Source organism: Somniosus microcephalus, chromosome 5, assembly GCF_052327205.1.
Source record: "Somniosus microcephalus isolate GS21.2 chromosome 5, FLI_Smic_1.0, whole genome shotgun sequence".
NCBI lineage: Eukaryota > Metazoa > Chordata > Chondrichthyes > Squaliformes > Somniosidae > Somniosus > Somniosus microcephalus.
This window is the reverse complement of record NC_140991.1, coordinates 89,638,471-89,710,559: the sequence shown is the minus strand read 5'-3', so window position 1 is coordinate 89,710,559 and position 72,089 is coordinate 89,638,471. Positions and strand designations below refer to the sequence as shown.

General features: G+C 45.1%; 1 protein-coding gene across 1 annotated transcript; it reads left to right on the top strand.

The window, feature by feature from the left end:
• Positions 1-15,682: 15,682 nt before the first annotated feature.
• Positions 15,683-42,381, top strand: LOC147117192 (protein lifeguard 2). Its single transcript, XM_085987973.1, has 10 exons — positions 15,683-16,129; positions 16,971-17,332; positions 20,398-20,476; positions 35,411-35,464; positions 35,548-35,638; positions 37,089-37,126; positions 37,233-37,320; positions 37,415-37,504; positions 39,037-39,084; positions 41,788-42,381. The coding sequence occupies exons 2-10, from the start codon at positions 16,996-16,998 to the stop codon at positions 41,935-41,937; spliced, it is 975 nt and encodes a 324-aa protein (XP_085844099.1). The 5' UTR covers positions 15,683-16,129; positions 16,971-16,995; the 3' UTR covers positions 41,938-42,381.
• Positions 42,382-72,089: the final 29,708 nt, after the last annotated feature.

Genomic DNA, 72,089 nt, shown 5'->3' with positions numbered 1-72,089 from the left:
TGCAGTACTGTTATATTCCTGTCAGTGGAGCTAGTCAGCTATTACCGAGTCAATATTTTCATATTGCAATGATTACAGATTTAGTGCTATTACAACAATTTTGCATCTGAGACAGTGGCTAGGGAGGGGGATAAAATTGGTGGCTAGGGAACAGAATTTGTGGCAGGAGCCGAAGACAATGGCTTTGGTCTTCCCAATGTTCAATTGGAGAAAATTTCGGCTAATCCAAGACTGGATGTCGAACAAGCAGTCCACCAACACAGTGGTCGAGAGAGGTGGTGGTGAGATAGAGCTGGGTATCATCAGCGTACATGTGGAACCTGACGTCGTATCTTCGGAGGATGTCACTGAGGGGCAGCAAGCAGATGAGAAATAGGAGGAGGCCAAGGATAGATCCTTGGGGGACACCAGAGGTAACGGTTTCAGGGGTTGGAAGAGAAGCCATTGCAGGAGATTCTCTGACGAAAACTAGATAGATAAGAATGGAACCAGGCAAGGGCAGTCCCACCCAGCTGGACAACACAGGAGAGGCATTGGAGGAGGATGGCTGCAGACAGTTGAGAAGGATGAATGTAAGAAATCGTGAATTGGAAGAAATTGTGAATTGTAAAAAAAATAATGGTTTTATAAAAGAAATGGGTGTGCCTAGCTCAGCAGCCAGGATAAGCTGATGACACAAAAGAAAGCCGATAAATCCCCTGAACCTGATGGCCTACATCCTAGGGTTATGAAAGAGATGGCTATAGAGATAGTGAATGCATTGGTTGTCATTTTCCAAAATTCCATAGATTCTAGAACGGTTCCCGCAGATTGGAAGGTAACAAATGTAACCCCACTATTTAAGAAAGGAGGGAGCGAGAAAGCGGGGAACTACAGACCAGTTAGCCTGACATCAGTAGTAGAGAAAATGTTAGAATCTATTATTAAGGACGTGGTAACAGGGCACTTAGAAAATAATAATAGGGTTGGGCAGAGTCAACATGGATTTATAAAAGGGAAATCATGTTTCACGAACCTGTTAGAGTTTTTTGAGGTTGTAACTAGCAGAATAGATAAGGTGGAACCAGGGGATGTGGTGTATTTGGATTTTCAGAAGGCATTCGATAAGGTGCCACACAAAAGGTTATTAAACAAAATTAGGGCTCATGGGATTGGGGGTAATATACTAGCATGGATCGAGGATTGGTTAACGAACAGAAAACAGAGAGTAGGAATAAACGGATCATTTTCGGATTGGCAGGCTGTAACTAGTGGGGTACTGCAAGGATCAGTGCTTGGGCCTCAGCTATTCACAATCTATATCAATGATTTGGATGAGGGGACCAAATATAATATATCCAAGTTTGCTGATGATACAACGTTGGGTGGGAATGTAAGTTGTGAGGAGGATGCAAGGAGGCTTCAAGAGGATATAGACAAGCTAAGTGAGTGGGGCAAGGACATGGCAAATGGAATATAATGTGGAGAAATGTGAAGTTATCCACTTTGGTTGGAAAAATAGAAAAGCAGAGTATTTTTTAAATGGTGAGAGATTGGGAAATGTTGGTGTTCAGAGTGACCTGGGTGTCCTTGTACACGAATCACTGAAAGTTAACATGCAGGTACAGCAAGCTATTCGGAAAGCAAATGGCATGTTGGCCTTCATTACAAGAGGATTTGAGTATAAGTGTAAAGACATCTTACTGCAATTATATAGGGCCCTGGTGAGACCACACCTGGAGTATTGTGTGCAGTTTTGGTCTCCTTACCTAAGGAAGGATATACTTACCATAGAGGGAGTGCAACAAAGGTTCACCAGGCTGATTCCTGGGATGGGGGATTGTCCTATGAGGGGAGATTGAGTAGGCTAGGCCTATATTCTCTAGAATTTAGAAGAATGAGAGGTGATCTCATTGAAGCATACAAAATTCTTACAGGGCTTGACAGGGTAGATGCAGGGAGGATGTTTCCCCTGGCTGGGGAGTCTAGAACCAGGGGTCACAGTCTCAGAATAAGGGGTCGGCCATTTAGGACTGAGATGAGGAGAAATGTTTTCATTCAGAGGGTGGTGAATCTTTGGAATTCTCTACCCCAGATGGCCGTGCAGGCTCAGTCATTGAGTATATTCAAGACAGAGATCGTTAGATTTTTGGATATTAAGGGAATCAAGGGATTTGGGGATAGTGCAGGAAAGCGGAGTTGAGGTAGAAGATCAGCCATGATCTTATTGTATGGCGGAGCAGGCTCGAGGGGCAAAATGGCCTACTCCTGTTCCTATTTCTTATGTTCTTATGTAAGGTAAATTTTTTTATTGAAAAACATACTGCATCATGCAGGTGTACATTTCAATTGGCGCAAAGGAGGTGGAACTGCCAGATGATGCCTTCCTGCCCATCTTCCCTCCACTTCTGACATCAGCACAGGGGTCAAAGAGCAAATGGATGAATGACCCACCCTCTCCCCTGTTGGAAGTGCTCAAAATGGGATGGAGACTTGGATTTCCACTACCCATTGTGTGAAAAATTGCTTCCTGATTTCACTCCTAAATGACCTAGCTTTAATTTTATGCTCTCTTGTTCTGGATTCCCCCACCAGAGGAAATAGTTTCTTCCTATCTACTTGATCGAATACCTTAAGTATTAGATCACTCTCAACCTTCTAAACTCAAGGGGATTTCCAGCATCCACAGTATTTTGCTATCAGAATACAAACCATGTTTACGCAACCTGATCTCAAAATGTAACCCTTTAAGCTCTGGTATTATTCTGGTGAATCTGGTTTTAAGGAGGGTCTTAAAGAAGGAGTGAGAGGTGGAGAGGTAGAGAGGTTTAGGGAAGGAAATCCAGGACATGCGGCCTAAGTGGCTAAAGGTAAAACTGCCAGTTGACAAAGGGCAGAGTCAGAGGTATGGAAGGATCTGGTGGTGGGGGTGGGAGTGGGGGGGGCAGGTGGCACCAGTACTGCTGCAGGAGGGGTGAGGCCATGATGGATTTAAACACAAAACACTCTCTGGTTCCTATATGGATGCCTGTAGTAGAAATTAACAGCAATGTTCATAACTACATTGCTGCTGCTTTCCTTTATATCCACCTCCCATAACAGTTGGTATTAAATGTAAAAAAAGCACCAAGTAAATTAACATGTTCTTAATACTAATGTGTGCTTGTACAAAGTGTGTATGCTGCCATTTTTTAAATAATCAGTAACATTATCCATCCACACAAGGAAACATTCCACTGTTAACAAGGTGAGGAGAATTTGTATAAATATGGGCCGTTACAGGGCAAGGTACATTTCATAAGATCTTGTTGACATAGGGTAAGGTACATAGCCTGTTATCTAAAAACAAAGTTAAATTTTAACTACAGTAAAAAGTCTATTAAGAACAATACAAAAATGCTTGTTATAGTAAGGGCTGTGCAAAATGAGGCCCTTTTATGTTTTATCTGATACTGAGAATATGAACGTAAGAGATTTTAGGAACAGGAAGAGGCTGTTAGGTCCAATAAACCCATCTCTTTTTGATTAATCGGAACCCACCACTTACTTACTTTATATTAGATGTCATGATCCACCAAATGTTAGAATGATAAGCTACTGTTCTTCCAGGCAGTGTTAAAAGATACAGGGATAGATTTTATGAATTAGTCGTTATGGATGGAAAATCAATCATGCTGCACTGACCGCTTCATCCAAATTCCTGCTGTGTGCTCCCTTTTGAGTGCCAATTCATACAATCTACCCCATAATTTCAAAAGCAGGACAATTTTAATAAAGCAAGCAAGAAATTAGTCAATATGAAAAGCACGCCATATCATATTAAGTACAGCATGCTATTAAGTGCTAGACACCAATCATGTGTCAGTTTTAAAAACATGGAGTATGTCAGATTCAGTTTAGTAGTTCAGTTTAGTAGCACCATGAATAAAACCCAAGTCACATACTGCAGTGGACTTCAAAGCAGTGTTATCTGATGTACTCAATGTTTGGAAATAACGAGTAACCAGTTAAAAACAGACTTGATAGCCCTATTATGAAGATGTCAATCCGTGAAACGGCCTTTCTGCAGAAACATAGAAACATAGAAGATAGGAGCAGGAGTAGGCCATTCGGCCCCTCTAGCCCGCTATGCCATTTAATGAGATCATGGCTGATCATCCAAATTCAGTACCCTGTCCCTGCTTTCTCCCCATATCCCTTGATCCCTTTAGCCTCAAGAAATATATCCAACTCCTTCTTGAATATATTTAATGAATTGGCCTCAACTGCCCTGTGTGGCAGAGAATTCCACAGGTTCACCACTCTCTGGGTGAAGAAATTCCTCCTCATCTCAATCCTAAATGGCTTACCCCTTATCCTTAGACTGTGACCCCTGGTTCTGGACTCACCCACCATCGGGAACATCCTTCACAGCACACACGCCCACCCAGCTTTGTGTCGTCTGCAAACTTGGAGATATTGGGGTCGATTTTAACTCAGGTGCGGGGAATTGTCGGGTTCCCAGAATTTGGTGTTTCCCACACGAATCTAAATGGGTCTGTGAGATTGATGCAATTTTAATTCAATTGGCCAATTGATTTCCAACGTGTGGGAACCCTTGGCAATTGAGTATTTCCAGTCAGAAAGTCGCAGAATATGACGTCATCATTGCTGCTGCTTTTAGAGTCTGCAACAAGCCTTGCTTCTTCTGCAGGCTGCCAACCTTTTGGCATTTGCTGATACACTGAGCTGGAAGCAGAATGGCAAGAGAAAGACCGAGGTCTGCGCCCCGTTTTGACGACGTTGCCCTGCAGGCTTTAGTGGAGGAAGCAAGAGCTCACAGGGAGGTGCTCTTCCCTTCATCAGGGAGGAAGATGCCTCCCCAGCAGACAAAGGCTGCGTGGTTGCAAGTGGCAGAGGAGGTCAACTCCTTATCGGCTACACGCAGAACCTGGATACAGTGCAGGAAGAGATTACATGACCTTCAGCACACTGGAAAAGTGAGTATGAAATTCCCATCACTCTCAATCTGATCTCCATTGCCTCTCCTCACCAGCACTCAGCTTTAGCAATCTCTTCCTCCACATCCCACTTGACACTGACATCCATGCACCCTTACCCATTCCCTCTCTCTCTATGCTCACATTCACCTAACTATTCGACTATGCAGCCCTCACACTCCCTATCACTCTGATGCTATGAAAACACCTGACAACACACAGGGAGGGCCCCTGGTCTTGCCACCTCACTCCATCTTTGTCTCCTTCTAAGCATCTATGCTATGGATTCTCTACACTCTACACTCACTCCTTCATTCTCACTCAAACCCCACTTGTCTCCCTCATTGCAGGAAAAGAGAGCTCACAATAAAAGAGAACGAGCGAGGACAGGAGGAGGGCCACCATCAATAGCCCACCTCACCCCCTGGGAGGAGGTGGTCCTGGAGATCGTAGGACTGGAGGATGAGGCGCAAGTGGGGGATGGATAGATGGGTGCATCACAGCAAGCTGGTGACAGAATAGTTTTCCATCTCTCTCATTGACATTGCATGAGTCGCTGATAATGATTCTGAAGCTATAACAGAAACTTTAAGTCTGTGGTTTATAGTTTTTAAGGTTGCTGTGGTGTAGCGGGGACAGTTTGTAAACCAGGGCCCTTAAATATATCATTTAACTGTAGTGAAATTGGTGGGATTCATTTAATTTTAATTAATTAGTTAAAGGGTAAGGCATGGCAGGACAGCCCAGCCCCGTAGTGTGCTCCTCCTGCTCTATGTGGGAAATCAGGGATGCTTCCTGCGTCCCTGACGACCATGTGTGCGGGAAGTGTGTCCAGCTGCAGCTACTGACAGACCGCATTGCGGCACTGGAGCTGCGGATGGATTCATTTTGGAGCATTTGCGATGCTGAGGACGTCGTGAATATCACATATAGTGAGTTGGTCACACCGCAGGTAAAGGGTGTACAGGCAGGAAGGGAATGGGTGACCAGCAGGCAGAGTAAGAGGCGCAGGCAGGTAGTGCAGGAATCCCCTGCGGCCATCCCCCTCTCCAACAGTTATACCACTTTGAGTACTGTTGGGGGGGGATGACTCATCAGGGGAAGGCAGCAGCAGCCAACTTCCTGGCACCATGGGTGGCTCTGCTGCACAGGCTGGGAGGAAAAAGAGTGGAAGAGCTATAGTGATAGGGGACTCAATTGTAAGGAGAATAGATAGGCGTTTTTGCGGCCGCAATCGAGACTCCAGGATGGTGTGTTGCCTCCCTGGTGCAAGGGTCAAGGACGTCTCGGAGCGGCTGCAGAACATTTTGGAGGGGGAGGGTGAACAGCCAGTTGTCGTGGTGCACATAGGCACCAACAATATAGGTAAAAAACGGGATGAGGTCCTAAAAGCAGAATATAGGGAGTTAGGAGGTAAATTAAAAAATAGGACTTCAAAGGTAGTAATCTCAGGATTGCTACCAGTGCCACGTGCTAGTCAGAGTAGAAATAGGATATTTCAAATGAATACGTGGCTAGAGGAATGGTGCAAGGAGGAGGGATTCAAATTCCTTGGACATTGGAACCGGTTCTGGGAGAGGTGGGACCAGTACAAACGGGACGGTTTGCACCTGGGCAGGGCCGGGACCGATGTCCTAGGTGGAGTGTTTGCTAGTGTTGTTCGGGGGGGTTTAAACTAAAATGGCAGGAGGTTGGGAACCTGAACAGGGAGACAGAGGAAAGGGAAACAGGGATAAAAGCAAAAGATAGGAAGGAGAAAAACAAAAGTGGCAGTCAGAGAAATCAACGGTTTAAATCAAACGTGGCCACAGTAAATAATAATTCTAATAGGTCTAAGAGCGTTAAAAAAACAAGCCTGAAGGCTTTGTGTCTTAATGCGAGGAGCATTTGTAATAAGGTGGATGAATTGGCTGCGCAAATAGAGGTAAACGGATATGATTTGGTTGGGATTACGGAAACGTGGTTCAAGGATGGCCAAGACTGGGAATTCAACATCCAGGGGTATTCAATATTCAGGAAAGATAGGCAAAAAGGAAAGGGAGGTGGGGTAGCATTACTGGTTAAAGCAGGGATTAATACAATTGTAATGAAGGATATTAGCTCTGATGAAGTGGAATCTGTATGGGTAGAAGTGAGAAATACTAAGGGGAAAAAAACATTAGTGGGAGTGGTATATAGACCTCCAAACAGTAAGGCGGAGGTTGGGGATGGCATTAAAAGGGAAATTAAAGAAGCGTGCAATAAGGGCACAGCAGTCATCATGGGTGACTTTAATCTACATATAGATTGGGCCAACCAAATGAGTAACAATACTGTGGAGGAGGAATTCCTGGAGTGTTTACGGGATGGTTTCCTGGACCAATATGTCGAGGAACCAACCAGAGATCAGGCCATCTTAGACTGGGTATTATGTAACGAGAAAGGATTAATTAGCAATCTTGTTGTACGAGGGCCCTTGGGTCGGAGCGATCATAATATGATCGAATTCTTCATTAAGATGGAGAATGAAGTAGTTGACTCAGAGACAAGGGTCCTCAATTTAAATAAAGGAAACTACGATGGTCTGAGGAGCGAGTTGGGTAGGATTGATTGGGGAATGGCACTCAAAGGGTTGACAGTGGATAGGCAATGGCAAACATTCAAAGATCGAATGGATGAGCAACAGAATTTGTTCATCCCAGTTTGGCATAAAAATAAAACAAAAAAGGTGACTCAACCGTGGCTAACAAGGGAAATTAGGGACAGCATAAGATCCAAGGAGAGGACATATAAATTGGCTAGAAAAAGCAATAATCCTGAGGGTTGGGAGCAGTTTAGGAGTCAACAAAGGAGGACAAAGGGATTAATTAAGAAAGGGAAAATAGAATATGAGAGTAAGCTAGCAGGGAACATAAAAACTGACTGTAAAAGCTTTTATAGATATGTGAAGAGAAAAAGATTGGTGAAGTCAAGCGTAGGTCCCTTACAGTCAGAATGAGGGGAATTTATAATGGGAAACAAGGAAATGGCAGACCAACTAAATACATACTTTGGTTCTGTCTTCACAAAGGAGGACACAAATAACCTCCCAGAGCTGTCGGGGAACATAGGGTCTGATGAAAGGGTGGAACTGAAAGAAATCAATATTTGTAGGGAAATGGTGTTAGGAAAATTGATGGGACTGAAGGCTGATAAATCCCCAGGGCCTGATGGTCTACATCCCAGGGTACTTAAGGAAGTGGCCCTAGAAATAGTAGATGCATTGCTGGTCATCTTCCAGAACTCGATAGACTCTGGAACGGTACCCATGGATTGGAGGGTAGCTAATGTTATCCCACTATTCAAAAAAGGTGGTAGAGAAAAAGCCTGACATCGGTAGTGGGGAAAATGCTGGAGTCTATTATAAAAGATGTAATAGCAGAGCAGTTGGAAAGCAGTGACAGGATCGGACAAAGTCAACATGGATTTACAAAAGGTAAATCATGCTTGACTAATCTACTGGAATTTTTTGAGGATGTAACTGGTAAAATAGATAAGGGAGAACCAGTGGATGTGGTGTATTTTGGACTTTCAGAAGGCTTTCGATAAGGTCCCACATAAGAGATTAGCGTGCAAAATTAAGGCACATGGGATTGGGGGCAAGGTATTGACTTGGATAGAGAACTGGTTGGCGGACAGAAAGCCAAGAGTTGGAATAAACGGGTCGTTTTCCGAGTGGCAGGCAGTGACTAGTGGGGTACCGCAAGGATCGGTCCTAGGACCCCAGCTGTTCACAATATATATTAATGATCTGGACGAGGGAATTGGATGTAATATCTCCAAATTTGCAGACGACACAAAGTTGGGTGGGAGGGTAAGCTGTGAGGAGGATGTCATGAAACTCCAGTACGATTTGGGCAGGTTGGGTGATTGGGCAGAAACATGGCAAATGCACTATAATGTGGATAAATGTGAGGTTATCCACTTTGGTGACAAAAACAGGAAGGCAGATTATTATTTGAATGGCAATAGATTGGGAGAAGGGGAAGTGCAAAGAGACCTGGGTGTTCTTGTGCACCAGTCGCTGAAGGTAAGCATGCAGGTGCAGCAGGCGGTTAAGAAGGCAAATGGTATGTTGGCCTTCGTAGCAAGAGGGTTCGAGTACAGGAACAAGGATGTCTTGTCACAGTTGTACAGGGCCTTGGTGAGACCGCACCTTGAGTATTGTGTGCAGTTTTGGTCACCTTACCTGAGGAAGGACGTTCTTGCCATGGAGGGAGTGCAGCGAAGATTCACCAGGCTGATACCTGGGATGGCAGGAGTGACGTATGAGGAGAGATTGTGTCGATTGGGCTTATACTCACTGGAGTTTAGAAGATTGAGAGGGGATCTCATCAAAACGTATAAAATTCTGTCAGGTCTGGACAGACTAGATGCAGGAAGGATGTTTATGATGGCCGGGGAGTCCAGAATCAGGGGTCATAGTCTAAGGATAAGGGGTAAGCCATTTAGGACTGAAATGAGGAGGAACTTCTTCACCCAGAGAGTGGTGAACCTGTGGAATTCTCTGCCACAGAGGGCGGTGGAGGCCAGTTCATTAAATATATTCAAGAAAGAGTTGGATATATTTCTTGAGTCTAAAGGGATCAAGGGATATGGGGAGAAGGCACGGACTGGGTACTGAATTTGAATGATCAGCCATGATCTCATCGAATGGTGGAGCAGGCTCGAAGGGCCGAATGGCCTACTCCTGCTCCTATCTTCTATGTTTCCATGGACCTCTGATCATCTGCAATATGCAATGTGCATGTAACCTTGACCTCACATCTCTAACTCTTTCCTTTACTCCCCCACAGGACCATCGAGAGCCCCCGTCCCCACTGTCCAGGAGGAAGAGCCTGAGCTTCCAGACTCCTCAGAGGAATCTGCAACCTTTGAAGGCGCAGCATCAGCAGAATTCAGCGCACCCAGCACCAGCGCAGACACTCACACCTCGGTGGGACCTTCGGGACATAGAGTAGTGTTGTCACCTGGTGTATCACAGCTCACAAGTGAACATCAGCAGATTGTGGAGACAGGGACAGCAGTGGAGAGCACTAGTTGGAAGGCACAGGACTCTGCCAGCTTGGCTCAGCTGCATGTCGACCCTCTGCCTCTGGGTCCATCCATAAGATCAGTGGGGCTGGAACTCCAGGAACAGATGCAGGAGTCTCTGGCAGGTTTTGTCTCCAGGGTCGATGTGAGTGTGGAGCGAATAGAGGAGTCCATAGCGAACATGAACAGAGCCTTTGTGGAGTCATTGGAACATGAACGCATCACCATGGAAAGGATGGCAACCTCCATGGAGGAGATAAGTCACCAGGGTATGGAAAACATGGTGAGTGCTCATAATAGAATGACATCTCTTGAGGAGCGATGGTCATCTATTGAACAGAGCAACCAGACCTTCATGGAAGTCCTTCTGAGTAGGACTGCCAGTGCAGATACGGGTCCCCATGGCCCCCTGATGTGCAGCAAGGTGCTCTCAAGCCAATTCCAAGCGCTGGCCCCTTCTGGCCTGTGCAACTTCAGATGGGTGAGCAGCAGCCTGGCGCTCCTGTTGCTGCTGCTGTTGTTCCTGGTTCTGCTGGTGCCGCGGCTGGTGTTCGAGCTCATCTAATGCCCAGAAGGGAAGGAAATAAATGGCTCCCATGCTTCTGGTATATGCCTCCGTTGAGGAAGCGCTGAGTGAAAGTGGCGAGCGGGGTTTCCCAGGAGGTCACACTGGAAATGTGTGTGAGGCTCCAACCTTCCACAGGTGTGGTTAAGCCTGGTAAAAGTTGCCCCAGGCCTGAAACAACAAAGTCATGCCACCTGCAATTGATGACTGATCAAATCTCCTCTTTAATGGTTGACCTGCAGCAGATAGTCAGCAAGCCAATAGTGCTCACGCCAGGTTTCACTGGCGTGATCCCCACCAGGCGTGTTTTACGTGGGAAAAGGGTTAAACAGGCAAGGGCCTGTTAAAATGGGATTATAAAGGCCAATTAGTGCTGTTTAAGGGCCCTAAAGACCAGGCCCGCCTGTTGCAGGTGGGACTGATTTGGGACCATCAGACACACCTGGGTAAAAATGGCTAGGTGTCGGGAACCAGGCGGCGGGGGGGGTCCCGAACCCCAGGTTTTGCGATTTTAACCCCCGCACGCCTCAAAGCCCACCTGATGGCTGAGTTAAAATTGAGCCCATTACATCTAGTTCCCTCGTCTAGATCATTTATATATATTGTGAATAACTGGGGTCCTAGCACCGATCCCTGCGATACCCCACTAGTCACTGCCTGCCACTCGGAAAAAGACCCGTTTATTCCAACTCTTTGCTTCCTGTCTGCCAACCAGTTCTCTATCCAAGACTGTACCTTACCGCCAATCCCATGTGCTGTAACTTTGAATGCTAATCTCTTATGCGGGACCTTATCAAAAGCCTTCTGAAAGTCCAAATACACCACATCTACTGGTTCTCCCTTATCTATTCTACCAGTTACATCCTCAAAAAATTCCAGTAGATTAGTCAAGCATGATTTACCTTTTGTAAATCCATGTTGACTTTGTCCGATCCTCTCACTGTTTTCCAAGTGCTCTGCTATTACATCTTTTATAATGGACTCTAGCATTTTCCCAACTACCGATGTCAGGCTCACCGGTCTATAATTCCCCGTTTTCTCTCTATCACCCTTTTTAAATAGTGGGGTTTCATTAGCTATCCTCCAATCCATGGGAACTGTTCCAGAGTCTATAGAATTTTGGAAGATGACCAGCAATGCATCTACTATTTCTAGGGCCACTTCCTTAAGTACCCTAGGATGTAGATTATCAGGCCCTGGAGATTTATCAGCCCTCAATCCCATCAATTTCCCTAACAACATTTCTGTACAAATACTGATTTCATTCAATTCCTCCCTCTCATTAGACCCTATGTTCCCCGACACCTCTGGGAGGTTATTTGTGTCCTCCTTTGTGAAGACAGAACCAAAGTATGTATTTAATTGGTCTGCCATTTCTTTGTTCCCCATTATAAATTCCCCTCATTCTGACTGCAAGAGACCTACGCTTGACTTCACCAATCTTTTTCTCTTCACATATCTATAGAAGCTTTTACAGTCAGTTTTTATGTTCCCTGCAAGCTTACTCTCATAATCTATTTCCCCCCTCTTAATTAATCCCTTTGTCCTCCTTTGCTGAATCCTAAACTGCTCCCAATCCTCAGGTTTGCTGCTTTTTCTGGCCAAATTATATGTCCTCTCCTTGCATCTTATGCTATCCCTAAATTCCCTTGTTAGCCACGATTGAGTCACCTTTTTTGTTTTATTTTTATGCCAAACAGGGATGAACAAATGCTATAGTTCATCCATGCGATCTTTGAATGTTTGCCATTGCCTATCCACAGTCAACCCTTTAAGTAACGTTCCCCAACCCATACTAGCCAACTCATGCCTTATACCATCGTATTTTCTCTTATTTAAATTCAGGACCCTTGTCTCTGAGTCAACTACTTCACTCTCCATTTTAATGAAGAATTCTATCATATTATCCCCAAGAGACCTCGCACAACAAGATTGCTAATTAATCCTTTCTCATTACATAATACCCAGTCTAAGATGGCCTGATCTCTAGTTGGTTCCTCAACATATTGGTCCAGGAAACCATCCCGTATACACTCTAGGAATTCCTCCTCCACAGTATTGTTATTAATTTGGTTAGCCCAATCTATATGTAGATTAAAGTCACCCATGATAACTGTTGTGCCCTTATTGCACGCATCTCTAATTTCCCATTTAATTCCATGCCCAACCTCAGCATTACGGTTTGGGGGTCCGTATACAACTCCCACTAATGTTTTCTGCCCCTTGGTATTTCTCAGCTCTGCCCATGCAGATTCCACATCATCAGAGCTAATATCCTTCCTTATTATTGTGTTAATCTCCTCTTTAACCAGCAATGCTACCCCACCTCCTTTTCCTTTTTTCCTGTCCTTCCTGAATATTGAATACCCCTGGATGTTGAATTCCCAGTCTTGGTTACCCTGGCGCCATGTCTCCATAATCCCAATGATATCATAACCTTTTACATCTATTTGCGCAGCTAATTCATCCACCTTATTACAAATGCTCCTCGCATTAAGACACAAAGCCTTCAGGCTTGATTTTTTAACACTCTTAGTTCTTTTAGAATTATTATGTACTGTGGACCTGTTTGATTTACACCCTTGATTTCTCTGCCTTCCACTTTTGCTTTTCTCCTTCCTGTCTTTTGTTTCTATCCTTGCTTCCCTTTCCTCTGTCTCCCTGCACAGGTTCCCAACCCCCTGCCATTTTAGTTTAAACCCTCCCCAACAGCACTGGCAAACACTCCCCCTAGGACATCAGTTTTGGTCCCGCCCAGGTGCAAAGGCGTCCAGTTTGTACTGGTCCCACCTACCCCAGAACCGGTTCCAATGTCCCAGGAATTTGAATCCCTCCCCCTTGCACCATTTCTCTAGCCACGTATTCATCTGAAATATCCTTCTATTTCTACTCTGACTAGCATGTGGCACTGGTAGCAATCCTGAGATTACTACCTTTGAGGTCCTATTTTTTAATTTACCTCCTAACTCCCTATATTCAGCTTTTCGGACCTCATCCCATTTTTTACCTATATCGTTGGTACCTATATGAACCACGACAACTGGCTGTTCACCCTCCCCCTCCAGAATGGCCTGCAGCCGCCCCAAGACATCCTTGAACCTTGCACCAAGGAGGCAACATACCATCCTGGAGTCTCGTTTGCGGCTGCAGAAACACCTATCTATTCCCCTTACAATAGAATCCCCTATCACTATAGCTCTCCCGCTCTTTTTCTTCCCGCCCTGTGCAGCAGGACCACCCATGGTGCCAGGAAGTTGGCTGCTGCTGCCTTCCCCCGATAAGCCATCTCCCTCAACAATATCCAAAGTGGTATATCTGTTTGAAAGGGGAATGGCCACAGGGGACCCCTGCACTACCTGCCTGCACCTACTACTCTGCCTGGTGGTCACCCATTCCCTTCCTGCCTGTGCAGCTTTTACCTGCGGTGTGACCAACTCCCTAAATGTGCTATCCACGATGTCCTCAGCATCGCGAATGCTCCAGTATGTATCCATTCACAGCTCCAATGCCACAATGTGGTCTGGCAGTAGCTGCAGCTGGATACACTTCCACACACATGGTCGTCAGAGACACAAGAAGTGTCCCTGATTTCCCACATAGTGCAGGAGGAGCATGCCAAGGGACCGAGCTGTGCTGCCATGACTTACCCTTTAATTAATTCAAATTAGATTAAATCAAATCAATCCCACCAATTACACTACAATTAAATGATATACTCAAGGGCCTTTGTTTACTACCACTCCCCGCTACACAACAGAGACCCTAGAAACTATAAACCACAAAAATTAAGTTTGGAAAAAAGCGAGAAGGAGGGAAATGTGCACCAACCAATCACTTACCTGCTTTCTGGTGATGTCACACTTCGATTACTTTTTACTTCTCGCTGCTGCCGCCGGCGTGTCTGGGCCCTTTTGCTCCCCGCTCTTTAACTCCTCGGTCTCCGCGCTCAGTCTCCACCAGGGCTGCTCTCGCTGCTGCCGCCGTGTGTCTGGGCCGCTCTCGCTCCCCGCTCTTTAACTCCTCGGTCTCCGCGCTCAGTCTCCACCCAGGGCTGCTCTCGCTGCTGCCGCCGGTGTGGAAGATGGAAGAATTATTCCGAAATGAGGATATTACTAAATCTGCAGAGAAGAAAGCACAAAATATAAAATATCTGTCCAACTTCTACAGAAATACACATACCTAGTCATGTCCATTATTAACAGATACAAGGTTGATTTTTCCAACAGAGAAGCTTTCTTACAGTCTCTAAAGACAAACTACATCAGGTGTGTAAATTTAAGCAGGAACAGATTAGAGAACCCAGTGTAGAATGGGATTAAATTGATGTAAATACGTTTTAATAGAGGTTAATGTTAAGAAGCAGCAGCCAACCATTTTCGTTGGTTGGAGATATGAACAATCTGAATGCCTCTTCTTTCCCCAGGAAATTAGCTGCAAATTGGTAAATAATGGATTAGATAAGGAAGATGATCAAAATATTCATTTTAACGACATTCACAGGCCAGAAGATCAGCCATGATCTTATTGAATGGCGGAACAGGCTCAAAGGGCCGAATGGTCTACCCCTGCTCCTATTTCTTATGTTCTTATGTTCTTAGGCGATAAAGGCAGCTACAGGGACCACTTTTCTTATTGTGTTATCAGTTTTTAAAAAAATGGTTTAGTTTATGTCTGAGATAATAAAAGATGATCGCAAGGTAAGAGAACCCTGGTGGGTTCTATACAAGAGGTCAGATTGAGGTGCCTGGAAGCCCTAGAGTGTTAACACACTGCCTGGTACATTATTAAATCCTAAAACCAGAAGACTCCAGTAAGGCTGTCAAGAAGATTTGTTTCTTATTGGTTTTACCCAGCAGGCAATTTTAGTGAACCAGGCAAATTTATTCTGAGATTGCCTCCATCTGCACAAGATCTTTGCGTTTGGGAGCCAATGGCACCAACACTGCACTTACTCAATATAAAAGCAGCTATTGCTACATTAGCTGATCTATATTAGCAACTGATTAGCGCTCCTGGGCTAAGAAGGGTAAAGTCCGTCTGGATTCTTCATCCTGATCACTATTTGGTAACTCCTGCTGGGAAGTGCATTTGTGTGTGTAGATCAGGTGAAGACAGGACTTGAGCTTGGCTCTGATGCCCTCCACAGTCTAATAGCTCACCCATCTTTATTCTCTGGACTCGCACATGAAGATAGGTCATTTGGGAGAGGTACTACTGGACGAGCAGTGTTTGTGGAATTGTACATTAACAAAATTGAGAATTTTGAGAAGAGAGACAACAGAGGGGTGGGGGATCACCTAATCTTTTTCTCCCCTTTGTCAATAAAATAACTTCATGTCAAAAGTTACAGAGATACTTCACTGGAAATTTTTCCAACTGAAAGTTTCCAAGGAAGCCAAATGTAAATACAGCAGGAAGTGTGACTTTGAAACGCCAGATAAACGTCACAAAGAGCTATTGTAAACAAAAGGCGCTGGTTGTACTTTACACCAGTTGTTATCTGCAGGCAGTGTGCCCTATCTTTGCTTGAACAACCTTCTCTAACAGATCCACAGTAAGTACGGCCATTCTTACTTTATTAAAGAATCGCTTTCGGAAAATATCTGAATTGGAGTAAGCTGAAGCATGTAGTGATGTATGTTAGATTAGCAAGGCCATAAAAAAGCAAGCCAAGCACTAGGGTTTATTTCTAGAGGTATAGAATTGAAAAGTAGGGAAGTTATGCTAAACCTGTATTGAACCTTGGTTAGACCACACAGAGTACTGCGTACAGTCCTGGTCGCCATATTATAGGGTATGGAGCAGTGGAGAGGGTGCAGTGAAGATTTACAAGGATGATACCAGAAATGCGAGGGTATATATATCAGGAAATGGTGAACAGGCTGGGTCTCTTTTCTCTTGAAAAAAGAAGGCTGAGGGGTGATCTAATAGGTCTTTAAAATTATGAAAAATGTTGATAGAGTGGATACAGAAAGAATGTTTCCACTTGTGGGGAAGAGCATAACTAGAGGCCATCAATATAAGATAGTCACCAAGAAATCCAATAGGGAATTCAGAAGAAACTTCTTTGCCCAAAGAGTGGTGAGAATGTGGAACTCGCTACCACAGGGAGTGGTCGAAGCGAATAATGTAGATGCATTTAAGGGGAGGCTAGACAACCATATGAGGGAGAAGCGAATAGAGGGTTATGCGGATAGGTTTAGATGAGGAAAGACAGGAGGAGCATAAATGCCGGCATGGACTGGTTGGGCCGACTGGCCTGTTTCTGTGCCATATATCCTGTGTAATCCTATGTTGTAGCAGCTCATGTTCTAGTTCTCCTTCAAGAATTTAAAAAATATTTTCAGGAATATTATGACACGCAAATATATTAATTCAGATGATTCTTAATCTAGAGAAACAATACAGCAACTGTTGGAAATGGATAAGAGGTCGCGTGTGAATATAATGGAACAAGGTGTACCGGGATATGGAGAGTACCCTTATCCCCCAGGATACTCACTCCATCCAGGACCGCATTTGGGGCACTCTCAAGGCAGTCATCAGCAGAGCTACCCACCAGGCTACCCTTCTCAGGAATACCCAGCTCCAATATATCCACCCCAAGATGACTCAATTCAGGTGCACCCTCCAAATGAATCATATCAAGTCTTCACAGGGGCTCCTCCAGTATCACTAGACGACGCACCTCCGGAGTACCAAAATGAATTTGCCAATGAAACGGAAAAGAACTTCTCAGACAAAGTCATAAGGAGAGGTAAGACTGTCTCTTGGATCCTGGTGGATAAGGAATACAGTACTCAGTACAGCTAACAATGCCTGAGGCCACTATCAAGTGATGTGATTCAATCATCTAAACTGCTGTAAAACTTACAACTTTTGTTGTAAAAAATACAAATCTTCCAAAAATCACAAATGTTTTTAGATCCAGAAAATGACTACATTTGTACATAGAAACTGAAATACATCTTGAAATTGCTGATAATTTCAGGTGGAGTGTTAGGATGATCGTTTTGATTGTTACCTATTTGCAGGATTGATTTAACTTCATTTTCTACATAAATTAAAATATCAGTAACATTACAAAGTGCAAAGGTGTGAACGTAGTCACTCAGAAGCACAGTCTTTCAGTAGCAAATGTTCAGAATGTATTCTAGCCTTAACATTTTCTGGTGATTGACAGCAAATTGTTCCTCGGAAAACTTGCGTTCAAATCATAATTATTAATCCTTCGATGTGAACATTATTATGATGTAGATAGAATCAAAACTGAAAATAACCACCACATAAAATTAACATTATATATAATAATAAATAACAGATACTGTGGAGTGATTTTAACAAGATTTCAAAGCCTCTTTAGTTCTGCTCTTGACATTCTCAAAGCCTGCAAGTCACTCATAATCTTCTACCCCTGTAATTCCCCAGATACACTTAACCTCTGCACCCTCACGTCTGAAGACCTTGGACTCAAGCACACTTGGTACAGTGACTGGCCTGGCCATCTATTGCCAGATCTGGTTTGACCATTTCAAGAAATATCAGGTCTTGCTTTCCATGGCTTAGTCTTTTTATTACTTCAGAATCATACTTGAGGGTCTGACTAATTGCCTCCTTCAACCATTTAGTCCCACCCCCTTTATCTTCGATGCAAGAGCTTGAAGACTTTTTTGTCTCAAAGATCAAGACTGTCTGGGTGTCCACCTTCGCATCATTTCCTCCTCATTCTCTTTTGTCTCCTCTTAGTCTCCTCCCCATAATACTCCAATTCCCCTGTCTCCCCGTCTCCATCCAAACCTCACTAGGTTCATCTCCTGAATGAAATCCACCTCCTGCTTCCATGATTCCTCCTCGCCCAACTCCTGAACATTTAACTACCTCTCCTTGCCCCACTGCTCACCAACATCATAAATGGTTCCCTATGCTCAGAAAGAAAGAAAGGCTTGCATTTATATAGCGCCTTTCACGACCACCGGACATCTAAAAGCGCTTTACAGCCAATGAAGTACTTTTGGAGTGTAGTCACTTTTGTAATGTAGGAGATGCGGCAGCCAATTTGCGCACAGCAAGCTCCCACAAACAGCAATGTGATAATGACCAGATAATCTGTTTTTGTTATGTTGATTGAGGGATATATATTGGCCAGGACACCGGGGATAACTCCCCTGCTCTTCTTTGAAATAGTGCCACGGGATCTTGAGAGAGCAGACAGGGCCTCGGTTTAACGTCTCATCCGAAAGACGGCACCTCCGATAATGCAGAACTGCACTGGAGTGTCAGCCTAGATTTATGTGCTCAAGTCTCTGGAGTGGGACTTGAACCCACAACCTTCTGACTCAGAGGCAAGATTGCTACCCACTGAGATACAGCTGACACAGCTCAGGCATTGTTTCCTTCTCCTTCAAAAGTATATCTCACTTTTGAAAAGAAAAATCCTTGACCGCTCCATCCTTTCCAACCATCATACCATATCCAACTTCCCTTTCCTCTTCAAGGTCCTGTAACACATTACAACCCAGCTCCCAGGTCCTAGCTCACTTCTCCCAAAACTCTCTCATCGTCATCAGCCTCCTCATCATTTAACAAACAAACAACAACAATTTATTTAACATAAAAAAGATCCCAAGGCGCATCAGAGAAGTGTAATAAAAAAAAATTGGACGCTGAGCTAAAGAAGGAGGTAACAAGAGGCGTGACCAAAAGCTTGGTCAAAGAGATGAGTTTTAAGGAGGAGAGGGAGGTGGAAAGCCAGATGGTTTAGGGAAAGGATTCCAGACTTTGAGGCCTAGATGGCTGGAGGTCTGACTGCCAGTGTTGGGGTTAAGGAGGGGTGCACAAGGTCCCAGTCAGAGGAATGGAGAGCTTGGGACAATTGTAGGGCTAGAGAAGCTTACAGAGATGGGGAGGGCCAAAGCATAGGGGATTTAAACATAAGGATAAGAATTTAAAGTTTGAGGCTTTGGGAAACAACAGTGCTGGATCAGCAGGACTTGGTGCAGGATAGGATATAGGTAGCAGATTTTGGATGAGCTGAAGCTTATGGAGGATGGAAGATGGGAGGCTGGCAATAAGAGTATTGGAATAGTCGAGTCTGGAGGTGACAAAGGCATGGATGAGGGTTTCAGTGGCAGATGAACTGAGGTAGGGGAAGCGGGGACAGTTATACAAGTGGAAGTAGTTTGTGATGGAGGTTATGGGGTCAGAGGTTCAGCTGCGGGTCGAATAGAGTGCCAAGCTTGCAAGTAGTCTGGTTCAGCCTGAGACAGTGGCTGGGGAGAGGGATGGAAATGTTGGCAAGGGTACAGAATTTGTGACAGGAGCCGAAGACAATGATTTGGTCTTCCCAAAGTTTAACTGTAGAAAATTGTAGCTCATCCAAGACTGGATGTTACACAAGCAGTCTGACAGTACAGAGGCGGTAGAGGGGTCAAGAGAGGTGAGGGAAAGATAGAGCTGAGTTTCGTCAGCTTATGTGTGGAAGCTGACCCCACATCTGTGAATGATGTCGCCAAGGGGTTCCAGAAGTAACGGTGGAGGGTCGGGAAGAGAAGCCATTGCTGGAGAAGTTCTTGCTACGATCAGATAAGAATGGAACCAAGCAAGTGCAGTCCCACTGAACTGGACAACAGAGGAGAGGTGTTGCAGGAGGATGGTGTGGTCGACCGTGTCAGTGGTTGCAGATAGATTGAGGAGGGTCTGTGACACAGGGAGATGTGAGGTCTAAAGGAGAATTAAACAACTTACAAAAATAGAGATATCTTGAAAGAGCTTTTACTCTTTCTGACGAACACTAATATATGCTATCCTTTACTCTTTTCACAGCTTTCATTAGAAAAGTTTATCTCATTTTAATGGTTCAATTGTTAATCACCGTAGGAATAATCTGCATGTTTCTTTATTGGTAAGTATCTTTTTTATTTACAGAGATTTCAGTGTGTAAGAGGGGGCTATAATACCACTTATACAATGTAAAACAAGAATAATTTTGTTACAGAAGAGTTGATATAGTGCTGCCTCATTAGTGATAAACCCTGTTAAGAATTCTTTTTATCATCTCTCTGTGCAGTTGTGAAAGCATCTGATAACAGCTGGTGACTCCACTTCAAAATTCTTTGTAAGAGACATTGGGCTGGGTTTTCCTCCACAATGCCACCCAAAATCAGGTGGTATAGTGGTGGATAATCAAAGGAAATCAAGTGGGGAGGCCTTCCATCACATCTCAACCCATACTAGTGCCACTCTCAAACTTCCTCTCTTCACTGCCACAGGAAATTAGGCTGCCTGACCCCTGCTGCATGTAAATGATGGCAGGGATGTGGGGCTTGGGAGCCTGTCTGATTTCCCTGCCTTCTCCTGCTACAGCCATTGAACCAAGTGGTGGCAGGCACGTCAGTAGCAGAAGGCCTGCTAAAGCTGATTCATACAGTTGCTAAAAATAGTCTTAAGACAAATCAATTCCAAAAATAAACCTTCAGCAGAGAATATCAGATAGACAAGTGGAAGTATGATATCATATCTATTGCTGAAACATGGCTGAAAGAATGGCAGGAATGGCAGATCAACATTCTTGGTTACAGGGTATTCAGACGCGATAGAGAGGGGGCTTCAAAAGGCTTGTAATATTGGTTAAAGAAACAATTACAGCTGTGAGAAGGATGATATGTTAGAAGGATCATCAAATGAGGCCATATGGGTGGAACTGAAGAACAAAAAAGGAGCAAACAGTCAGAGGGAGATAGAAGAGCAAATATGGAGGCATATTTCTGAAAAGGGCAAAAACAATAGGGCAGTAATAGTAGGGGATTTCAACTACCCTAATATTAACTGGGATAGAATCAATGTAAAAGGTATAGAGGGCACAGAATTCTTAAAATCCATTCAGGAGAACCTTTTTAGACAGTACATAGCAAGCCCAACAAGAGAGGGAACGGTTCTGGACTTAGTTTTAGGGAATGAAGCTGGGAAGGTGGAAGAAGTATCAGTGGGAGAGCATTTTGGTGGTAGTGATCATAATTCAGTTAGATTTAGTGTAGTTATGGAAAAGGACAAAGATAGACCAGGAGTAAAAGTTCTCAATTGGGGAAAGGCCGATTTTACTAAGCTGAGATGTGATTTAGCAAAATTGGACTGGAAACAGCTACTTGAAGGTGTCAAGGGATACCTTCACACAGCTCTTCAAGTGTCAGAGCAGTGGGAGGCATTCAAGGAGGAGATAGTGAGGGTTCAGAGCAAATATGTTCCCACAAAGAAAAAGGGTGGGACTCCCAAATCTAGAGCCCCCTGGATGTCAAGGGGCATACAGGGTAGGATAAGGCAAAAAAGGGACGTTTATGTCAGATACCGGGAGTTAAATACTGCAGAAAGCCTAGAGGAGTATAGAAAGTGCAGGGGTGAAATTAAAAAGGAAATTAGGAAAGCAAAGAGAGGGCATGAAAAAATATTGGCAAGTAAAATCAAGGAAAACCCAAAGATGTCTTATAAATACATAAAGAGCAAAAGGATAACCAAAGAAAGAGTAGGGCCTATTAGAGACCAAAAAGGTAACCTGTGTGTTGAGGCAGAAAACGTGGGTATAGTATTTAATGAATAAGTCATTTTCGGTCTTGAGGGACTGCCTAAGAAGGAGAACTTTGCATCTGATTTCACAAATAAGAGGGATGATGCAGACATTGTAGTTAAGGAGGAGGAGTGTGAAATATTAGATGAGATAAACATAGTGAAAGAGGATATATTCAGGGGTTTAGTATAGAAACATAGAAACATAGAAGATAGGAGCAGGAGTAGGCCATTCGGCCCTTCGAGCCTGCTCCGCCATTCAATGAGATCATGGCTGATCATCCAAATTCAGTACCCTGTCCCTGCCTTCTCCCCATATCCCTTGATCCCTTTAGCCTTAAGAAATATATCCAACTCTTTTTTGAATATATTTAATGAACTGGCCTCCACCGCCCTCTGTGGCAGGGAATTCCACAGGTTCACCACTCTCTGGGTGAAGAAATTCCTCCTCATTTCAGTCCTGAATGGCTTACCCCTTATCCTTAGACTATGACCCCTGGTTCTGGACTCCCCGGCCATCATAAACATCCTTCCTGCATCTAGTCTGTCCAGGCCTGACAGAATTTTATAGGTTTCGATGAGATCCCCTTTCAATCTTCTAAACTCCAGTGAGTATAAGCCCAATCGACACAATCTCTCCTCATACGTCATTCCTGCCATCCCAGGTATCAGCCTGGTGAATCTTCGCTGCACTCCTTCCATGGCAAGAACGTCCTTCCTCAGGTAAGGTGACCAAAACTGCACACAATACTCAAGGTGCGGTCTCACCAAGGCCCTGTACAACTGTAGCAAGACATCCTTGTTCCTGTACTCGAACCCTCTTGCTACGAAGGCCAACATACCATTTGCCTTCTTAACCGCCTGCTGCACCTGCATGCTTACCTTCAGCGACTGGTGCACAAGAACACCCAGGTCTCTTTGCACTTCCCCTTCTCCCAATCTATTGCCATTCAAATAATAATCTGCCTTCCTGTTTTTGCCACCAAAGTGGATAACCTCGCATTTATCCACATTATAGTGCATTTGCCATGTTTCTGCCCAATCACCCAATCTGTCCAAATCGTACTGGAGCTTCACGACATCCTCCTCACAGCTTACCCTCCCACCCAGCTTTGTGTCGTCTGCAAATTTGGAGATATTACATCCAATTCCCTCGTCCAGATCATTAATATATATTGTGAACAGCTGGGGTCCTAGGACCGATCCTTGCGGTACCCCACTAGTCATTGCCTGCCACTCGGAAAATGACCCGTTTATTCCAACTCTTGGCTTTCTGTCCGCCAACCAGTTCTCTATCCAAGTCAATACCTTGCCCCCAATCCCATGTGCCTTAATTTTGCACGCTAATCTCTTATGTGGGACCTTATCGAAAGCCTTCTGAAAGTCCAAATACACCACATCCACTGGTTCTCCCTTATCTATTTTACCAGTTACATCCTCAAAACATTCCAGTAGATTAGTCAAGCATGATTTACCTTTTGTAAATCCATGTTGACTTTGTCCAATCCTGTCACTGCTTATCAAGTGCTCTGCTATTACATCTTTTATAACAGATTCTAGCATTTTCCCCACTACCGATGTCAGGCTTACCGGTCTATAATTCCCCGCTTTTTCTCTACCACCTTTTTTGAATAGTGGGGTAACATTAGCTACCCTCCAATCCATGGGTACTGTTCCAGAGTCTATTGAGTTCTGGAAGATGACCAGCAATGCATCTACTATTTCTAGGGCCACTTCCTTAAGTACCCTGGGATGTAGATTATCAGGCCCTGGGGATTTATCGGCCTTCAATCCCATCAATTTTCCTAACACCATTTCCCTACAAATACTGATTTCTTTCAGTTCCACCCTTTCATCAGGCCCTATGTTCCCCGGCATCTCTGGGAGGTTATTTGTGTCCTCCTTTGTGAAGACAGAACCAAAGTATGAATTTAGTTGGTCTGCCATTTCTTTGTTTCCCATTATAAATTCCCCTGATTCTGACTGCAAGGGACCTATGCTTGACTTCACCAATCTTTTTCTCTTCACATATCTATAAAAGCTTTTACAGTCAATTTTTATGTTCCCTGAAAGCTTACTCTCATATTCTATTTTCCCTTTCTTAATTAATTCCTTTGTCCTCCTTTGTTGAATCCTAAACTGCTCCCAATCCTTAGGATTATTGCTTTTTCTGGCCAATTTATATGTCATCTCCTTGGATCTTATGCTATCCCTAATTTCCCTTGTTAGCCACGGTTGAGTCACCTTTTTTGTTTTATTTTTATGCCAAACTGGGATGAACAAATTCTGTAGCTCATCCATTCGGCCTTTGAATGTTTGCCATTGCCTATCCACCGTCAACCCTTTGAGTGCCATTCCCCAATCAATCCTACCCAACTTGCTCCTCAGACCATCGTAGTTTCCTTTATTTAAATTGAGGACCCTAGTCTCTGAGTCAACTACTTAATTCTCCATCTTAATGAAGAATTCGATCATATTATGATCGCTCCAACCCAAGGGGCCTCGTACAACAAGATTGCTAATTAATCCTTTCTCGTTACATAATACCCAGTCTAAGATGGCCTGATCTCTGGTTGGTTCCTCGACATCTTTGAAAGTGGATAAGTCACCAGGCCCAGATGAAATGTATCCCAGGCTGTTAATAGAAACAAGGGAGGAAATAGCAGAGGCTCTCACCATCATTTTCCAATCCTCTCTAACTACAGGTGTAGTGCCGGAGGACTGGAGGAATGCTAACATTGTACCGTTGTTTAAAAAGGGCGAAAGAGATAGACCGAGTAATTACAGGTCAGTCAGCCTAACTTCAATGGCGGGCAAATTAGTGGAAGAAATCCTGAGTGACAGTATTAATCGTCATTTAGAAAGGCATGAATTAATCAAGGGCACCCAGCATGGATTTGTTAAGGGAAGGTTGTGTCTGACTAACTTGATTGAACTTTTTGAGGAGATAACAAGGAGGTTTGATAAGGATAGCGTGTTTGAAATAGTGTATATGGATTTTAGCAAGGCTTTTAACAAGGTCCCACATGGCAGACTGGTCAGAAAAGTAAAAGCCCATGGGATCCAAAGGAAAATGGCAAGTTGGATCCAAAATTGGCTCAGTGACAGGAAGCAAAGGGAAATGGTCGACAGGTGTTTTTGTGACTGGAAGGCTGTTTCCAGTGGGGTTCCGTAGGGCTCAGTACTAGGTTCCTTGCTTTTTGTGGTTTATGTCAATGATTTAGACTTCAGTGTAGGGGACATGATTAAGAAGTTTGCAGATGAGCCAAAAAGTGGCCATGTGACTGATAGTGAGGAGGAAAGCTGTAGACTGCAGGAGGATATCAATGGACTGGTCAGGTGGGCAGAAAAGTGGCAAATGGAATTCAATCTGGAGAAGTGTGAGGTAATGCATTTGGGGAGGGCTGACAAGGCAAGGGAATACTCAATAGGATACTGAGAAGTGTAGAGGAACAGAGGGACCTTGGAGTGCATGTCCACAGATCCCTGAAGGTAGCAGGACAGGTAGATAAGGTGGTTAGGAAGGCATACGGGATACTTACCTTTATTAGCTGAGCCATTGAATATAAGAGCAGGGAGGTTATGCTTGAACTGTATAAAACACTAATTAGGCCACAGCTAGAGTACTGCGTACGGTTCTGGTCACCACATTACAGGAAAGATTGCACTCGAGAGGGTACAGAGGAGATTTATGAGGATGTTTCCAAAAGTGTCCCAGGTTTGATCCCAGGTTTGTGCTGAGTTATTTAATTTCAGCCAGAGTACTGATAGGACCACTCCAATTGCCCTCCTCACCCCTCGATTAGGGACGGGAAAATCGAACAGGATTCTCACTCGTGATTGCAATCCAGAGACTCCTGCTGGAAGTGTGTGTGTTTGTGTGGATTGAGCTTATTTGTGATGGTCATTGCAACCAAATAGCTTGTTGGCATTCATGGGCATAGGTTTGTATACAAAACATAAATAATGGTGAATATGTATTTTGCAAGGATGCACCAATGGTATTGGTTCATTTTTGATTCAAAAACTAAGGGAAAAACAGCTCAGTGTGTGTCTGGGTGCTGTGACTCTGCATCATGATGTCCCTGTACACCAGTTGTTCTCAGAGTCACCAACCAACACACAGGGACATCATGACACAGTTTCATTTGCATAGATGCATTTCTTTGAGCTGTCTCTTTTCCTCAGTTTCAGTATTGGCAATCCGTTGATCTCTCCAACAGAAACATGATTTATTTAGGATCAGAGTTTAGAGTTAGGGTTAGATTTAGAGTTAAGTCTAGAGCTAGGTTTAGAGTTAGGGTTAGTTTTAGAGTTAGGGCTAAAGCTAGGGTTTGTTTTAGATTCAGGGTTAGATTCAGTTTTAGGGTTAGAGTCCAGGTCAGCACCGAATATTGTTGGCTCCAGTTAAAAAAAGCCCTAACTTGAGAAGCTTAACTTCTCAAGTCCCTTTTTATAACTGCAACCCTCATCCACTAGCATCTAGTAAATCCATGCTGCAACTTTTGATTGCTTTTATATCTTTCTCTTAATAGGTGCCTAAAATTTGACACAACAACAACTTGCATTTATATAGCACCTTTAACGTAGTAAAATGTCTCAAGGCACTTCACAGGAGTGTTATAAAACAAAATTTGACACCGAGCCACATAATAAGGAGACATTTGGACATAGGTTTTAAGGAGCATCTGAAAGGAGGAGAGAGATGTAGAGAAGCAGGGAGGTTCAGCAAGGGAATTCCAAAGCTTATGGCCTAGGACAGATGAAGGCACGATTGCCATTGGTGGGGCAAAGGAAATCGGGATGCACAAGAGGCCAGAATTGGAAGAACGGAGAGTTCTCAGAGGGTTGGAGGGCTGGAGGAGGTTACAGAGATAGGGCGGGGCGAAGCCATGGAGGGATTTGAACACAAGGATGAGAATTTTAAATTTGAGGTGTTTCCAGACCGGGAACCAGTGTAGGTCAGCGAGCACGGGGTGATGGGTGAACGGGACATGGTGCAATTTAGGTAATGGGTATCAGAGTTTTGGATGATCTCAAGCTTATGGAGTACACACAGTACTCCAAATGTGGCCTAAGGTCTTGTAGGAGTTACTACCTTCTTCCTTTTGTAATCCACGTTTCTAGATAAAAAATTACAGATTCTATTTGTCATTTTATTGCCTTATCTAGTTGCATCATCATTATCATTCCTGGGCAGACCAAACTTTAAATGATGTTTTCCTGAGCACACAAGGTATCTGTGGTACCTAAAAGCTCTGCAAACGTTATAGGTAAATGATATGTGGATAAATATAGTCTTCATGTAAAACTTCACCTTCCTTTCCACCTGTGACAGTTGATTAATTATCTGAAGAAGCATGATGTTGAATTGAGCAAGCTTGACACAGGAACTAAGTCTTTAACTGAATGATTTACTCATACATGTAAAAAGGAAAAAAAAGATGGTAGCATCCTTGGTGACTGAGCTAAATAAATGAGCAGTCAGTGCTCTCATCAGAAGACTATCAAACAGCTGGGAAAAATTAAATGCAAAGAGTGCGAAATGTGTTGAAAGCAATGACTCCCTCACAGGGGTCCACTTCCCCTTTAATGACAGGTCATTGCACTGATTCTGTGACTCACGGGAATCTGATACGGACAGTGTTTATTAAAGGAGGAGAAATAAAAATTGGTCATTTTAAATTGGTCATGGTAATTAGTGAGCTGCAATTTGTCATGTGCACATGCCACTCCTTATACAACCCTTAATCAGTGGGATGTTGGTAGTAAACTATTACTCAATGCTGTGGACCTGCTGGATAGCTTGCTTTTGCCAAATAGATTTAGTCATGACTGCAATAACAACAGAAAATGCTGGACACACTCAGCAGGTCAGGTAGCATCGAGGAGAGAGAAACAGAGTCAACGTTTCGGGTCGAGGACCCTTCGTCAGAACTTCGTCATGACTGCACCTGTGTAAAAAGCAAAGAGCGTCAATCAGTGGAAATATTTTTAAATTGTTACGTAATTGGTTGACCGAAAGAACCCAGAGGGTAGTGGTACAGGGATTGTTATTAACCTAGGAGAATGTTACCAGTGGGGTCCCACAGGGGTCTGTTTTGGGACCTCTTTCATTTAATGGCCCGGAATTTGCAGTCGGGATGACAGCGAGCTGGCAGCGTTAACCGTCATTCCACCTTTGAAACTGACTGCAACTTCAGGATTTGGTGCAAGTGGATGCGGAAATCCCGAAATTGCAGTCTGTCAATGACAGCTCCGAAACAGGCTGCACTGTGCGCCACCAGCTCGCCCTAGCCCCGCCCCCCGAGCTGGCAATCTGTGTAATCCCGTAAATCATTGAAACTGACGAAAACTTCAGCTCTTCTGCAGTAATTACGTTGTTAAATTCCCCACTAAAGGTTAGACCCAAAGGGATTAGGTGTGACTGGGTTTTAATAGCATATTGACTGCTAAACAAATGTTAAGGGCCTGGAAACTAATTTTAATTTTGTGCAATGTCAAATTTAAATTTTTAAGAAACTTTTCAAAAATGTTTTTATTTTTTTTTTAAGTTTGTCCATCTTTATTTCAGGTTTGCCTTTTCCCCATGTGAGGACCCCAATCTTTCTTTTTGCTCTCCCTAACTATTTTTAAAATGTTAGAATTTTAAGAACTTACTCACTTCCTTGTTCGCTGTCTGTGAGAATTCTGCCTTTTGATTGGCTGCTTAGACAGCCTGTTGACGTCACAGCAGTTTCAACAAAGGACCCCCCACTACAGTCTGTTGAATTGAAAGTCGGAAAACCCGAACTTCTCGACACAGGGATTGTGAGATCCTCCTGCGGAGCCAGCAGCGAACACCTTCACTTCACTGCTGACCAAACAATTCCAGGCCAAAATCTTTATAAGTGATCTGGAACGAGGAGTCACAATGGTGACGTGATGATGCAAAGCTAATGAAGGTGGTACACTCCAAAGCTGAACCAGATAAGCTACAGTTAGATTTGAATATAGTTGGGAATTGGGCAGACAGTTGGCAGATGGTAGAGAAATGCAAACTGCTTCACATGGGACCAAAAATTCATGAAGGGACTACTAATTAAATGAAAATAAAATAATCTGCATGGAAAATGAAAGAGATCTGGAGGTCCTGACTAACAATAAATTGAAGCTGTTGCAACAATACTCAGTGGCAGTGACTAAAGCAAATCAGAGTTGGGCTGTATTAAAAGGTCAATATTGAGCCCAAATAGTGTGGTAATCCTGCCACTTTATAAATCACTGGTGTGGCTGCACTTAGAATAGTGTGTCCAGGTCTGGTCACCACAGTACAGAAAGGTTATTGCAGCTATTGAAAGGATACGGAAGAGGGCATCCTGAATAATTGAGAGGATGGAGGGATTGGATTATGAGGAATAATGATGTAAATCAGGCATGTTTTCACTGGAACAGAGAAGGTTGAATTCATTAACTATATTCAAGAAGGAGTTAGATATATTAAGGCTAAAGGGATCAAGGGATATGGGGAGAAAGCAGGGACAAGGTACTGAATTTGGATGATCAGCCATGATCTCATTGAATGGCGGAGCAGGCTAGAGGGGCCGAATGGCCTGCTCCTGCTCCTATCTTCTATGTTTCTATGTGATATATTCCTGTTTTTAAGATTCTAAAGGGATTAGATAATATAGACCATGACAAGCTATTTCACCTTGTCCGGAACAGTAGAACTATAGGACACTGCCTGCACTTGAAGGGGAGTATATTCAAAACTAATCTGTGAAAAGAATATTTCAGTGCGTGAGTGGTCAATCCTAGGGAGACAATGGAAGCAATTAGTATTGATTCATTCAAATGCAAACTAGATAAGACTTCTTTCATAAAATAACATTTTGGAATACAATCTGAGTATTTTGAGACACATCGGGCAGGATTTTCCCTGCGGAGGCGGGATGGCGGCGGGAGAGCTGGCTGGCACGTTCCGGTCCCGGTCCCGCTCCCGTCTGCAGCTACTCTCTGAAAATGATTTTCTGTAGATTGGCCTTATTGTTCCCGGCCAATTAATAGGAAGCGGATCTGATGACATCATTTGATGACGCATCATCAGCCAGTTTTCTTAAAGGGACCACGGCCACATTGATTTTGACAGTTGTGCTGTCAGTGTTGTGCAGCATTGAGGTGTTGCAAACACTGATAAGCACTGAACAAAGGTGCACATCTGCACCCAGGCTCACACGACTCCCCCCATATGCTGAAGAGGTGACTAAAGTAGTAGACAGGGGAATGTCTATGGATGTTATTTATATGGACTTCCAGAAGGCATTTGATAAAACCCCTCATAAGAGACTTTTAGCTAAAGTTGAAGCGCATGTAATTGAGGGCAAATTATTGACCTGGTTAGGAGATTGACTGAGCAGCAGGAGACAGAGAGTAGGGATAATGGGCAGGTACTCTAATTGGCAAGATGTGACTAGTGGCATCCACAGGGATTTTGTTGGGGCCTCAACTATTCACTATTTATTAATTACTTAGATCATGGGATAGAGAGCCACACATCCAAGTTTGCTGATCACACAAAGATAGGCGGCATTGTAAGCAGTGTCGATGGAAGCATAAAATTACAAACAGATGTTAATAGATTAAGTGAATGGGCAAAACTGTGGCAAATAGATTCAATATAGGCAAGTGTGATGCCATCCACTTTGGACCTAAAAAGGATAGATCAGAGTACTTTCTAAATGGTGAAAAGCTAGAATCAGTGGAAGTCCAAAGAGACTTAGGGGCCCATGTACATAGATCATTAAAATGTTATGGACAGGTACGAAAAATAATCAAGAAGGCGAATCTGAGATTGATAGATTTCTGTTTACCAAAGGTATTAAGGGATATGGGGCAAAAGCAGGTATATGGAGTTAGGTCACAGATCAGCCATGATCTCATTGAATGGTGGAACAGGCTCGAGGGGCTAAATGACCTACTCCTGTTTCTATGTTTCCAAACCTCTCCACCACAGGGGTTTTCCTCATGTCATTTCTGGGTCTGTTTAGACTAATTGATAAAGATTATTCACTATGATTAGTCAACAACTCCAATATCATTGCATAATGCAGCTACCATGGTGATAGAAGGCGAACTAGATGGACCGTGGTCTTTTTTCGTCTAGCAATTCCTATGTTACTAATGACAATGAATGACTGAGAATCAATAAAAGAGAAATGTACTCCTGTTAAAAATTCTGCCATGGCTGCTCCAATGGCTTGAGGTAAAGTCCCTGTCTGGAAGCTATACAGACCACATAGCTCCCATGTTTGAGCCCCATTCCAGGAAGAATTAGTTGGGGCAGTAGTTTGGATACCACAATTGGTCTCCATGCTCCTTGGTTAGGAGTGGAAAATCTGCCAGGGTTCATATTTGTCTGGTTTTTCCACTCCTGCTAATTTTACTAATAGGTCTGTGAGTCCAATGTATTAGGAGATTAAAACCTTAGTAATTAATTAAGAAATACAAGATTTAGCTTCTGTCTTATCTTATCGATATATCAATCATATATCACATGTTCACAGTAATTTATATCAGGTCTGCTCGCTGGATAGAACCTCAAACGCCTGAGATTGATCTTATATCAGGTCTGCTCGCTGGATAGAACCTCAAACGCCTGAGATTGATCTTTAGTGTCCAAAGTACAAGCTGCATTATCTTCACCAGGCTGCATCCCGTTCTTATACTCTGTAGTGATCCATCTATGTCACCTGACTTTTCCTTGTCTCCTGGCCTGCTTCTGACGGGAAGCTAGGAAAGGACAGCTGGAACCTTTCTAATCTGATTTACAAGGACACATTCCTTAGTGGCTAACAGCCATTCAGTTGCTTTACTTCAGTAATTTTCTCATTATCCCTAAACTAACTTGCCTACTGTTAATTATGTTATTTCTTATGGTTTCACAATCATAGGTATAAACATCACACATTATAATTTAATCTTCTAATCTATTTGATTACTCCGTCTTAAGTTTATATTGTGGTTAATATCAGACAAAGTCCTGTTCTGCCTGCTTATCTCATTAAAGGTTTCAGTTTGCTGACTGTGAGGGATGCCTTATCAGTGTTGCCTTGGTGACCTGTCTGCAGTGAGGCTCATGATCTAACTTAAAGCTAGCTTTCTCTTTCCCACAATATCAGCCATTTTATTTTAATATCTCTAAAAAAAAACTCACACTACTCCTGATCACTATACAGTGACCTATAAGAATACTGGGATCGATAGCCTGACAAGTCTGTTCATCAAGGGAACCAGTTGAATCCTTAACCTTTTCACCTTCACTCCTTGTTAAGGAATCATCTGCAGTTTACCACCCAGTCAATGCCTCGGAGTTAATGATACTAAAATTGGGCTCGCCAAATTGTCTTCCATTAACCAGTTCAGATTATATTTGTATCTACAGTACCAATCTCCCATCAGGCTCTGCACAAGCTACTGAGTGAATGAATTAACCCTTTCTTGCCAATTATCAAAATAAAAGTCAGCGCTAAAATTTGTTTATTAACCGTAGAATCATAAATTTAACATTGAGTATGCGCATATTTAGTAGATAGGATTAAATGATTAAATAAATCATAGAGATTACATAGGTAATTCAGTTATGTCATAGTTTGTCAGCATTAACTGCTAGCTGATTATAAATTTACATTTGAAATCAATGGGGGCGATTTTGTCAATTGGGGCGCATTGGAGACGGGTCTGCTGCTTGTCGGGTTTTAGTCCTGCCTCCATCGACTTGTGGCCAACTCACGCTATTTTCTCTTGACTGACCTTGTTAAGCCCAGTGGGCTTAGCAGGCCAATTAAGGGGAAGCCGGTTACAGAGAACATCAGAGTATGACGTTTCATCTGTCAAAAATTTTTGACAGATGAATTGTCATCATTCTACAGCTCTGTGAAGCTGTCAAACAATTACATTCTCTATAGTTTGATGAGTTCTTGTATTCAAGACTCATCAAACCTCTTTCTTTAGCAGAAATTAGATGGTTGTCGCATCAGAGAATGCAGCAGCCATCTATTATCTCTACCGGTGAGGTGTGAGACTCTCTGTATCCCCAACAGTTGAAGCCTGCAGGAAGAAACGAAGGTAAGTAAACATTTTCTATCACTTCCACTCACCTCACACATTTACCTCTCCACACTTGCACCCATCAATTACCTTCACAGTGCACTTTTGCACCCCTCCGACCCCCGCAGACTCACTGCTCGCCTCGGTGACCCTGGCGGGGTTTCCCTACGTCGGAAAGCCCGCGCCTCTGTTGGGAAAATGGGGATAATCCTCTTAACTGCTTGTTAACTACCTGTTAACAGGCAGTTAAGTGACTGTAATCCCCTTCCCGCCTCCAGGAGACGGGACCTGGCGCGGGTCAGCTACCCGTCCTCCTGGGAAGATGGCACAGAGGCGGGGGGCACCCGCCCCCAGATTCTGCCATTTTCCCGGCAGTCCTGCCTCCATACCTGTCTCCCCAGGGCTGGCAAGATCGCGCCCCTTGTCTGTGATTGATACAAATTTCTGAGATTTAGGATTAGACTCCTTAGAAAGCTGACAAGTTAACAGCATTCATGAACTATTCTGTTGAATAGATTAAAGTCTACGTGCTTGTAGTTAGCAATGTTTCCAGAACTCATACAACCTCATCCATATGTGCCCGTGTGGATGAGCTGGTATCCCCGCCCTCCCTTGGGAGGAGGTGACAGCCTCTGAGATGTCAAAGTGATGAACCTCCATCTGTAGAGGCTCCCCCTGTTCCTCCTGGATCCTCTGCTCTTGGATAAACTTACCCTTGGCGCTGGTAGCTGTATCTGGACTAGCTGTCTTAAATCTCACCTCCCTTGATCTCAGGGAAATTTCTGTATCCAGGTAACACACTTATATCTGACTGGTATAGTCATGCAACCTTAACTTCAGTAACCTCTCTGTCAAAGATGCACCCTTCTCCATAAATTACAGACAGGTCTTTCTACATATATTAGACAAAGAACTCCTACACCCGCTACTACAAAGACTACTAAAATAACTAGATCTAAACTAAGGACTTAAAATTGAGGAATTTAGTATCAAAAACACCATCTTATATATCCTTAATTTCTAAATAAACCACCCCAGTACTATTGACCAATGATTGACAAATGTATTAGAAATGTTCAGCCCTTTTGGTGTCAATCACCTCACACAGCCATGTTGGTACCGTGATGACATCCAAATCAACAAAGCACCGACACCGAGACATGGTGGGTCATTCACTTACTCCCTAGCTTCTCGGGTCTTTGCTCACTAAGTGTCTCACACAGATAAAGTATGGCGCTGTTATGTCCGCCTTAATGAGCTGTCGCTGGGCCTGTGGTCTTCATGGCTTGATAGCTATCCCTGGTAAGGAATGTTTTGTTTGTACGAGCCTTCATGGTTTAATTTGCATAGCCCTTTCCTTTCCCGGCATTTAGTCTGACTACTGACTCCATTTTGAAGACACATTTTAGGCAATTCTTAAAGCATTTATTGTACTGACCCCTACTGCAAATGTGCAGGTGTCTGTGCATACACGCTAGATGAGGACAGGATCAAGCTGCAATGTCCGCAGTCAGAAAGCCTGCCTGCACTCGTTATCAAGGGCATTTGGGCAAGGTACCAGAGACTGCCTGCCACCTGTAGAACTGTACCCTAGTTAGAGACCTTCAGGAGAAATGTTGCCATCATTTATGAAATGTGTGCCAATGAACTTGTAGTGACAAAGCATTTAATTTTTGGAACGTTGGAGCCTGTTGCGCTTTGCCAGTTTTTCATGTCTCCCTTTCTTCCTACTTATTCCCAACCTCTTTAAGCTATTCACAATCTCTCTATGTTTCGTGTATGTTTTTTATTTATTTGATTTCTCACGCCTCCTATTGTCTCATGCAACTATAACTTCTGCCATTTAACCGTCTCGTTCTCCATTTAAGCACTTTTCAGGTTATTCTATATATTGCGCCTGCGTGTATCTGTTTGCCCTCATCTCTCTCGTTGTTCTTTTCCTTTTTGAAAACAGTTCTGTTGAAGGGTCCACACCTGAAACATGAACTTGTCTGTTCTCTCCACAGCTGCTGTCTAACCTGCTGAGTGTTTCCAGCACTTTCTATTTTTGTTTCATTTTTGGTTCTGTGTTGCGGGATGGTGCTGCGCTACGACATTAATTATTTCAAATAAGTAATTATATTTGCAGCACACATTTCACAAAAAAAGCCTTGAACAATCTATTCATTAAATATCTCCTTGTTTTATTTACTAGGAATACCTTGAACTTATGGGTAACCAAAACTTACTGGTTTACATACGCTTTGTTGTAAGTATTTTTTAACAAGTTCTGTCAGTTACTTTGCTGCTTATTTTCAGTATCCCTAAATTGCCTCTCTCTCTCTGTTGCAGTCCTGCCATCTTCATTTTAATCATTGTCTTGTCTTGCTGTGATGGCGTGCGACGTAAAGCTCCATGGAACTTCATACTTCTTTTATTATTTGTAAGTTATTGTACCAAATAGTTACTTTTAGTATTGCACTTGGTGAAATATTACTTTAGTCTCTCTGTAGTCCGTTATAGGACAAGCTTCCTAGCCATGCAGTTAGGTGTTTGAGTCGCAAGGCTGCCTGTCTGCTCAATCCATCTCCAGCAGTTGGAATGAGTTTCTTTGGGTGGTTCAAGGTTGAGCACATCACTGTAATGTATGTCTTGCCTGCTAAAAAAAAAAATCCTGAGGGACAACAGATGAAAACTAGTTTGCAGCCTGGGTTGATAGTGGCTGCACAATTGAGGGAAATGAATTACAACAGGTACAAATCTAATGATGTACTATTAGATTTGCCCCATTTCCCACCATTCTTTGTGATTCTTTGTGCAGAGACTGTGGGGGTGATTTTGCCAACGGGAAGCTTTTGGAGGCGGGACTCCGACTTGTCGGGTTTCAGTCCCGCCTCCAACAACTTCTGGCCAACCCACACTATTTTCCCTTGATTGACCTTGTTAAGCCCGCCCAGCAGACTTAGCGGGCCAATTAAGGGAAAGCCGGTTGCAGAGAATGTCAACGTATGACGTTTCATCTGTCAAAAAATTTTGACAGATGAATTGTCATTGTTTGACAGCTCTGTGAAGCTGTCAAACAGTGAAATTCTCTGTAGTTTGATGAGGTCTTGAATTCAAGACCTCAACAAACTTCTTTCTTTTACAGAAATGAGATAGTTGTTGCATCTGAGAATGCAACGGCCACCTGTCATCCCCAAAGCGGAGGTGCGAGACTCTCCGCGCACACACCGACTGAAGGCTGCAGGAAGAAACAAAGGTAAGTACACTTTGAATAACACTTTGCACTTACCTCAGATACTCACCTCTCCACACTTGCACCCATCACTTACCTTCACAGCACACTTTTGCACCCCCGACCCCCGCAGACCCAGTACTCGCCTCGCTGACCTGGTGGGTTTCGGAGCCTTCGGGAAGCCCGCACTTGTGAGGGCAAAATGGGGATAATCCTATTTTCTGCCTGTTAACTACCTGTTAACAGGCAGTTAATAGAGTTTAATCCCTTCCCGTCTCCAAGGAGATGAGACCCGGCGCGGAATGGCTACCCGCCTCCTGGCAAGATGGCATGGAGGCGGGTTGGGTTGGTTTGGGCACTCGCCCCCAAATTCTGCCATTTTCCCAGCAGTCACACCTCCATACCTGCCTCCCCAGGGCTGGCAAAATCAGCCTATGTGAATGTGGGATCTGCATTCAAATCCAGCCATCTGGTGAGCGATCTCATCCAGTTCCTAATGGTCCACGTTACAAAACTGCCTATCATTTGGCACAGGTATGGATTAAACTGCCAGTTTCAGTGCCCATAAGATTAGCTGGTTGATGTCCCTCAGGAGACATAAACATTCGTTTTGATTTAAAACTTTTATTAAATGATATTAAATCCCTTTCCCCAACAGACTGTTCTGGAAGGTTTGCTGTTGGGAGCTGTTTCAGTGTAAGTTTTTGTTTTGCTTGAATTACATCTTTTACACAACATTAAACAAACACTTGGATGTAATTTTAACTTGAAACATTTAAATAATGACTCTTTTGTTTCTCAGATCTTATAAGGCTGATGCAGTGATGTGGGCTGTTGGTGCGACTGCATTTGTGTCAGTTGGACTGACACTCTTTGCCCTGCAAACCAAGGTATGGTTTACAATACTGCACCAGGTTTTCCTAGTACTAAATTGCTCATTGCTGAAATCTGAATAGTTGTGTATAATACATGTTTTGTTTTCAGTGGGACTTCACCATGAGAAGTGGAATTTTATTCGTGGCACTACTGACTTTACTAGCTTTTGGACTTCTGTCTGCCATAATACGATCATTTGTAAGTCCTTTTTTAAGCCTTGTGATTAAGTTGTGAAGTTCAATTTTATAAACTGTAAAATTATGTCTTTGACAATTTCTTGTAGAGAGATAAATAAGACAAATGTAATAATTAAGTCCAGTGTTCATATAGACACACTCTTCTTTGCTATTAAAGTTTTATTCTGAGGGGAATCTAGAGTTACATGTTGTAGAAAACCATGCTAAAGTGACATTATCCAGTTATATGGTCACCAGGGACCAATCATATTCCAATATTCAATTCCATGAAAATATATTAGCTAGCCATGTTGGAATTACACCTATTTTGCATTATATTTTGCTATTTAATCTCCCCCTCATTTGCATTATTTTAAAATTATTTGTTTGCCCCCATCTATCTTAAAATTATTTGACTTTATCTCTGCCGGTTTCCATTCCGCTCTGCCCTTTGTTTGCTTCCCAGCCCCTTTCACCCACATGACCTCACACTCCATGCCAAAGATTTTTGCCGCACATATATTTTATAAAACACCTCTGTGTTTTCTCAATTAAAAATACTAAAGTAAAATGAGTGGTATGCTAATCTCTGTGGTCAGCAGTTGGGGACAGGACTGGCCTAACAAGGAGTGGTTCTATAAAGTACTCAGTCCAGCTCACTTTAACTTCTGTTCGAAGGAATCTGGACTGGACCGAATAGGAAGATGGGCTATGGAATGGTAGAGGAATTTTATATGATAACAGTAATGTACATCAGAACAGGAAACATTTATATGCTAAATAGCTGACTGTTCATTAATAAAGGCGGAAAAGGAACAGGATTTGAGTTTGATTATTGGCTATTCTATGAAAGTATCCAATCAATATGCGGTTATCAACAAAGCTAATGAAGTACTAGTATAGGAGGTAATTTGATTATATGTCAAAATGGGTTATTGCAGCCCAATATAACTCATTGGACAGACTGTATTTAGAATATTGTGTGCAATTTTCAGCAGGCTACCTTCAAAAATACATTGGGGAGGTTTCAGAGAAATGCAAAAAGGATTCTGGAACGTAAGGTCCAGAGATATGGAGTTAGGCTCACACAACTAAATTATCATCGGAGAAAATATTATGAAGGGAGATGTTTAGCCTTTTAAAATATTGAGAAATTATTAATGTAGATATAAGCAGGAAATTTGATAAAGACAGTAAGCAGAAAACCAGAACACACAGGTTTAAAATTGATAAATCTGAAGCTAAATTACAGATTAGCGAGTAATTTTTACCAGTTTTTTGCCGACCAGGAGCACATATCAGGAAGTTGAACATAGAGGTCAGTGGGTCCCAACATTTTTTCATCCATCACTAATTATGTGGGGCCCATTGACCTCTGCAACCAAATTTCCTCACTGGCAGTGCAAAGTTGCAAAATTACCCATTAGAAGAACCCCCACCTCCATTATTGGATTTGTGCAGTATCTCTGACCAAAAAATAGTGAGCTATGAATGATTATATTTAGAGTTCGCCCATCAATTTGAATTTAAATTGATCTTATTTTTTTCCTACAGTGGCTCAATATAGTTTATGCCTCCTTAGGAACATTGATCTTTTCTATTGTAAGTATTATTATCATTTTGTCTCTTCACAGTCATCTATGAGTTATGTAGGTTTTCCTCATAAATGTGGCTTCTGTCCTGCGCACGTTGTCGATAGAAAGTTGTAGCTAAGGCTTATACTGTCAGTGTTGCTGCATTTGCCTTAGCTATGCTTATTTCTAGTTCCCACCCTCTGGCTGCCTTTTTCACATTTTTGGCGGCTCCTGCATTCCTCCCTGTGGTTTCCCTCACCTTCCTCCCTACAAGGTTTGTTAGAGCGTCTTGATCTTACTTATTTCTTTTGGTATTGTCCTATCAAACCGTTTAGGATTATGGGGTAAAAATTGGGTAGCGTCAAAGCGCATATTAAAGGGGAGGGGCCTGGCGCAGCACTTCCCGGCGCCCAGCTGGGCCACCAGGGATCGGGAGTGTCGGCAAACAAGCGCGACACTCAAGAGGAGTGCCGGGCTCACGGAGAGCAGCCGGCACCCCGCAGGGGGGCTTCACAGGGGCTGGGAACAGCAACGGGGGCAGGTGCTGGCAGGCAACCAGCAACAAAAATGGCCACCCGCCGCCTCCCCTTTAACTAGTGCCGTCCTGGCTGCAGGTAGGCCCCCCTGACCCCGGCGGACATAGTGTCCGGCGGTAAGTCGGGGGGGCGCCACCCAATATCATCATCGCCGGCGGCGCAGCGCCGTGCTAACGGTTAGCGCCGCCACTAACCTCACACTGAATTTCGTGGGAGGTGTTAGCGCCCAGGCGCTAGTTGATTTGTGCCCCATTAGCGCTCTCTTAGGGCGCTAATGGGAGGCGCAAATCAACCGAATTTAGCCGCCTATGTTTCTTTACTCGACACTTAAGCCGGAATTTTGCCAGCCCTCAGAGTGCGGGATTGGAGGCAGGAACGCTGTCATAATAGCAAAGATTGACAGCGGGTAGGAAACCCGCTGTCAACCCACCTCCAATCAATCTTCCCAAGTGTCGGGTCCCTGACTTGCGCCTAGCAGTGGGAAGAGGATTATAGCCACTTACCTGCCTGTTAACAGATACTTGATACTTGTTAACCGGCTCTTTTTCAATTTTGCCGCTTCTGCCTCGGGTTTCCCAATGTCCAGACACCACGCTAGGTAACTGTGGCGTGTTGTGAGTCTGCTGTAATGTTTCTGCATTGGTGACAGCTGCAGAAATGGTGTGAAGGATCCAATGGTGCACTGGTGAGTTTCAGAGGTGAGAAAATATTCGGAAAATAATTTTTAATGTATTTGCACTTTTCTGTAGGTAACAAGTTTTGAATTGGCTATCTAGTCCCACCTCATTGGGAGGACCTCTCTCACCAGTGACTGATCGCTTCTGTAACCTCACCTGTAGCTGCCATCTGTTCTAGCCTAAGGAGGGAGTCATTGGATCACCTGGGTAAAAGAGCTCACCTTTGTACAGTGATTGTCAGTGTTTGCAGCACCTCAATGCTGTCAAACACTGAGAAATGAGCTGTCAAAGAAATATTGTGTGTGGTCCCTTTAAGAAAACCAGCAGATAATGCATCATCAAATGACGTCATCTGACCGGTTTCCTCTTAATTGTCCGGCAAGCCCACAGGGCGGTCTTAACAAGGCCAATCGACATAAAATCACGTCTGTGGACTGGATGCAGTTGGGGGTGGGACTGGAACCTGGAAACTGGAAACCAGCTGACCCGCTCCCAAGCCGCATCCATTTGCAAAATCGCAGCCTTAGTCCTTGGAATGTACTTATTTTATATGCTTAGTAGTATGCCCTTAAAGGTCCTCAATTGAATTTTCTTGAGTACTACTCTCTAGTCAAATTGATTAAGCTCTTTTTTGTATTTGTTCATGTCCCATCCCTAATTGCCCTTGAGAAGGTGGTGATGAGCTGCCTTATTTGTAGCGGTTTGGTACAACTGAGTGGCTTGTTAGGCCATTTCAGAGGGCGGTTAAGAGTCAACCACATTGCTGTGGGTCTGGAGTCACATATAGGCCAGACCAGGTAAGGATGGCAGATTTCCTTCCCTAAAGGACATTAGTGAACCAGATGGGTTTTTACGACAATCCGGTAGTTTCATGGTCACCATTACTGATACTAACTTTTTAATTCCAGATTTATTTAATTAATTGAATTTAAATTCCCCATCTAATTTGATTTGAACTCATGTCTCCGGATCATTAGTCCAGGCCTCTGAATTACTAGTCCAGCAACATAACCACTATACTACCGTACCCCTTCCCTCATTGTCTTCAGTTGGCCCTTTTAAAGATGCTGTCCTTTGGATGAAATGTTAAATACAAGTTTTGTCTGCTTCATCAAGTGGATGTTAAAGATCCCATGGAACTATTTGAAGAACAGCAGAGAATTCCTCCAGTGTCCTGTCCAGCATTCCTCCCTCAATTAAAATCATTAAAGAAGGGGCTAACTGGTCATTCATCGCCACTGCGTTGGTGGGATAATGTTTGTGTAGAATGGCTATCATGTTGGTCTATATAACAGTCACAGCACTCCAAAAGTAATTGATAAGTTGCTATATAAATGCTATTTCCTGTATATTACTTAAAAAGACACAGCGGGGCTGAAATTCTGCAGAGGGTTCCATCGATCTCTTGCAGTAACTCCAGTGGGAGATTGGTAGAACCCCTGCTGATTTTCTTTTAACCCATCACTTTTAACATATTTTAACTATGAACATAAACTTTTTTTTGTATTTCCTTTTTAGTACCTGGTGGTTGACACTCAATTAATGCTGGGAGGAAAGCACAGATACAGTCTGAACCCTGAGGAGTATATATTTGCAGCACTGAATCTCTACCTTGACATCATAAATCTCTTCCTTTTCATACTCCAGATTATTGGCCTGAGTCGTTAGGAAGTGAAACAGAATGCGTTAAGCACATATCACATCATCAGTGAATGATTCAAATGCGTGTGATTATTTATAACTGATGCATTTTTATAGAAGCCCTTTTCTTCAGAAAACAAAGACTCAGTCAAATGGATGATGAGAAAAAGAACAACAAATATTTAAAATGTAATTTTTTTTCTTACTGGACCAATGCTAATGGGTAACAGTTTTAAATGTCACATAAATTATGATTAATAACTTACAGCAATGTAAAACCATTATTAAAATTCCACAAAACAGATAAAGATGTAAAAGGAATATAAAAGGTAGAAACACAAGCTAAAAGGTATAGTTTTATTACTCCTTTCATTGTCTTAATACAATACATTAGTGTTGTTCATTCCACCGTGTCTACTGTGTTACAGATTAGTAAAAACTGTACAATAGTAAATTTGAAAATTAGAAGTGTCTGAGTATGATGGTTTGTGAACTGTGAAAGTGTGGAGAATCAGAAACCTACTTCAGTACATATGTCAAAGTCTGGAAATATTTTCCAAATAAACAATGTGTGATGCATAAGTAGCAGATTTTTCCCCTTACATCATCAAGATCAATCCTTGAGCCTAGCTACTTTCAATTATAACAAAAATATCCCCATTTATCAATTTTTCTAAAATTATTGTTAATTTTAGTTTGCTTTTGGTATACAAATAACCAGTTAACAAAAATTGACTTGGTACATAATTTTATAGCAGATTTCTTTTTCTACACATTTTCAAAAGTTTTGTGCCTGTTTGTTTTTGCCACGTTGGTTAAAAAGGTCAGGCTTTGATGACAAAGTGAGTTTAGAACACCAGTACGAGAATGCGGCATAAAAGTTCATGGCCGCAGCATTCTTGGCAGCCATTAGCAATGCCATGCACGGTGTGAAATTTGGGTGCAGGTCAGACTACAGCATAACTCTGTCACAGCCTCCCCAGTAAATCTTGTAGAGCTGTTCAGACAAATCAGGTTAACTGCATCTCCTCCTGTATATGTGGTTTGGAAGGGTAACTGCCAGTGGACACAATCCTCTGGTGCAATCCCACCTATTTAGCACCCTCTGCTGCTCCTCCACTTCTTCCTCCAGAAAACATATTGGCCTCGATTTTCATTGGGTCGTGAGGCGTGCTTTTAGGCGTGCGGGGGGTTAAAATTGCAAAACCTAGGGGTCGCGACCCCCCCCCCCCACCTGGTTCCCGCCTCCATGCCATTTTAACCTAGGTGTGTCTGATTGACCCGAATCAATCCCGCCTGCAACAGGTGGGACTGGTCTTTAGAGCCCTTAAACAGCACTGATTGGCCTTTATAATCCCATTTTAACAGGCCCTTGCCTGTTTATCCCTTTTCCCACGCAAAACGCGCCTGGTGGGGATGACGCCTGTGAAACCTGGCATGAACACTATTGGCTTGCTGACTATCAACTGCAGGTCCAACATTAAATACGATATTTGATCAGTCATCATTTGCAGATGGCAGGACTTTGTTGTCTCAGGTCTGGGGGAACTTCTAGAAGGCATAACCACAGCTGTGGAAGTTTGGACCCTGACACCCATCTCCAGTGTGACCTCCTGCGAGACCCCTCTCGCCACCCTCACTCAGCGCTTCCTCAACTGAGGCACCTACCAGAAGCATGGGAGGCCTTTTTTTCCTTCCCCTCTTGGCATTAGAGTACCTCCAGCCCCATTCACGAAATGACACATGCCACAACTGCAGAAGTTGCCATCAGAATTTTTATGAAAAACACACAACTGATGGCATTTCCACAAAATACACAGCATTTCACCCACGTGACTACCCTTGTGACTATTTGTGCTTTACTTTCCTCTTACATGTGCTCCTACATAGTGGTTCCCCTGTGACTTCAGCAGATGTGGAGGCCCCTTGCTCACTTTCCTGCTGCTCCTGTCTTGACACCTTTGGCGGGCATCCTCTGGGATGGCGGGCATCCTCTGGGATGGCGAGCCTGTGAGGGCTCGCCAACAGTCTGCTGCTCCTGTGGCTGTGCAGGGGTTGAGACCTCTATCTCCGTTGGGTGTGTACTCCGGCGGGGCTCTGACCGAGGGCTCTGCAGTGGCATGGAAGTGTGAGCGCTTGGAGAGGAGCCCCCACTTCCTTGAGGTCTGCCACCAACCTCCCTCTCATGGGTCAGGTCCCCCTCAGTGCCTGCAAGTGGCTTGAGAGCAGCTTGCTGCACATCAGGGGGGCCATGGGGACCCATATCTGCAGTGGCAGTCCTACTCAGAAGGACTTCCATGAAGGCCTGGTTTCTCTGTTCAATAGATACCCATCGCTCCTCAAGAGATGTCATTCTATTCTGAACACTCACTATGTTTTCCATACCCTGGCAACTAACCTCCTCCATGGCCGTAGCCCTCCTCTCCTCTACCGTAGCCAGCCTTACCACGGAGGCAGCAATTATTTCCATGTAGGTAGCCATCCTTTCCGTGTTGATGCGTTCATGCGCCAATGACTCCACAAAGGCTCTGCTCATGTTCGCAATGGACTCCTCCATTCGCTCCACACTCGCAGCGACCCTAGAGACAAAACCTGCCAGAGACTCCTGCATCTGTGCCTGGAGTTCCATCACCTCTGATCTTATGGATGGACCCAGAGGCAGAGGGTCGACATGCAGCTGAGCCGAGCTGGCAGAGTCCTGTGCCCTCTGACGAGGACTCTCCACTGCTGTCCCTGTCTCCACAATCTGCTGATGCTCACTTGTGAGCTGTGATACACCCGGTGACAACGCTATTCTATGTCCCGAAGGTCCTACCAAGGTGTGAGTGTCTGCGCTGGTGCTGGGTGCGCTTATTTCTGATGACGCTGCGCCCTCAGAGGTTGCAGATTCCTCTGAGGAGTCCGGCTGCTCAGGCTCTTCCTCCTGCACCGTGCGAACGGGGGCTCTCGATGGTCCTGTGGGGGAGTCAAGGAAAAAGTTAGAGATATGATGCCAAGGTTACATGCACATTGCATTTTGCAGATGATCATAAGTCCATATGATGTAGCTTCAGAATCATTATCAGCGACTCATGCAATGCCAATGAGAGAGATGGAAAACTATTCTGTCACCAGCTTGCGGGGATGCTCCTGCCTGTCCTTCCCCAACGTCCACATCTCGGTCAGCCCCGGCAATCTCCAGGGCACCTTCCTCCCAGGGGCTGAGCTGGGCTAATGAGGGTGGACCTCCTCCTGTCCTGGCTCGCTCTCTCCTGTTGTGAGCTCTCTTTTCCTGCAATGAGGGAGACAAGTGGAGGTTGAGTGAGAATGAAGGAGTGATTGCAGAGCATAGATACTTAGAAGGAGACAAAGATGGAGTGAGGTTGCAATACCAAGGGCCCTCCCTGTGTGTAGTCAGTTGTGTTCAAAGCATCAGAGTGAGAGGGAGTGTGAGGGCTGCATGGTGGCATAGTTCTGTGAATGTGAGCATAGAGAGAGAGGGAATGGATAAGGGTGCATGGATGTGCAGGAAGAGATTGCTAAAGCTGAGTGCTGGTGAGGAAAGGCAATGGGGAACAGATTGAGGGTGATGGAAACTTCATACAGTACTTACTTTTCCAGTGCGAAGAAGGTCATGGAATCTTTTCCTGCACTGCAACCACGTTCTTCGTGTAAACCCCAAGGAGTTGACTTGACCTGCCACCTCTAGCCACACAGCCTTGGTTTGGCTGGGAGGCCTCTTCCTCCCTGAAGAAGGGAAGAGGACCTCCCTGTGGGCACCATTCAATAATGCCTGTAGTGAAGCCTCATCAAATTTGGGCGCAGATCTGGCCCTCCCGCTGGCCGTTCCTCCTGCAGGCTCCTGTGCCATCTTAATGTTGAAGGTTGGAAGCCTGCAGAGGAAGCAAGGCTTGCTGTGGACCTTAAAAGCAGCAGCAATGATGACGTCATATTCTGCGACTTTCTGACTGGAAATACTCAATTGCCAAGGCTTCCCACACGCTGGAAATCAATTGGCCAATTGTGTTAAATTTGCATCAATCTCACAGACCCATTTACAATCGTGTCGGAATCACTAAATCCGGGGAACCCGCCAATTCCCCGCACCTGAACTAAAATCGACCCCATAGTGTCATTCCCATTGGTAACCATATTGTGCTCATTTTTAAAAGCTAAGTAAACAACCCTTGGCACAAAGCCTTCCCGCCAACTGATTTAAAAAAAAATGGTGACCAAAAAGATGTACAAAGTAATATTCAAGAGTAATAGTTTGTTTTCCTATCTGTCCCTTTAAATCATCCAACAGCTCCTTAGTGATTCTGGATTCCTGTTTTACATGGGTGAATTTGTGACTCAGTTCACATCTGGTGTAAAAATTGGGAAATTATAGAGATGTCAGAATTATATTTCCCCTTTAATGACATATTGAAATGAAGCTCCCAGCTGTGCCTGTGCCTGTGCCAGGCCAGAATCCACTGGAATTAACAGCAGGCGCAATGCACGCAGAAATCTGGCAGAAGCAATCTCTGCCTATTATGGAGTGTAACCGATCAGAAAATTTCCATGTAAGTGTTCTATTGCCTAGCGCAGTCACTCTTCATCTTGCTGAACAAAATATTAACCTTAAATAATATACACTAATCACTCTCCCGTGGCATTGCATGCGGGCATTCCAGACCAAGAGGAGTCCTCAGGTGAAGCAGGATCAGACGGCAGCGGATAATTGGACCAGAGCGCACAGATATAATTCAGTCCCCATTTTAAAATCATATATTCTGTCCTCATTTGCATATTTCCATTTATAATGGGCCAGAAATTCGTGACCAAATGCGTGAGTACGGTCTGGGTACTCACGCATCTGGCCGTTGGAAATGCCGGCGTTCAGCATGCACAGCGCATGCGGGGAACGCCGGCATTTCCAGTCCTCGGAATGAAGGGGTTCATAGGCACAGCGCGTGCGCAGTGAACTTCGTCGATTTCATTCATGGATTCAGTGAGGGTAAGTCCTTACAAGTTACACTTGAAAAAAGCATGTGTAAAGTTGTTCCAAGGCTGCGGAGGAAGATATATTTTATCGTGGAGCTTCTGAAAGGCAATATTTTTGTTTGGGAAAGGGAGGGAAGTTATTTTAAGAAATTTTAAGTAAGTTTTAAAGTTTACATTTTTTTTTTAAACGGGTTTTCAGAACGGTAGGTAGAAGGAGCAATTCTGGCTGTGTGAATTGAATGTGAAAATGAGTGTTCTAAAATGAGTAATGTAACATTTCCAGCACTTTTAAGAAAGAAACTTTTCATCAGTAATAAGTAATTATGTATGTATGTCCGCATATATTCCTTTACGTATATGTATGTATGTTTTATATTCCTTTACTTATGTGTATGAATGTATGTTTTTAATTATGATTTTCCAATAAGTTACTTTCTCTGAAAGTCATAATTAAATAATACATTCATACACATAAGTAAAGGAATATATACACAACACGCAAAGGAATATATACAGACATACATACTTTCAGAAGCTCCACGATAAGAAATATCTTCCTCCGCAGCCTCTGGAGCAACTGTACCCATGCTTTTTTCATGTGTAAGTTGTAAGGATTTGACCTCACTGAAAGCATGAATGAAAGTGGCGAATTTTACTGCGCACGCGTTCTGCCTCTGAACCCCTTCGTTCAGAGGACAGGAAATGCCGGTTTTCCCCGCATGCGCTGTGCATGCTGAAAACCGGCATTTCCTCCGGCCAGACGCGTAAGTACCCCGACCGTACTCGCGCATTTGGAAGGGAATTACTGGGCCAACATTTTACATGTCAATAAAATGAAAAATTTAACAATTGCATGATTTGCCCCCTCGCATCTGCGACTGAGGGTCCAAGGAGGTGCATTGCGCAAGAGGTCATCGTCGTACGTATCCTCACACTGTTCCCTTTCGGGAACTGTATGAAGTGGTGGAAGGATTTATGGCCGTGATTAGCGCTCATTCCGTGACCGTAACCATCTTTGAACCAGCCATTAGGGTGGTTAGTCCTATGGCGTGAGGATTTTACGGGCTCCCACAACCCATCTGAGGGGGGGGGGCCACCCACACCCACGGACGCAAGTATCCCGCTGGATGTCCACCCAGAATTTATAGTTGGAGCTCCGACTCCACTTGCCGGGACTGTCTGGAGTGGGGTTCGAAACCCTACTCCTTCTGGCCCAGCGGCGGGAATGCTTACTGCTACGCAAAAGGCCCACTCCGCACAAAAGGTGACACCCATACATTTCCTGCGTCTTTTCCCTCCCCGTGACTGGAGCCCTATGCTGCCACTTGAAAGACCAAGCTATCATCTGCCCTTTTTGCGGCGCCTTTGACTTCTCATTACCAATGATGAGCAGGCGCTGCGCCTCCACCTCCTTGAGGAGATTGCTGAGGTCATCATCAGTTCAATTGTGAGTTCTTTTAATGCCGTGAATTGTGCTCATTCCAGCCATTTCACGTTGCTAATCGGATTGGGCCTTTGGCATAGCGGTAGGATCCCCGCCGCTGGGCCAGATCAGGGTAGGGTTTCGAACCCCGCTCCAGACAGTCCCGGCAAGTGGAGTCGGAGCTCCGGCTCTAAATTCTGGGTTGACATCCAGTGGGATATTTGCGTCCGTAGGTGTGGGTGGCCCCCCCTCCTTGTATAGTTTGTGGGAGCCCGTAAAACCCTCCCGCCATAGGACTAACCGCCCTAATGGCTGGTTCAAAGATGGTTACGGTCACGGAATGAGCATTAATCATGGCCATAAATCCTTCCACCACTTCATACAGTTCCCCAAAGGGAACAGTGTGAAGACACGTATGACGACGACATTGCTAAATAAATAAATGGAATTAAAAAAATTCTTTTAGGGCTTTTAAAAGTCTTTAAATTGCTTTAATTCTGTTTAAAACTACTTCAGATTCTTCAAAATAATGTAAACGTTTTTAAAAGTTTATAAAAGTTACCAAAAGCTTCAAAAAACTTCCAAAAACCTATTTAAACTGCTGCTTTGCATGTAAAAATGCTTAGCAGCTTGGCAGAAACATTGGGGGCGTGTCCTGTTAAACTGAGACCTCAAGGGGCGTGTCTCAGTTGCACAGCGCGCTACAGGCTTCGCGCTGGCTGCACTCCTGGGCGGCGTGACGTCAGACGCTGCCCGGGAGTCAACATTTTAAAACAGCAATTCCAGGCGTCCCTGAAGCTCAACGGCCGGCGCGTCGGGTAAGTGCAGATCGGGGGCTTACACGCGCGGCAAGCCCCCGACTCGAATTTCTGGGCCAATGGAAATTACCTGCGCAAACTGGTCACACTATATTTGCACCCTGCTGCCAGTGGTGGTGATGCAGTACCTCTGCTGGTGAAAAGGTGTAATTACAGCACAAGTTTTATAGGCAGCTGCCATTATTAATGCTGATATTATTAGGAACTTATAAAGGGAAAGCTGATAGGAACTGCATGCAGACTTAAGATTTTGAATGTACTATAGATACATTTTACAAACAAAAACTTTGAATTTAAGACTTCCAATAAAAATCTTGTAAAACTCCAATCATGTATTAAGATCAATTCCTGAATACTAATTAAAAACAATATTTTGTTTTCAAAACTTTGTTGCTACAATTTTTTGTCATAATCTTTAAAACAGAACCAATAGAATCCATAATAACCTGATCCTTACAGCTCTACTTAGAATACTAAATCTGTACTGAAGGTTTAAATTAATATACAAGGGAAAATTGGAAGAAAAAAATCAGATGTGTGACTATAGGGATGGGTTTGACTGGGAGGCCAACTTGTCTGCAAGACTGCATTTTGAATGAGAAATGCTCCTGGCGCATGCTGGGAATGCACAAAATTGCACACTCTGATCCCATAATTTTCCCGTCCATTAAAATTAATAGATGTAAAATTGCAAGCGGGAGGAGCGCAATTTCATGATATGTGCTCTCGGTACATGAATGGAATTTTTACCCCATTCTGCCTTTGTGACTGATTTTGACTTGGTGAATTCTTTCATTTTTTTTATTACTTGTTTTTTAAATCGCTGCTATGGGATGTGATGTTCTCAGTGAAGAGAAAGAACTTCAACTCGTCAAGGCTTCTTCGGCAACACCTCCCAAACCCGCGACCTCTTCCACCTAGAAGGACAAGGGCAGTGGGCGCATGGGAACACCACCATCTACAAGTTCCCCTCCAAGTCACACACCATCCTGACTTAGAGGTATATTGCCGATCTTTCATTGCCACTGGGTCAAAATCCTGAAACTCCCTACCTAACAGCACTGTGGGAGTACCTTCATCACACAGACTGCAGCGGTTCAAGGCGGCAGCTCACCACCACCTTCTCAAGGGCAATTAGGGATGGGCACTAAATGCTGGCCTTGCCAGGGACACCCACATCCTATAAACAAATTTTTAAAAAGTAAAAGTGTAAGATTAGAAAAAAGCAACCATAGCTTTTAGTGATAGGTCAGGGTGTTGCTAACTTACTGTACATACTGTAGATTATTCCATTTTGTTTAATTGGCAATTCAAATTTGATCCTTCAAACAATTGCCAACATTTTTTATTATGTCCGTGTGTAATTGAGACACGGACTGCAGGAGTTGGTTATAACAGGTCTTTACTGAGTGGAGACAAACTGGAACTAACTATGCAAAGTTACTACACAGGCTTATATACAGGGGTTGTCACTACTGGTACTGCAGTATACAGGGGCTGCAGAATATAGTTCCTTCTGCAAAGCACATACACAACAATTCCTCCCCTTTTAGCTAAACAGTACATAACATTTGATTAATAATTAAATAACATATTTACAATTACAGTTGCTAGATACATTAGCTGAAGTTAAGCAATTATAAGTTCAGTCTTTGAGGAGGCTTCCTGATTCTGTCTGGATAACGCCTCTTTGGGGTATCAGGTTCTTCTGGCAAAGTTGATTCGGGATCAACGTCGTTGTTTGGTTCGTCTGCTTCCAATATCACCGATTCTGAGGTAGATGCAATTGGTACTTCGGTTTCATCACCAGGTGTATCGGATCGTGGTGTGGAATTGACGTTTTCCAGTGACTCTAGAATCTGGTCAGCATGGCGTCTTACAATGCTCTCTCCAACATCCATGGTATACATTAGGGGTCCTTGCCGTGTGCAGATCGTTCCTGGCTGCCTTTTCTCTGCGCGGTAGTCCCGGGCCAAAACTGGTTGACCTATCTTAAAACTCCTGGTCGGCCTTTCATTCATATTCTGAAACTGCCTGTTCTCCACATCTCTTCTGATGTTTGGCTTAACCAAATCCAAGCGGCATCGTAGTCTTCGATTGAAGAACATCATGGCTGGAGTTTGGTTGGTAACCGCATGTGTCGCATTCCAGTAGGCAAACAAGAAGTTATCCATCTTGTGTTGTAGGGGTATGTCTTCATTACACATTGCCTTGATAGCCTTCTTGAATGTTTGAACGAACCTCTCAGCCAATCCATTGGTGGCTGGATGATATGGGGCGGATGTGTAATGCTTAACACCATTGTTCTTTAAGAACCTCCAGAACTCTTCAGACACAAACTGTGGTCCATTGTCGGAGCAAATCTGTTCAGGCAGCCCATTTCTGGCGAATATGGTTCGTAAGACTGTGATAGTTTTTTCTGTGGTGGTTGAGGACATTTTTATTACCTCTAGCCACTTTGTATGTGCATCCACCGCAATTAAAAACATCGAGTCCATAAATGGACCAGCAAAATCAATGTGCACCCTTTGCCATGGAGATGAGGGCCACTCCCATGGATGTAGAGGGGCTTGTGGTGGGGCGTTTTGGACCTTCTGGCATCCTGTACAGCTCTTGGTCATCTCTTCGATTTCTCTATCGATTCCCGGCCACCACACAAACGCTCTGGCTAAGTTCTTCATTTTTACCCCTCCCAGATGACCCTCATGAAGCTCATTGAGCACTCTATCCTTCAATTTGGGTGGAATTACTACTCTGGATCCACACATCAAGGTTCCTCTGCACACTGACAGCTGTCCTCTTCTCGGCGAGAATGCTGGCAACAGTGGTTCGCCATGTGCTGGCCATCCCTTCACCGTTAAATCATAGACCCTGGAGAGTGTCGGGTCATTTCGTGTTTCCTTTTCTATGTTTGCATCCGTCACAGGTAGACATTCGACTATGGTCGAGTGGAATATCTCCACTGGATCCACTGCAGGTGCTTCTTCCACCATCGGCAATGGTAGGCACGACAATCCATCAGCATTCCCATGCTGTTTAGTTCCTTTGTACTCGATGTCATATTGGTGTGCCCCTAGGAAAAGGGACCACCTCTGTAGCCGTTGTGCTGTCATTATCGGGACGCCCTTCTGAGGGTTGAAAATGGAGACAAGAGGTTGATGATCAGTTGGTAGAGTAAATTTCTGACCGTGCAGGTAGTGATTGAACTTCTTCACCCCCCACACCAGGCTGAGGGCCTCTCTGTCAATCTGGGCGTAGTTACGCTCGGCTGAAGTTAACGAGCGTGACGCAAAAGCTATCGGCCTCTCTGAACCATCAAGGAATTTATGTGACAGTACCGCTCCAATGCCGTAGGGAGACGCATCGCACGCCAGTCTTATCGGTAGTGATGGGTTGTAGTGAGCCAATATTTCTCTTGAAGTGATTAGGTCTTTACTCTTCTGAAAGGCCCGCTTACATTCATCGCTCCATTTCCATGCTACTCCAGCTTATAGTAGGGCGTTCAGTGGGTGCAGAATTGTGGACAAATTCGGCAAAAACTTATGGTAGTATTTCACCAATCCGAGGAATGACCTCAGTTGCGACACATTTTCAGGCGCTGGAGCCTTAACTACCGCTTCAATTTTGTCAGGGGACTTATGTAACCCCTCTTCATCAATCACGTGGCCACAATACGATATCTGTTTCGTAAAAAACTCGCACTTGGGGCGATTGGCTCGTAGCCCATGTTCTCTTAGTCTAGTGAGCACCTGCTCTAGGTTGGCAAGGTGTTCATTGTCATCTTCACCTGTCACTAGGATGTCGTCCAAGTAACACTGAGTCCCCGGAACCCCTTGCAGGACTTGTTCCATCGCTCTTTGCCATATCGCCGGAGCTCATGCTACTCCGAATACCAGTCGATTATACTGGTAAAGACCTTTGTGAGTGTTTATCATGAGATACTTCCTAGAGGATTCTTCAACCTCCATCTGCAAATATGCTTGTGCTAGGGCAATTTTTGTAAAACGCTTCCCTCCAGATAGTGAGGCGAAAATATCTTCTATCCTCGGGAGAGGATATTGTACTGTGTGAAGGACTGGGTTCACCGTCACCTTGAAGTCCCCACAGATGCGAACCTTCCTTGGCTCCTCAGACTTATTGTTTAACGTTTTCTTCATGACAGGAATGATGGGTGTCGCCCACTCGCTCCAGTCTACCTTAGATAACACGCCTGCATTCTCCAGATTCTCCATCTCTGCCTCGGCGGCTGGGCGAATTGCATATGGTACCGGTCTTGCTTTGAAAAACTAGGGAATTGCATTCTCTTCTATTTTTATCGAGGCGGTTACGCCTTTAAGAGTCCCCAGTTCTTGTTGAAATACCTCTTTGGCGTTAGCTAAGATTTTTGACAATCGCCCAGGTGTGACGTCGTCATCCTTTTTACCAGCCACCGTCAGTGCCTGAATGGAGTGCCAGTCTAAACTTATCTTTCTGATCCATTCACGTCCCAATAACGGTGGTCCACCATCTTGCAGTATGTACAGATACAATTTCTGTATTTCCTTGCCGTTGTATTCGACAGGCACCCTTATTTTCCCTCTGGGGTATACTTTCTGCCCCGTATACATCTTCAAGACAATGGATGTCTCTTTCAAGGGTATGTGTGAGAATAGCCGCTCGTAGTCTCGTCGATTCATGACGGTTAGGGCTGATCCTGTATCCAATTCCATTTTGACTTGGGACCCTGCTATCGTGAGGGTGACCCAAATGGTTCGGTGATCCTCTTTTGCGATTACGTTGTGAAGTTTGAGACAGCTTAGTCTCTTGTTCCCGGATTCACTATCACTCATCTGGTCTTCGGAACTACTGTCCGTCATCTTTTGTACTTTCCTGTACTGTTCCTTAGTAGCCTTTTTGTTGTCGTTTGTCTTCTTCCCAGACCTGCAAACTCGTGCAATGTGTCCCATCTTTCCGCATTGCCTGCATATTTTGTCCTTGGACCAGCAGTCCTTCTGGTCATGGGTTGTTCTGCCGCAGCGATAACATTTTTCAAATCCCCGTGTCATTTCGTGGGTGCCGTATTCCTGTGGCTTTTGCTGTATTTCTGCAGCTCCCCTTGCTGCTGCTTCATACGATACTGCCACGCTGAAAGCCTTATCTAACGTCAGCTCTTTCTCTGAGAGTAACCTCTTCTGGGTTCCTTCACTCAGGAGTCCACAGACAAATTTGTCCCGTAGAGTATCTGTCAGTCCTGCTCTGAACTGGCAGTGCTTTGATAGCTTGCATAGTTCCATAATATAATCAGCATTGCTCTCATCTTTATGCTGATTTCGCCTGTGGAATTTAAATCTTTCTGCTATCAGCAGCGGTGTAGGATTTAGGTGTTCCTGTAGGATACCAACAATTTCGTTAAAACTCTTCGCCATCGGTTTGGCTGGAGTAATCAGGTTCCGCAATAGGCCGTACGTTTTTGCACCCATTAAGTTTAGTAGTACCGATGCCTTTTTCTCATCGGCTACTTCGTTTGCCTCGCAATATACTTCGACTCTTTCCATATACGTGGTCCAGTCTTCTATTGCATTATTGAAGGCAGTGATATTGCCAGTCTTCGGCATCTTGGAAATCTAAGATGGCGCCTACCGCGCATTGCCTTCTTCCCCGATTTAACAAAATGGCGCCTCCCGCGCTTTCCGTCTTCTCCGCTGCTGCTAGCGCTGTTGCTGGCGTTTTATGCCTTGATGGCGATGCCCTATGGTCTTCGCGCACTTCCCCCCGTGCTGCTGCTAACGCCGCTCTCTGCGGTTCCCGTGGCAAACTGCAGCTCCTCACGGCTTTCGGCGCTTCTAATTTCTTTTATTTCGCCGTCGTCGGAGCAACCCTACGGGACACTTTCCTCCCTCTTCTCAGGTCTGTACGCTGCCCGGCTTCGTAGCACCGGCCGTGCCCTGTGTGCTCCACCCCCTCTCTCTCTCTCTCCTCTTCCCGACAACATTGCTCGGCCCCGTTGAAAAGCCACCCAATCGAGCTCTAGCCCGCCACAGCCCAGGAAGGATCAGTGTACTACCTGCCACCAGCCTGCTTAGCTGGAACACCATCGACAGGATAACCAAGCCCCGCTCTTGACAGCCTCTCCTGCAAATCTTCAACTCCGATGAATCAGAGGCGGTTGCCCACGGTCGACGCAAGTTTCTTCTGTTTGTTTTATTTTTTTTTCTTTCTTCCTTCTGGCCTCGACCTCTGACAACTTCGCTTCAGGGATGGATTCCCATGAGGTGGTGCAGACTGTAGGTAAGTTCGGATCTGCTCATCGCCAGTATTATGTCCATGTGTAATTGAGACACGGACTGCAGGAGTTGGTTATAACAGGTCTTTACTGAGTGGAGACAAACTGGAACTAACTATGCAAAGTTACTACACAGGCTTATATACAGGGGTGGTCACTACTGGTACTGCAGTATACAGGGGCTGCAGAATATAGTTCCTTCTGCAAAGTACATACACTACATTTTTATCAATATCTACTGAAAATCTGACAGCTGTCATAGCCATTGTACAGCTATCTTCACTTGCTAGTGATTATCAGCTAACAACGCCACCACTATATATTAATCACATTTTAGAATGTATAGAATCCTTTTAGATTTACCATTATATAATATATTGAATAATGGATTCATGGAGAGAATGGGCCATAATTTGCCATTAAAATACCGGCGAGGCTAATGCGTTGTCGTTATTTATGCACAAATGGTACAGCAACTTCAGGTAAGGGTAGATGCGAGGTTAAACGCAGAAATCTAAAAGTTGCTGTCGGAGATGCGCGCTCCGCCATTGGCTTTGCGAAAACGACATCTCACTGTCTGGCTTGCCATTGAAATGCATTAGATGGCGAGAAGTTGCTGTTCTTGCGCATTAGTTACGAACTAAACTCGTCACAGAAAGTTAAGTCTTGTCCATTTCAGTCTAAGTACCCTTTTAACGACGTGGCAAGTGTTAATCACTACCAGTAAACCTCTCTGGCACTAAGTGGAGTCTTTTACTTGTTGGAGATTTAAAAAACTTAGGCCTAGAAATTCAGTTGTTAGCGCCAACCGCTAGCGCCTTAGGAGGAGGACGAAGTGGGGCGCGAAGCGGCTAGCGCCCGGGCGCGGCGCAATCTGCGCCTCTCGCGAACTTCAGTCAAGATTTAGCGGCGGCGCAAAACCGTAGCACCCGCTCAGCTGCGCGCGCAGATACTGACATCATTTCATGGTGCAACGCCCTTGGTGCGCCCCGAACCGGAACTTCAGTGGCACCCCCCTTCTGTGCGCCTGGCGCCCCCAGCGACTGGTTGAGTGGAACGGTTCCCAGTCGCTGCGGGGCGCGGGGGTCGCTATTTAAAGGGGACTCTTCCTCCATTCTTTGTGGCAGCCATTTTGTTCCACTCCTGTGTGAGGGAGAGAGATTTGCAGAGAGACAAAGGGAGAGAGCTTTCTGCTTTGACTCAGCGCTCGCACAGGTACTTCTGGCTTCAGGCCAGAGCTTTGCAGTTGGATTTAACTTTCAGTGCCATAGCCTTGAGACGCCACATATAATGGGGGCTGCAATGGGTGGAAACGTTGGCTTTCTGCATTGCATTCAAAGGGCTCAGAGACGCTGAGAGAGAGTACCAGTCATGGCCAGACGGAGAAGGGCCAACAGGCGTCGGCACAGGAGGCCTTATCCACCCAGGGTATACCGCCAGCAGTTCTCATATCTGAACATGTGTGAGGAGCAGTGTGTTCGGAGGCTGCGATTCAAAAGGGAGGTGGTCACAGAGATCTGCCACCTGCTTCAGAGAGATCTGCAGCCACAGCTGAGGAGCAGGACGTCTCTGTCGGTGGCAGTGAAGGTGACGGTGGCTCTCAACTTCTATGCCACCGGCTCCTTCCAATCCGCTACTGGGGACATTGCCAATATCTCCCAGTTCGCGGTACATTGCTGCATCTGCCAGGTGACGAATTCCCTCTTCAGAAGGAGACGTCAGTACATCTCCTTCCCCATGACCCTGGACAAGCAGCAAGAGCGTGCAATGGGATTTGCAAGAATAGCGGGCTTCCCCATGGTCCAAGGCGCCATTGACTGCACGCATGTGGCTTTGCAGGCACCTCTACAGAATGCCGAGGATTACCGCAACCGGAAGGGCAACCATTCGCTCAACGTCCAGTTGGTGTGTGACCACAGGCAGCTCATACTAGCTGTCAATGCCCGCTTTCCAGGCAGCAGCCATGATGCCTACATCCTGCGCCAGACTTCTGTGGCAGACATTTTCGAAGCCCCGGCTCACCCAGGAGGCTGGCTTCTCGGGGACAAGGGCTAGCCTTTGTGCACCTGGCTGATGACCCCGCTCCGTGCGCCCAGCACCCCTGCTGAAGAATGATACAATGACAGCCATCAAGCTCCCAGGAACATCATTGAGCACACAATCGGCGTGCTCAAGCAATGGTTCCGCTGCCTGGACCATTCCGGAGGAGCCCTACAGTACTCGCCTGAGCGAGTCTCCCATTTCGTTGTAGTGTGCTGCATGCTACACAACCTGGCTATTCTCAGGACTCAGCCACTGCCAGCAGACATTGGAGGAGCACCAGAGGAGGAGGAGGAGGAGGAGCACCAAGACGGGAGGGAGGCACAAAGTGCAAGGGCCGTCCGTCGGCGGATTATTGCAACTCGGTTCTAGGCCCCCTCTCAGGGAATGGCTTGTGCCAATGAAAGAACATGAATGGAGCCGCTCCGCAAACCCTCAGCCGGTCAAGGCAACATATAGTTCAAAGTACAAACATGGACTATCTGAATAAAGAAATTTTTTTATTTTACAAACTCTGTTCCCTTCCCGCATGACAAACAAATTCAGAGAAACCCCCCAAAAAACAGTCAGACACATAACTGGCTCTCACAACCTTGAGAAAATGAAAAAAACAGTTAAACAAAAATGACCATGATTCTCGGCCTTCATATAAAAAAACCATTTTGCCACACCTTCTACTTTTTCGCCTGCGAGTGTTATCCGCCTCGCTTCTGCGATTGGCCCCTTCCCGACCTGCAGCTCCTCCTCAATGGGACCCCAGTGGCTGCAGCAAGGCTGGGGGAAGGTTGCTGAGGGTCAGATGGTGAGACGGCAGATGCCCTTGGGGGACGGCCTGGACCAGCTCTGGGCCTGGAGGGCCTGGCTTCTGACTGCTCCAACTCTGCTTGGGCGGCAGCAGTCTGTCCTACGAGTGGTGGCAGCTGCAGTGGAGGAGTGACAGTGTTGGCCGCAGGAATGTTGCCAACCTGACAGAGCACAGGCACTCCCTGGTCGGCCGAGACACTGGCACTCGCACGGGCCAGCACTGAAGCATGCGCTGCAATCTGCTGAAGCACAGACTGCTGGGCTGCTGCGGCACGGCGAGGGCCCCGCCGATGCCTGGCCGATCCAGCGAGGGTGGCAGCAGTTAGTGCCCGTGTGGCCCTGATCTGTGTCTGCATCACACCAGCCAGTGAATGCATGGCACGACTGAGCACTTGGCTGGAAGCCGCCTGTGCTGCCCTGAGTTCCTGAACACTCCTTGCCAGTGACTTTATGGAGTCAGGCATCCTTGCCACTACAGCCATGAGCTCAGTGCGCCTGCGCTCAGCCTGGGCGCCCATTTCACCAAGGAGCCGCACCTCCTCTGCGCTCACCGTAGCAGGACTGGAGGCCGCATTCACCCTCCGGGGAGAAGGCCGCCGAGCTTCCCCACCCCTCTCACGTTGCTGCAGCCCGCTGGGCCCCAGAGCTTCACCCTCATCAGACCCTTCCCCCCTGCTCCCCTCCAGGGAAGACGTGTCCCCATCATGGCCATGGGCTGCGTCGGCTGAGGGTGGCACTGATGGGCTGGCTTCCTCTTCCTCCTCCTCGAATTCTGAATCAGACACAGTGCCAGCTTGAGGGCCCGCCTCCTCACCTGGCGATTCAGCATCTGAAATCAGGGAGGCACAAGAGTTGCTTTAGAGTGAGGACAGGGCGGCAGCGAGGGAGGCATGAGTGCTGCTATGCACTGCATTGGTTCGATAGTGGCAAAGGATGCTGGTGTGAGGCACAAGTGGAAAGACAGGTCAAAAAGGTGATGACCTTACCATTGCTGTCCAGAATGTGGTCGGCATCTCCAGTGGTGACGGGACCAATCAGCCGGCCTGCCGTGATCCGCTCCACTCGCTGCTCCAGGTCGCTGAGCTCTTTAAGGTCAGGACGGCCTCCCCCGGTCCATCGCTGCTGCCTGCGATTGTGGGCCAGCTTGCCCTGCAAGAGAAAGGACGGACTCTAAGTACACTGTCAAACCCTGATCTTGCCTGCACTGCCTCCCATGGTGGAATAGCCCTGACAGTGTCAAGCCCTGATCTTGCCTGCACTGCCTCTCATGGTGAAATAGCCCTGACAGTGTCAAGCCCTGATCTTGCCTGCACTGCCTCCCATGGTGGAATAGCCCTGACAGTGTCAAGCCCTGATCTTGCCTGCACTGCCTCCCATGGTGGAATAGCCCTGACAGTGTGTAAAGTGCTGAATGTGCAAGTGATTTTCATGAGAGTCCCACAGCTGTTGGATGAGGGCTGGGCATTGGGGCTTTCAGGACCCTTTGGCAGTAAAGTGAGGTACACATGCTGGGATGAAGAGGATACTGGAAAGGGTACTCACCCTGACAACCCGAGTGAGTTCATTGAACTTTTTTCTGCATTGCACAGGAGTCCTGGCAACCATGCTGTTGGAGGTCACCCTGTTTGCCACCTCCCTCCAGGCTTTTCTATACTCGCTGGGCAGCGGCCTCCTGCCACTATCAGGGAAGAGGACAGGTCGCCTGCGCTCCACTGCGCCAACCAGTAGCTTCAGGGCACCCTCGCTGAAGCGCTGCGCTCGCTCCCTAGCCTTCTCCATTGTCCTGGGTGTTGAACTGTTGAACCAGCAATGGTCAGGCCTTGATTCAGAGCTGCAGTGTGCAGGGCGTATATAGTACACAAATGTAGCGAGTCAGTAAACTTTGAACATAATATTGCTCGAAAGTACAGCAAATTCAGCAAGAATCACTGGTTAAAATTCCTTCAGCATTACAGTTTTCCAGTCATGACTGCAGGAATGGTATTCCAGTTTTTTCTTTGTAGCTGTGATTTCTTTACTAATTTTATTTTACTAACAAGTATCACCAGTGTACCAGCTATTACATTTTACCAGGTCAATCTACTTTGAAATATCAATGGCTATCTAACAAGAATGTCATTATTTTGTTGTATTGGAACCTGACCCGCCAAAAGGGACATATGAAAAGGACTGGAAAAAATAATCTGGTCCATCAAGCCCGGCCCATCCAGACATTCATAGAAACATAGAAGATAGGAGCAGGAGTAGGCCATTCGGCCCCTCGAGCCCGCTCCGCCATTTAATGAGATCATGGCTGATCATCCAAATTCAGTACACTGTCCCTGCTTTCTCCCCAAATCCCTTGATCCCTTTAGCCTCAAGAAATATATCCAACTCCTTCTTGAATATATTTAATGAATTGGCCTCAACTGCCCTGTGTGGTAGAGAATTCCACAGGTTCACCAGTCTCTGGGTGAAGAAATTCCTCCTCATCTCAGTCCTAAATGGCTTACCCCTTATCCTTAGACTGTGACCCCTGGTTCTGGACTCTCCCGCCATCGGGAACATCCTTCCTGCATCTAGTCTGTCTAGTCCTATTAGAATTTTATAAGTTTCAATGAGATCCCTCTCATTCTTCTAAACTCTAGTGAATATAAGCCTAATCAACCCAATCTCTCCTCATACGTCATTCCTGCCATCCCAGGTATCAGTCTGGTGAATCTTCGTTGCACTCTCTCCATGGCAAGAACATCCTTCCTCAGATAAGGTGACCAAAACTGCACATAATACTCAAGGTGTGGTCTCACCAAGACCCTGTACAACTGCAGCAAGACTTCCTTGCTCCTGTACTCAAATCCTCTCGCTATGAAGGCCAACATACCATTTGCCTTCTTAACCGCCTGCTGCACCTGCATGTTTACCTTCAGCGACTGGTGCACAAGGACACCCAGGTCTCGTTGCACTTCCCCTTTTCCCAATCTATTGCCGTTCAGATAATAATCTGTCTTCCTGTTTTTGCCCCCGAAGTGGATAACCTCGCATTTATCCACATTATACTGCATCTGCCCAATCACTCAACCTGTCCAAATCATACTGGAGTTTCTCGGCATCCTCCTCACAGCACACACGCCCACCCAGCTTTGTGTCATCTGCAAACTTGGAGTTCCCTCGTCTAGATCATTTATATATATTGTGAATAGCTGGGGTCCTAGCACCGATCCCTGCAGTACCCCACTAGTCACTGCCTGCCACTCGGAAAAAGACCCGTTTATTCCAACTCTTTGCTTCCTGTCTGCCAACCAGTTCTCTATCCAAGACAGTACCTTACCCCCAATCCCATGTGCTTTAACTTTACACGCTAATCTCTTATGCGGGACCTTATCGAAAGCCTTTTGAAAGTCCAAATACACCACATCCACTGGTTCTCCCTTATCTATTCTACCAGTTACATCCTCAAAAAATTCCAGTAGATTAGTCAAGCATGATTTACCTTTTGTAAATCTATGTTGACTTTGTCCGATCCTGTCACTGTTTTCCAAGTGCGCTGCTATTACATCTTTTATAATGGACTCTAGCATTTTCCCCACTACCAATCTCAGGCTTACCGGTCTATAATTCCCTGATTTTTCTCTCTACCACCCTTTTTAAATAGTGGGGTTACATTAGCTATCCTCCAATCCATGGGAACTGTTCCAGAATCTATCGAATTTTGGAAGATGATCAGCAATGCATCTACTATTTCTAGGGCCACTTCCTTAAGTACCCTAGGATGTAGATTATCAGGCCCTGGGGATTTATCGGCCTTCAATCCCGTCAATTTCCCTAACACCATTTCCCTACAAATACTGATTTCATTCAATTCCTCCCTCTCATTAGACCCTATGTTCCCCGACATCTCTGGGAGGTTATTTGTGTCCTCCTTTGTGAAGACAGAACCAAAGTATGTATTTAATTGGCTTGCCATTTCTTTGTTCCCCATTATAAATTCCCCTGATTCTGACGGCAAGGGGCCTATGCTTGATTTCACCAATCTTTTTCTCTTCACATATCTATAGAAGCTTTTACAGTCAGTTTTTATGCTCCCTGCAAGCTTACTCTCATAATCTATTTTCCCCCTCTTAATCCTTTTGTCCTCCTTTGCTGAATCCTAATCTGCTCCCAATCCTCAGGTTTGCTGCTTTTTCTGGCCAAATTATATGTCCTCTCCTTGGATCTTATGTTATCCCTAATTTCCCTTGTAAGCCATGGTTGAGTCACCTTTTTTGTTTTATTTTTATGCCAAACAGGGATGAACAAATTCTGTAGTTCATCATGCGATCTTTAAATGTTTGCCATTGCCTCACCGTCAATCCTTTAAGTAACGTTTCCCAATCCATCCTAGCCAACTCGTGCATGGCAGATGCTGTATAATGTGGATAAATGCGAGGTTATCCACTTCGGTGGCAAAAACAGGAAGGCAGATTATTATCTGAATGGCAATAGATTGGGAGAAGGGCACGTCCAACGAGACCTGGCTGTCCTTGTGCACCAGTCGCTGAAGGTAAGCATGCAGGTGCAGCAGGTGGTTAAGAAGGCAAATGGTATGTTGGCCTTTGTAGCGAGAGGGTTCGAGTACAAGAACAAGGATGTCTTACTGCAGTTGTACAGGGCCTTGGTGAGACCACACCTTGAGTATTATGTGCAGTTTTGGTTGCCTTATCTGGGGAAGGATGTTCTTGCCATAGAGGGAGTGCAGTGAAGATTCACCAGGCTGATACCTGGGATGGCAGGAATGACGTATGAGGAGAGATTGGGTCGATTGGGCTTATACTCGCTGGAGTTTAGAAGAATGAGAGGGGATCTCATTGAAACTTATAAAATTCTAACAGGACTGGACAGACTGGATGCAGGAAGGATGTTCCCGATGGTCGGGGAGTCCAGAACCAGGGGTCATAGTCTAAGGATAAGGGGTAAGCCATTTAGGACAGAGATGAGGAGGAATTTCTTCACCCAGAGAGTGGTGAACCTGTGGAATTCTCTACCACAGAAGGCAGTGGCGGCCAATTCATTAAATATATTCAAGAAGGAGTTGGATATATTTCTTAAGGCTAAAGGGATCAAGGGATATGGGGACAAGGCAGGAACAGGGTACTGAATTTGGATGATCAGCCATGATCTCAGTGAATGGCGGAGCAGGCTCGAGGGGCCGAATGGCCTACTCCTGCTCCTATCTTCTATGTTTATGTTTCTATGTTTACCGCCGCTCTCTCCGCTCCCGACACTGGCCTCAATCAGCTCCCTTCCCTTGTGCCGACGTCACTTTTGACTTCTGACGTCACTCTTTGAAAATTCTGCCGTGCTGAGTTGGTATCGCCACCGCCGCCTCGCTGCTCCTCCCAGGTCCGCACTGCCACCGCTGCTGCTGCTGCTGTGTACACACCATCGATCCACCATCCACAGTCACACAATCTCCTGGTAGAAGCAAAAAAAAGATAAAAGCCGTGACTAATTTAGGAAAAGGTCAAGAGTCCTCCCATTTCCAGTTATCCTGCCATGTACCTTTTATAACTTGAAATAGCCCCCTCTCTCAGGAACTTGTCCAACTCTCTTGAAGGGCCGAAGGGAATCAATACTCACTGCACACTTTGGTAATCTGCTCCTGTAGGCTCTGTCGCTGAAAAGAAATAGTTCCTAATGTCTAATCTAACTCTTTGTTCTACATATCCAACTGAACAAAATCTATTCCCTTCATTTTTTTAAAAACCTCAATCGTGTCTCCTCTAAGCCTACATTTCTCCCAAAAAAACTCCTTGAGCCTATTCTGATCACTCAAGAGCCTTGAAACTGGATATCACATTGACTGTCCTTCTCCAGGGCCTCAATACCCCTTCCTGTGCATTGGCACCAAAGTTTGGACAAAATACTTCAACAGTGGCTGCACCAAGGCCCTGTACAGCCCATTTACAATCACAATCACAGAAACCCCACAGTGCAGATAGAGGCCATTTCGGCCCATCGAGCCTGCACCGACACATATCCCACCCGATCCCCGTAATCCCTACACCAACACATATCCCACCCTATCCCCGTAACCCCACGTATTTAATCCCCCTAACACTAAGGGTCAATTTATCATAGCCAATCAACCTAACCTGCACATCTTTGGACTGTGGGAGGAAACCGGAGCACCCGGAGAAAACCCACGCAAACACAGGGAGAATGTGCAAACTCCACACAGACAGTCGCCCGAGGCCGGATTCGAACCTGGGTCCCTGGCACTGTGAGGCAACAGTGCTAACCACTATGCCACCATTCTTAGTTTTATATAGTTCTGCTGTAGCAATATAACATAAAACCCTATTTACACATTTTTGTATCCTTTGTGACTGTGACTGTGGTAAACTATCCCTCCTCATCCTTCTTGACCTGTCTGCAGCCTTTGACATGTTTGACCACATCATCCTCCTCCAACGCCTCTCCACCGTCTTCCAGCTGGGTGGGACTGCCGTCACCTGGTTCCATTCTTATCTATCCAGTCGTAGCCAGAGAATCACCTGTAATGGCTTCTCTTCCCACTCCCACACGCTTAACTCTGGAATCCCCCAGTATCTATCCTTGGCCCCCTCCTATTTTTCATCTACATGCTGCCCTTTGGCGACATTATCCGAAAACACGTCAGGTTCTACATGTAAACTGACACCACCCAGCTCTACCTCATCACTTCTCTCGACCCCTCCACTGTCTCTGATTTGTCACATTGCTTGTTCGACATACAGTCTTGGATGAGCAGACATTTCCTCCAATTAAATATTTGGAAGACTGAAGCCATTGTCTTTGGCCCCCGCCACGAACTCCGTTCCCTAGCCACCGACTCCATACCTCTCCCTAGCATCTGACTGAGGCTGAACCAGACTGTTCGCAACCTTGGTATAGTATTTGGCCCCGAGATGAGTTTCCGACCACATATCTACTCCATCACCAAGACAGCCTATTTCCACCTTCATAACATCGCCCGACTCCGCCCCTGCCTCAGCTCATCTGCTGCTGAAACCCTCATCCATGCCTTTGTTACTTCTAGTCTTGACTATTCCAATGCTCTCCTGGCCGGCCTCTCATCTTCCACCCTACATAAAGTTGAGCTCATCCACAACTTTGCTGCCCGTATCCCAACTCACACCAAGTCCTGTTCATCCATCACCCCTGTGCTCGCTGACCTACATTGGATTCGGCAATGGCTTGATATTAAAATTCTCATCCTTGTTTTCAAATCCATCCATGGCCTCGCCCCTCCCTATCTCTGTAACCTCCTCCAGCCCTACAACCCTCCAAGATCTCTGCGCTCCTCCAATTCTGGCCTCTTGCACATCCCCAATTTTAATTGCTCCACCATTGGCGGTCGTGCCTTCAGCTACCTAGGCCCTAAGCTCTGGAATTCCCTCCTAAGCCTCTCTGCCTCTCCTCCTTTAAGATGCTCCTTAAAATCTATGTCTTCAACCAAGCTTTTGGTCATCTGTCCTAATATCTCCTTATGTGGCTCGTGTCAATTTTTATTTGATAATGCTCCTGTGAAGCGCCTTGGGGTGTTTTACTACGTTAAAGGCGCAATATAAATGCAAGTTGTTGTTGTATCACCTGCAAGTGTGTAAATGGTACCATGAAAACCCATTTTCAATCTTTCTCTTGTTCAGAATGTCTGTCTTGGAAGTGTGATGACTGCAATTAAATCCTGATTTTAAGTATAAATGTACAGAATTACTACCATGGCAAATTCTGAAATAGAATTCAATAAATCTGGTAACTGTAGACTAGCACCAGAAAAATAACCACAAAAGCTTCCAGATTGTCATAAAAACTCAACTGGTTCACTAATGTCCTTTAAGGAAGGGGACCTGCCACCACTACCTGGTCTAGCCTACAAGTGACTCCAGTTCCACACAACATGGTTGACTCTTAATGCCCTCTGAAGTGGGCGGCAGGCCACCCAGTTGCAAACAATCGCTATTAGGTTCAGTAATAATAAGAAAATTGGGCAGACTTAAGGCAATCTCAGCCCAGTTGATCTTACAAAGTCCTCTTCACTAATATCTGGGGACTGGTGCCCAAGTTAGGACAGCTGTCCCTCAGACTGTTTAAGCAACAGCCTGACTTAAAGAAAGAAAGACTTGCATTTATATAACGCCTTTCACGACCACCGGACGTCTCAAAGCGCTTTACAGCCAATGAAGTACTTTTTGAAGTGGAGTCACTGTTGTAATGTGGGATTCACAGTCGTATTCACAGCAAACCCAGCCCTGTCGACCCTGCAAAGTCCTCCTTACCAACATCTGGGGGCTTGTGCCAAAATTGGGAGAGCTGTCCCACAGACTAGTCAAGCAACAGCCTGACATAGTCATAATTACCAAATCATACCTTAAAACCAATGTCCCAGACACCACCATCACCATCCCTGGGTATGTCCTGTCCCACCGGCAGGACAGACCCAACAGAGGTGGTGGCACCGTGGTATACAGTCGGGAGGGAGTAGCCCTGGGAGTCCTCAACATTGACTCAGGACCCCATGAGGTCTCATGGCATCAAGTCAAACATGGGCAAGGAAACCTCCTGCTAATTACCACCTACCACCCTCCCTCAGCTGATGAATCAGTACTCCTTCATGTTGAACATCAATTGGAAGAAGCACTGAGAGTAGCAAGGGCACAAAATGTCCTCTGGGTGGGGGACTTCAATGTCCATCACCAAGAGTGGCTCGGTAGCACCACAACTGACCGAGCTGGCCGAGTCCAAAAGGACATAGCTGCCAGACTGGGTCTGCGACAGGTGGTGAGGGAACCAACAAGAGGGAAAAACCTATTTGATCTCATCCTCACCAATCTACCTGCTGCAGATGCATCTGTCCATGACAGCATTGGTGGAAGTGACCACCGCACAGTCCTTGTGGAGACGAAGTCCTGTCTTCATGTTGAGGATACCCTCTACCGCGTTGTGTGGCACTACCACCGTGCTAAATGGGACAGATTTCAAACAGATCTGGCAACTCAAAACTGGGCACCCATGAGGCACTGTGGGCCATCAGCAGCAGCAGAATTATATTCAACCACAATCTGTAACCTCATGGCCCGGCATATCCCTCACTCTACCATTACCATCAAGCCAGGAGATCAACCCTGGTTTAACGAAGAGTGCAGGAGAGCATGCTGGGAACAACACCAGGCATACTGAAAAATGAGGTGTCAACCTGGTGAGGCTACAACACAGGACTACTTGCATGCCAAACAACGGAAGCAACATGCGGTAGACAGAGCTAAGCGATCTCACAACCATCGGATCAAATCAAAGCTCTGCAGTCCTGTCACATCCAGTCGTGAGTGGTGGTGGACAATTAAACAGTTAACAGGAGGAGGAGGCTCCAAAAATATCCCCATCCTCAATGATGGTGGAGCCCAGCACGTGAGTGCAAAAGACAAGGCTGAAGCATTTGCAACTATCTTCAGCCAGAAGTGCCGAGTGGATGATCCATCTCGGCCTCCTCCTGAGGTCCCAGCATCACAGATGCCAGTCTTCAGCCCATTCAATTCACTCCACGTGATGTCAAGAAACGGCTGAAGACACTGGATACTGCAAAGGCTATGGGCCCTGACAACATTCCGGCAATAGTACTGAAGACTTGTGCTCCAGAACTAGCTGCGACCCTAGCCAAGCTGTTCCAGTACAGCTACAACACTGGCATCTACCCGGCAATGTGGAAAATTGCCCAAGTATGTCCTGTCTACAAAAAGCAGGACAAATCCGACCCGGCCAATTACCGTCCCATCAGTCTACTCTCAATCATCAGCAAAGTGATGGAAGGTGTCGTCGACAGTGCTATCAAGCAGCAATAACCTGCTAACTGACGCCCAGTTTGGGTTCCGCCAGGGCCACTCAGCTCCTGACCTCATTACAGCCTTGGTCCAAACATGGACAAAAGAGCTGAACTCAAGAGGTGAGGTGAGAGTGACTGCCCTTGACATCAAGGCAGCATTTGATCGAGTGTGGCATCAAGCAGCCCTAGCAAAACTGAAGTCAATGGGAATCAAGGGGAAAACTCTCCATTGGTTGGAATCATACCTAGCACAAAGGAAGTTGGCTGTGGTTGTTGGAGGTCATTCATCTCAATCGCATGACATCACTGCAGGAGTTCCTCAGGGCAGTGTCCTAGGCCCAACCATCTTCAGCTGTTTCATCAATGACCTTCCCTCCATCATTAGGTCAGAAGTGGGGATGTTCGCTGATGATTGCACACTGTTCAGCACCATTCGAGACTCATCAGATACTGATGCAGTCCGTGTCCATATGCAGCAAGACCTGGACAACATTCAGACTTGAGCTGACAAGTGGCAAGTAACATTCGCACCACACAAGTGCCAGGCAATGACCATCTCCAACAAGCGAGACTCTAACCATCTCCCCTTGACATTCAATGGCATTACCATCACTGAATCCCCCACTATCAACATCCTGGGGGTTACCATTGATCAGAAACTGAACTGAACCAGCCATATAAATACTGTGGCTACAAGAGCAGGCCAGAGGCTGGGAATTCTGCGGCAAGTATCTCACCTCCTGACTCCCCAAAGCCTTTCCACCATCTACAAGGCACAAGTCAGGAGTGTGATGGAATACTCTCCACTTGCCTGGATGAGTGCAGCTCCAACAACACTCAAGAAGCTCGACACCATTCAGGATAAAGCAGCCTGCTTGATTGGCACTCCATCCACCACCTTCAACATTCACTCCCTCCACCACTGGCGCACTGTGGCTGCAGTGTGTACCATCTACAAGATGCACTGCAGCAACTCGCCAAAGCTCCTTCAACAGCACCTTCCAAACTCGCGACCTCTACCACTTAGAAGGACAAGGGCAGCAGACGCATGGGAACATCACCACCTACAAGTTCCCTTCCAAGCCACACACCATCCTGACTTGGACCTGTATCGCCGTTCCTTCACTGTCGCTGGGCCAAAATCCTGGAACTCCCTTCCTAACAGCATTGTGAGTGTACCTACACCATATGGACTGCAGCGGTTCAAGAAGGCGGCTCACCACTATCTTCTCAAGGGCAATTAGGGTTGGGCACTAAATGCAGGCCTAGCCAGCGATGCCCACATCCCATCAATTAATAAAAAAAAATTTTTTTTAATTATATCAGTCAACATCCCAGATTCCTCTACCACCATTTGGGTATGTTCTGCCCTATTGGCAGGATAGAACCACCAAAGGTGGTGACACAAGATCCTATATTGCCTCAGAGCTAACCACTCTTCTAGCCAAGCTGTTGCAGTACAACTATGACACTAGCATTTACTTGACAATGTGGAAGATTGCCCAGATGTGTCTTCTCCACAAGAAACAGGATAAATTTAAACCCGGCAATTACTGCTGTATACAACCTCCTCCCAATCATTAGTAAAGTAATGGAAGGAGTCATCAGTAGTGCCACCGAGCGATACCTACTTACCAACAACCTGCTCACCGTTGCTCAGTTCTACTTAGCTCATCATAGTCTTGATCGAGACATGGACACAATGACTCACTTCCAGAGAAGTGAGAGTTGCTGCCCTCAACATCAAGGCAGCATTTGACCAAGTATGGCACAAAGGAACCCGAGCAAACTGAGTAATGAGGATCAATGGGAAAACCCTCCAGTGGCTGGGGTCATAACTGACACAAAGGAAAATGGTTGTGATTGTCAAAGGCAAGTCATCACAAGCCCATGACATCACTACAGGAGTTCTTCAGGAAGCATCCTGAGCCCAACCATTTTCAGAAGCTGCTTCAATGACCTTCCCCTCTGTCATAAGATCAGGAGTGAGCTGTTTGCTGATGATTCCAGTGTTTAGCTCCATTCACAACTCCTCAGTTAATGAGACAGCCTATGCCAGTATACAGCAGGACGTGGATGACATCCAGACTTGAGCCGACATGTAGTAGGTAACATTCATGCCATGTAGGTACCAGGTAATGGCCGGCCATTTTGAACAAGAGAAAGCATAAGGATCTCCTCTTGCCCTTTAATAGCACCACCATCGCCAAGTTTCCCAACATCAACATCTTAGAGATCGCCATTGACCAGAAGCTGAACTCGACCATCCATGTCAACACCATGACTACAAGACTGGGGCAGAAGGGATGGGCAATGTCACACATCCAGAGAACAAAAAAAACCATACTCTTATGTAACCTAGTCATCAGATGTATTGATCAAAATGAAGTTGAATTGGTTCAAATAAGGTGCTTTTTCATTCTGTATTTGATATATTAAAATGTGTCTTTGACACAGGCAGCATACATAACTGCACCGATTTTAACTCCAGATGGATTCCCCACTCAGGCCCGAGTTAAAATTACAGTCGGGTCTCACTGATGCCATTGGCCACAACATGCATATGTAAAGAAGGATGCTGTTGGTTCCGGCCGTGTGTCCTTGCTGCCTGCTCAGGAGAGGTTAAAATTGCAGATGTTGCGATCATGATGGCTTTCGGACAGGTAAGAGCTGGGCAATTTTAACTGCCCACCTGCCAAGTTTCTGTTGAGCGAGTAGGGTTAAAATTGCCCCCAATGTGTTTAGCTTAGCATGTTGGACTCCAAGAGTTGTGTGATGAAGGTTTGATTGCTCCCTATTCTGCCAAATTCCTGATCACAGCTATGCTGCTGTATAAATGCTAGACACCTGGCTGCAACACATATGTGGAAGGTTTCCTCTGGTGCTGACCTTTCCCCCTCCTGCTGGGATTGCCACAGGTGGGTTGGAAAGTAAAAGTGTTTTGTTGTGAAGAGTAATGTCAACTGATAAAATCTGTTGCATCTCAGAGCCTTCCTCCTCCATTACAATGATTGATTCCTGATTGGTATCACCAGTAGCTTGGGTACACTTAGAAGCTTTGGCAGCATCTGAATGCAGTACAACCATCATTGCGCAGGAGGCCATTCAGCCCATCGTGCCTGTGCCAGCTCTTTGAAAAACCTATCTATTAGTTCTACTCCCCTGCTGTTTCCCCATAGCCCTGCAAAATCTTCCCTTTGAAGTATTTATCAAATTCCCTTTTGAAAGTTATTATTGAATCTGCTTCCACCACCCTTTCAGATAGTGCATTCTAGATCATAACTCGCTGTGTAAAAAAATCTCTTAGCTCGCCGATGGTCCAATTAACTTAAATCTGTCCACTGGTTACCGACTCTTCTGCCACCGGAAACAGTTTCTCCTTATTTACTCTGATCAAAACCCTTCGTGATTTTGAACACTATTAAATCTCCCCTAACTCCCACATCCCTGGTACCATTCTAGTAAATCTCTGCACCCTCTCTAAAGCCTTGACATCCTTCCTCAAGTGTGGTGCCCAGAATTGGACACAATACTCCAGCTGGGGCCTAACCAGTAATTTACAAAGGTTCAGCATAGCTTCCTTGATTTTGTGCTCTATGCCTGTGTTTATAAAGCCAAGGAATCTGTATGATTTTTTAACAGCCTTCTCAACTTGTCCTGCCATCTTCAAACATGTGCGTGTGTACAGTCCCATATTGTGAACTCTGGATGCTTTGTTTATTGATCCCATTACCTTCCATCATCTTGAAACTGACTCACTATCCTGAGCACACATTGTGCTTGAGCATGCACAAGGTTTTATCTTTTAATTAATCTTTCTTTGAATTTTGTGTACTGATCCTGTAATGGCAACCCAGGCAGCTAGAGGGAAAATTATTGGGCAGGATTGTGAAAGTGGTCAGAGCAGTGTCCAGTTTTTCTGATTTTTGAATTTTTACATCCTTATCTATGTGCAGTTCTTCCAGCTTCTCTACAGATTGCATAAAAAGCTAGTCACGCTCAACTCCACCAGGGTGCGAAGATTTTTGGAATTATGCTCCTCCTTCAGTT

Bases quoted from the DNA above. Each gene is read 5' to 3' on its own strand.
- LOC147117192 (XM_085987973.1), top strand. From the start codon at position 16,996: ATGGATAAGAGGTCGCGTGTGAATATAATGGAACAAGGTGTACCGGGA. The intron at 20,477-35,410 runs GTAAGTATCTTT...TTTATTTACTAG, and splicing joins ATCTGCATGTTTCTTTATTG to GAATACCTTGAACTTATGGG. The intron at 35,639-37,088 runs GTAAGTTATTGT...TTTCCCCAACAG, and splicing joins TCATACTTCTTTTATTATTT to ACTGTTCTGGAAGGTTTGCT.